A 72,089-nucleotide genomic window follows, 5' to 3' on the forward strand; every position below is an offset into this window, starting at 1 on the left:
TCAGTGCCTATATGCCAATACATTGTCAGTTTTATATTAAGCACATTTCAGGACCAGTGAGATGGCTCCATGGTTCAAGGGGATTGTAGCTAGCTAGGAATAATAAATTTGAAATTTTTGAATGTTATTAATTTCTCCTTTATAAAAATGACAGCTTCAGGTGTCACAAATATCATGAGATTTTTTTTTTACTATCAAACCGTCCAGAAATATTTGCATAATCATGGCAACCTTATCTAAATCACCAGAAAATACAAGAGAAAGAAACCACCCCCCCCATTCATCCCATTGGCTAAACATAAACAGAGACAAGTAAGAATATCTTCATGTATGAGAATAACGTCAAATAATCTACATTATACAAGCTCATGGTACTTAAGTACAAGTACAGAGGTCAAAGGCCAAATTAATCAGCAAGTTATAAAGTAGAGCCTGTCACAGCCATATGACTCCACAAGAACCGGGGCTTGAAGACTGACGGCTGGTCAAAAGAATCACTGATAAGTGTGGTGCTCCGGTGCAGTGTTACAGAGTGGTTGTTCCAGGGCTCAGTGAATGTGAGTGGACAGAGGAGATAAAGCAGCCTAAGTGAGAAGCTCAGCAGGTAGGGTGTAGACGACATTCACTCTGCATAAGAAGCATGACCAGTTACATAGAAAGTCAACAGAGTTGTCATATGACCAATTACCTAGGAAGTCGGTCAGTAGACTATATAAATAATAAGACTGCTGAAATTATTAAAACAATATGTCCATATATGAACAAAAGTTAATTCGCAAGGCACTTATAAATAAGATGGGCTTTACAAGATAACTAAATGTTTTAACTTTAACCTATTGTAACATATTAGAGGCTACAGAGCAGTATTAGAAAACATACCTTAAGTATGTGAAATTTCTTAGAGAAAACCTAAACATGGTCAAGAACTTAGAATAAATATGACCTGATGCCATAAATATAATGCTAACTCTTCCTATGGAGGCTAAATTTCAGTTTATTTTTATTTTTTGAAATATCTCAAGAGTCTTTAAAAAATGTCATATATTTATTTATATGTGTGTATACATATGCATGTGCACATGCATATGGGCACCTGTAGAGGGCAGCAGAGGGCAATTGGATACCCTGGAGCTGCAGATAAAGGCAGTCTTTAGCTACCATATGGATGCTCTTTAACTGCTGAGACCCCTCTCCAACCTCAAAATACATTCAAAATGCCATGGCTTTCCAAGTTGTTTTTGAAGAAATATGAGTATTCGCTAAATCAATATAAAAGCTGGGGCAAATTTTAAACATAAAGAAACAAAAGCCCAGCAGGGCCACCCATTATTTTGATGTCACAACCATCACACAAGCCAGAGCATTTGATGCTGATACAGTGTGAGGCAGACTACGGATATAGGAAATCTGATCTGCAGTGTCGAGGGAAACACAGCCACATAGGAACAAAGAGGAATTAAAACCACCAAGCTGCTGGGACAGAAACTCGAAGAAACCTACTTTACGATGTTGAATGGTGTGAGTTCTTGAATAAAACATAAAACCGTGCATAAATTATTGATTAATGTAGAGAGTGTTCTAAGAAATACTGAAAATTAATTATGAGAAATGTCAGATACAACCCTCCTGACACCTCACACCCTTCTCCAGTACAGGAAGAAATGATGGTAACTGAGTCAGAAAGCCTCAAATTTTGTAGCTATTGTTTGGTGATTGGGAAGTAAAGAATTCTAGATTTCTTGAGAAACCTGACTCTTGGTTTATTATAAACATGTAGGAACATTAGCCATGAATATGACCTGTATTCTCACAAATGTAAATCCTTTTAGGACAAGGTACTCTAGATACTCCGGACAACCTGTGGTACCCTCTGTTTCTCCAGTTCATATCGTGGTCAGCAGTTTTAATAGTGCTTCTGGTCAGTTCCTCCATCTCCTGAATAGTGCGGTCCCATACAGTTGGGTCCCTGTGCATGTCCACCTTCCCAACCAACTTCCATTATTTCTTCTTCCTGGGCAGCCTATGCCAAATATACAAAGAACCTACCCTCATGCAAGAATCTGAAATGCAGAACACGGAAGCCCAGCTCTTCTCTGAGGGAGAACAGTATGGAGTCTAGAGAGGAAGATAGACTGCGTCATTTAGCATCCTTAGGCCTTGCAGCTACAAGAGTTGGCATGATTTCACACAGAAACCCAGAAGATGTGATTTGGGTCCTTAATTTTGGAACATCGCACACATAGCCCTTAGCCTCTAACAGAGCTATCCCAATGCTATGGTATTGTTTGTCCTTGAATAATTTCTTCCCCCTTAAAGCACATTATAAAAACACTGATTTGAGAATTCTAGTTTAAGAAATTCTAATGGAAAGGGTTTCTTTATTTCCTGAGAGCTTGTCATTGTATGAGTAACTTTAGCTTAGTAACAGAACTCCAGGAGTCCCATTGTTTGTTTGTTTGTTTGTAAGTAACAGGGTCTCTAGCCCAGGCTGATCTAGAGCTTGTAGCCCAGGTAGGCTGGTAGGCTTTCAACTTCTAATCTTCCTAGCCTCAGACTCCCCTTCCCCAGTGTATGAAGTAAAGGTATGAAACCCTGGGCCAAGAGCAGATAGATAGCTTTTTAATGCACACAGGATTATTCTTTCTGACATCTTTTTCTGTATTGTGTGTTTTCTCAAAGAAACAGTTACATCTTCCAGTGTTTCCAGATATAAAGGGGGAAATTGATTCTGCCACATGGCTAACTGGAAATCAATAATGTTTGATCTCTGGCAACATGCCTGTGATTTGCTCAATTAGCACTCATGGAAGCTGTCCTTCACTCTTAGGATGCGCAGGTTTTTTTTTTTGATTTGGAGGAAGAACTGAGGTCCCCTTTACAGTGTACCTTTCTTTTCCTTATTATTATTGTTATTTACAATAATATTGCAGGGAAGGCTCCAAGTCATTTTCATTAATTAGTTGATACTAAATACTTCTAGCATGTAATTTCTTTGATAAAGGGACAGGTTATTAGAAACCAATTTCTCTTCTCTACATAAAATACAGCCCATGATGGCAGTATATTTAAAGATAACAAAGGCCATGTTGGATGTAATTACTTTGTAATTTGACTTGTTTACCGACACCATTTATCTTTATGTAGCATTTATTTCTTCTAAAATGATATTATTCTATATCAGAATAAAACATAAACTTACTTGTAAACAGAAATATTTTTAAGACAACAAAGCATTTCCTAGTTTTTAATGTGTTTTTATGAGTGTATATGTCTATATATGTATCTATGTGTCTATGTATATGCATGTTTGTTTATATGCCTGCATCTCTGTGTGTGTCTGTGTGTGCATGTATGTGTGTCTGTAACTGTGTGCATATGTGTCTATGTGTAATTATGTGTATGATTCTGCATGTATATGTATATTTTTGGCTTCTTTAAGCTCTTGGCAACACTTGCTTTCTCCTGTCTCTGTAGTGGAGAAAGAATAGCCTACAACATATATACTTACAGGGTAAATGTGTTAATTCAATTCACATGTACAATGCATAATGATAACATCAAAGTAGCCCTTAGCCTTCTTTGTGTTAACAACACTTCAATTCCCATTCTCAACACTTTGTCTGACGATTACCATTCCTCTGCATGCTTAACGGCATTTTTTGTTATTAGCATTCTAGCTGGGGTTGAGACGCTATGTCATGATAGCTTTAGTTTGTGTTCCCCAAGGGTTCACAATGTTGGCCATTTCTATGGATTTGGACATTTGTAACCTTACTTTAAGAAATGGCAGTTTAAGGGTTAGGGTTGGGTTAACCAAAACTAATGAGTTAAAAAAATTAAATGGGGCTGGTGAGGTGGCTCAATGGTTAAGAGCTTTGGTTACTCTTACAGAAGGCCTTGGCTCAATTTCCAGAAGCCACTTGGTGGCCAACAACCATCTAGATCTCTAACTCTAGGGTATATGATGCCCACTTTTGGCCTCCAAAAACACAAAATATACATACCTGGTACATAAATTCCCATATAAGCAAAAGACTCATGGAGAAAAAATACTTTTAAAATGAATGTTCCTCAAAGTTCTTCCCATTTTTCATCTGGTATGTTTGCCAATGACATTTTTTCTTTAGCCCTCTTGTTGATTTTATAATTGTTTCCTGTGTTGTACACATTTACTCTCAATCCTTTGTCCCCTCTCCTCTAACAGGGCTACTTTGACTGAAAACAACCTGTCTACATTTGTATTTCATGTATAAAATTTGAGTCTTATAAAATATTGACTATACTGGCAACTTGAAACGAATGCACTATTTTTTCTAACAATTTCACAACTTTGGCATGTGCTTCAAAACCAAAGGTAATCAAACAGCATCATATGTGGGGTTCTGCATTCCAGCTCTACAAAGGGGCGTGTGACTTCTGCTCTGAAAGAAGAAACGCTAAGCGCTAAGCTGCATTTTATCCTATGCCACCATTAGGTGCTGGGCTTGTGCGAAGCAGGGATGTGGAGCAACATCCGTGGAAGCACTGGAGTGGGAAAACGCAGTCTAAGATCCAGACTACAGCCCAGGGAAGAAACAACACAGGCTGAAGCCAAAGTTGGGGTTCTCTAACTCCTGGCTGTCCTGTCACCACTGAAAACCATGTGGAGCTGGAAACCAAGGGAGCCTGTAAAGATGAGCCTGGGGGCAGGGGAGGGAAAACTCCAGCTTTACTTAGGGGCTAGTGTCTGGGACTGCAGAGGGGCCTTCTGTGAGAGGACTTGGGCTGCATGGCTCTGTATGACAAAGGCGTCTCCCCACAGCAGTTTTTAATGAGACAGTCCCTGCTTGTCCAAATTGTTCATTCATTATTCATCATGGAAAATGGGTGCATACAACCTCCTCAGAGTGGACCAGAGATAAAATACCTTTTGCAGGAAGGAATGTTCAAAAACAGACGCTTATTGGCTAAACCCTCAAGGCCTATCTAGATGCTTCATTAGCACGGGAAACTCTGTGTGCCGTGCTATGTGACTAGTGGTCACGTTCTTTGTGTGGGGAGTCATGGCCACATTTTCTGGGCCAAAAATCTGGTCAGGAGTAGGTGAACCACCTACCATTCTGAGGTATGAGAGTACCAAAATATCTGAACCCACTCAATCTTATGACGTTTCCTGGCATAGTCCACTGCCCCGCAGATACGAGTCTAGAAACTGACACACAGGCCAATGAGTAAGGAGAACAAAGAGATACAAATCCATATACCTATGACTGTCTTAGTTAGGCTTTCTATTGATGTGAAAAGAAACCATGACCATAGCAACTCTTATGAAGAAAAACATTGAATTTGTGCTGGTTTATAGTTCAGAGTTTTATTCTGTTAGCATCATAGAGAAACATGGCAACATGAAGGCAGGCATGGTACTGAGGAAGGCACTAAGAGTTCTACTTCTGGATCTGCAGGCTGCAAGAAGAGAACTAGTTGGAGTTTCTGAAATCTCAAAGCCCAGCCCCTAGTTATGCACCTTCTCTAAGAAAGCCACACCTACTCCAAGGCCACCCTTACCAATAGTGCCACTCCCCCTGGCCCTATGGGGCTAGTTTCTTTTAAAACACCACAGTGACCATATAAATGATCAGCAGCAAAGGTACCATGAACATGCACTGACCAGGGACATTTTTCCAGTGACTGGTTCTGGTGGCAAGTTGGCTATGCATCTACAGAAGAATGGAACTAGACCAAGGCCTCTCATCATCTACAGAAACAACTCAGATTGCATGATGGCTCTCTCATCTCTTTGACAATAGCCATTTAGGTGGAATGTCATTCAATTTTTCTCTGGAGATGATTAATGTTGTTTTCCTTTCCTTGTACCTTTGACCATTTCTTTTCCTTCTTTGTAAAGTTCAAATATATATGACGGAATTTACACTTTGAAACATAATAGATGATCAGGAGTGGTAGCATAAATTATAAACCCATCATCTGGGAAGCTGAGGCCAGAAGACTGCCATTCAACATAGTCTGGGCTGTAGAATGAATGAGCCTAAGGCCAATCTATTTCTACAATGCAAACAAACAAAAAATATTATAAGGAGAGAAGGTGGCTATACAAATTGTCTTCAGTTCATTCTCTCTCCTTTCTGTCCCTCTTCCTTCCTATGCACAGCCATGTTGTTCCTTACGAACATGCTGCAGGATCCTGTTGTTGTTGTTGTTTTTTTTTGTTTTTTTTTTTTTTTTTTTTAGGGCCCTGGCTGGAGATGCCTCCTTTGCAGGTCTCTTTATCTACAGCATTGTTCAAATTGTCTGCTAGACACTATTCATAGGTGAGCCCTCTTTCTACAGAATCTACTGCACCAATACAATGGATTGCTTGTGCTCCCAAGCCCTAGTACCCTCTCAGTATCTTAAACTCACAATAACATAATGTTTCCAGCAATTCACAGTACTTCTCTTCCCATAATAGATACTAAATGAATATTTGTTCAACTAGTATAAAAATGTAAAATGGCCTTTGACATTTATAGAATCTGGAAATTGTTATTGATGTTGTTTGTTTCTTTGGAAATTTTTGTTTGATTTTTTTCTGAAAGGGGAAGAGAGAGAGACAGACAGACAGAGAGAGAGAGAGAGAGAGAGAGAGAGAGAGAGAGAGAGAGAGAGAGAGAGAGAGAGAGAGTGTGTGCTGGAATAGTATAAGTAGACCAGTATGATCCCAATTTAGGGTATTTCTACATTCCCTAACCTTTAAATGCAGAGTATACAGGCACACACCATTGTGCTCCAGCTTTGAAATTGTCTTTAAAACTTACTTTTTTCTATCCCTCCCCACACCTGATCCTGAACCACACCCCATTATTCTCCCCATCCCCTTTCCAATCCAGTTCTCTCCCTCTATCTGCCTCCTGTGACTATTTTATTCTCTCTTCTAAGTGAGATAAAGCATCCTCAAGAGGGCCTTCCTTCTTGTTTAGCTTCTTTGGATCTGTGGAGTATAGCATGGGTGTCCTGTATTTTATGGCTAATAGCCACTTATAAGTGAATACATACCATGTGTGGGAAAACTGCTAATTAAAGTCAAAGTCTACCGTTGACTGAATAGATAGCCTTCTGGAGCTCAGTGTGTAATAGGGAACTCCTTCTTTAACAGAGTTTCTCCTTGGCTGACCTTGTTCTGAGGATTCTAAGTCCCCACACTTGCCTCTACCTGAGGAATGTCACATAGTCTCAATTAATTTATAGGATCAGTTTCCTTTCTCCTGACAAAACCCGTTCAGCCAGCACCTGAGATTCCTGAAATGCTTCTCCACACTGATGAGGTATGCTAGAAACCCTAAGCCCCTAGCCAATAACCTTTACCCATCCTGGATTTCCTTGCCCCTAGTACACCAAAACATCATAAGCTTTCCATCACCCTTGATCTGTCTACTGACAAGTTTCCCTGTGTGATCATTCACCCCATTACTCGCAGGGCTTCTGAACTGTCCCCTCTCCTTTGGCCATCACTGTTTCCTTTGCTCTTGTAGACCAAATCAGCCAGTAATCTATGAGAGTGGGGAGACATACACCATGCATGTCATCTTGGGTCTGGGATATTTGTCTGCAAAACTTATGACGCCTTTGTTTTGAATAGCTGTGAATGGAAATCTGCAACTGACAGGAGTAGGGAGTAGAGGTCATCTCAAGGACATGCCAGAGATCTGGGAGAGGGGAAGTGCCTAAGAATCAATGGGGATGCACTTAGTTGTGTCTTGAAGCATTAAGGATATGGAACCTGAAGAGGCAGCATTCTATATCCAGGCAGGAACCACAGTGAAGAAATAGGGAGACCAACCCACCCACAAATTCAAAATTTATCCTGTTTATAAGAAATGTGGGGATGGGATAAAGCAGAAACTGTGGGAAGAGCCAAGCAATAGCCAGTCCAACTAAGATCCATCTGAGGGACAAAAACCAATCTGTGACACTGTTAATAATACTCTGTTATGCTTGCAGACAGAAGTCTAGCAGGACCGTCCTCTGAGAGGTTCCGCCCAACAGCTGACTCAGACAGATGCAGAAACCCACAGCCAAAGAGTGGACGGAGCTTGGGGTCTCTAACAGAAGAATAGGAGGAATGATTGAGGCCCCAAAGGGGCTAGGACCTCCACAGCAAGACCGACAGAGTCAACTAACCTGGACACTTGGGGGCTCTCAGAGATTAAACCACTAGCTAAAGGGCATACATGGGCTGGACCTCAGCTGCCTACACATATGTAGGCATATCAAACAACTGGAATGGTGGCTATTCTAAAAGCTGCTGCCTGTCTGAGGGATGTGTTCTTCTAGCTGGGCTATCTTGTCTGGCTTCAGTGGGAGAGGATGTGAGTACCCTCACAGAGACTTGATATGCCAGGGTGGGGGGATACTCAGGGGAACCCCACACTCTTGGAAAAGAAAAAGGCGGGGTAGGATTGTAAAAGGGAATGACTGGGAGGGGGACAGTGATTGGGATATAAAGTGAATCAACTAAAATACCATATATACATACATACATACATACATGCATATATACATACATGCAGGAATGAAAAAAATTATACTGCATATATGTGGGCATGCACATATGTGGCCATCAAGTAAGAGCTCTCATGGGTTGATTCTTCTTCTGCCATCTGAGTGTATTTCCAGGATGCAGATACCACACATTGGACCCAGACCGTTAGATTCGGCAGTGGACTCCTTTGACCTGATGAGCCAGCTATCTGGGTCCAGGTTTGAAATTTTTTGTGCAGCCAGAATACTGTGATTTGTGTTCAGTTACCTAAGTATTAGAAATAGGACAAGAAACTTCCACCTAGATATGGAAATGAAGAGAACATTCACCCATGGAGAAGAGGGTCATTTAGCTCAGAGGCCATAATGAATTACATCTATCTTCTGTTTAGTTTATAGCTTTTGGCACAAGCTAAAAGATGTGGGTATTCACCATCACCCACAAAGAAAAGTTCCTATAGACCCCTTATACCTTCTTATCTTAGGAGGACCTTCCCAAGACCTAGCTGAAGGGTCAGGTCAGCCCCTTAAAGCCACCAAACTTTACACGGCACATGTATGTGCCCACATATCTTCAATGTAGCTCACATGTGTTTATGCTTTGTTCATAGACTTGGGTAAGAACAGGCTTCCTGAGACAGCCCTGTGAGAGTTTACTGAATGCCTTGAAAAGAGGCTGCTTGTGTCACAGGTAGGAATCTCTCGCTGAAAATTCCAGGGGTTCCCCTGAGACTCAAGCTCTGAACACCCCAAAATGTGGCAAGTGAGCACAGGAAACCTTCAAACCCTCACTGAGCAAATGAGCCCCCAGCCTCTAGGGATCAACTCACCAGGGAGAAACAGCTATAGATACAGGGTTCTCATCACCAAAGGGCCCTGTGACTGCCAGCAAAAATGTCCTCCCTCTGTAAGCAAGGACCTGCATTATTTTTAACTAAACTGTATTATGATCACTATTGTTTATAGACTGGGATACAATGTCAGTTCAAGATCAAGTGTACTTGTATGAAGAATGGTTTAAAATAATTATTCTGTGAAAGCTAAAAAAGAAAGACACCTAATCCTTATCAAAATTAACTGTTTGAAGTGTCATTAAAATTGATGTGGTATCAGAAGGACTACTTCTTCTTTTGGCTTTGTAGGAATAAGTTCATATTGAGTATGTGTCAGTTTGGCCTGTGTGAACTCATCTTGGAGAACTCTGAGAGCACACTTTTGCATTTTAGACACAGGGTTAATCAAGAAAATTCTAGACTGTGTGGTGTAAGATGCTTCATTTTAGTCCCAAACAAATAGTAAAATATAACATAAATAAGTTAATAAAATAAAGTATTAAAAAGTAGAAAAATATAATCCCACTCAAATTTATTTTCAATAGAAACAAATGTGAAATTATTTTGTAACCAAAGTTATAGCTGCATTCATCACAAGTCGAATTTCTTAATCTGTAAATTTATGTTAATTAAGTTTTGTAATTAAAGACTTTATATATTAGTAAAAATATCTATGACTGGGAAACAGACATGATTTCACTTAAGTTATCTATTCTGTTTTAAATCTATGTAATATTATATTTATTTCATGTGTATGAATGTTTAAGCACATCTATGTATGTGCACCACATTCATGCAGTACCCAAAGCAGCCATAAGAGGGCATGAGATCCCACAGGTCTGTAGTTACAGATGGTTGTGCACCACCATGTATGTTCTGGAAATTATATCCAAGTCCTATAGAAAAGTAGGCAGCTCTCTGGTACATTTTTTCTCCCTCCCTCCATATTTTCATTTATTCCTTTCTTCCTCTCTAACCTTCCCTCTCTTTACCCTCTCTTCCTCCTTCCTTCCTTCCTTCCTTCCTTTTTTCCTTCCTTCCTTCCTTTCTTTTTGTAAAAATCTGTCTCTTTAAATCCAGGGTTGGCCTGACACTCATTTTTCTGGACTGGTCTCAAATATCAAAGGCCTTACCTCAGACTCCCAAATGCTGGGTTTAGAGTCATAGGCTGTAGCTGATAGCTTGGAGCTGCCATGTTTGCCTTTGCTGTGGTTTAAAGCATTCTTTTATGTTTCCTTATCTATGGAGAGGCACACACACCACACCCATGGAATTCAGAGGAGAACTTACAGGAGTCAATTCTCGCCTTTCACTGTGTGAGTTTGAAGAATCAAGCTCACACCGTCAGGCTACATGGCAACTGTCTTTAGTGACTGAACCACCTCACTGACCTTATAGTTACTTTTAAAACAGAAAACTTCAGGCCAGCTAAGCAGTGGTTTCATTTGTCTCCAATCAGCTTTAGCATTTATATATGAGATGTGCATTTGCACGTATGAAACTCATTCTTCTTGAAACACTCTTTGCTTCAAAATGACTGGGTTATTTTTTTTAATGTAGTCTTCAATGTGTCATTCATGATACTCTCTTTCCATCTACTTAAAAATAATTCTATATCTTCTCAGTGTTTTACACAAGCAATTATGTTATTCTTTTTAAAAGAAATCCCTCAGGAGCTTCTATTCCCAGGACTTGGGAGGCCACGGAAAGAAGGCAGAGAGATGAAAGTCACTTTGGGCTGCACAGTAAAACTGTCTCATGGATGGTAGGGATAGATAGATAGATATAGACAGACAGACAAATATATGCACAGTTAGTATGAATTCAAACATACTCATGGTCTTACAATATGCATAATTTATTCTTGTTTATGTATATAGGTTTGGCTGTGCATTCTTCTGCACAGAGCATAGACCAAAACCAGACACAGATGGCATTGGGTGTCCTCCTTGTACTTTGTACCAATTTCTCTGAGGCAGAGTCTCTCCCCGAGTTTGTGGCTCAGGTGCTGACGCTCTTGTTTCTGCTCCCCATAGAGCTGGGTTAGGACTTTCATAGGATTATGGGATGCTACTTGAGTGCTAAGATTTGAACTGCAGTCCTGTTATTACCCAGCAAGTATTCTTTGCCGTTAAGAAATCTCTCTAGCTTGACACTTGAGGTTTACAAATAAACTGATTGCTTAGTAATATTGCTTAGATTATGTGAGACAAAATGGAAAAATGTATCTGGACTTCATAAAATAATACTGAATAATAAGTTAGTGGAAGAATGAAGAAAAGTAGCATGGGGGGATGGGTGAATGGATGGATGATGGATGGATAGATGGAGGGATGGAGGGATAGATGGATGTATGATGGATGGATGGATGGATGGATGGATGGATGGGTGGAGGGATAGATGGATGGATGGATGGATGGATGGAGAGATGGAGGGATGGATGATAGATGGGTGGATGGATGATGGATAGATGAATATACCTAAGTCTAGCTTTCATGAAAATAACAGATTGTTCTTCATGGGCCAAACTTATGGTATGTTTAAAAGTAGAACCAGGAAACTACCATTAGCACTACTAAAAATTCTTAGTCTATATACTTAGAGGCTCAAAATCACGAACACTGTTAAGACTTGGAAGTGAATCTCAGGACACAACCACACCATTGGACCATCACAGAGAAGTAGAGGATATTTCAACAGAATAAATTTGACCTTCCTTGTTTTTTTGACTTGATACATTAAGTATCTTATTTCTAGTTCTATAAAGCACAAAGCCAAACGTGCCTAAAATAAATAAGAATGCTTTGAACAACTGTAAAGTGCTTAATGCATGATGGTGTTTCCAGGAATAAGAGACCATGTGAAGGTCAGGCAATGACAATGAACACATGGTCCTTTGCCTGAATCATCTGTATGTATTCAGTGCTCAGGGGTGCACACACATACACACACACACACACACACACACACACACACAGAGAGAGAGAGAGAGAGAGAGAGAGAGAGAGAGAGACATACACACAAAAACACACAGACACACACACAAACACACACACACAAACACAGACACATAAACACACACACAGACACATAGAGACACACAGACACACACACACAGACAACTACACAGACACATATATACACACAGACAAATACATACACACACACACACACAAAACTTCAGAGTTTCTGTACAGTAGAATCTCAAAATCATACAAACTGCGGCAGCTTGATTGAAGCCAGATTACTCCCAGGCAAATAAGAGGAAGCAATCTTGAGGTACCTCTCTGCCTGGAAACTGATGTGGGCAAGAGTCGTCTGCCCCAGTGCTCAGAGCACTGTATCATTAAAAATTTCAACTACTTTCTTGTAGCTTTTCTTAAAAAAATAATAATGTGTGTGTGAGTGTTTTTTCTTGGATATATGTCTGCGTGAACTTGCATACTTTATACAACAGAGGCCAGAATAGGACATCAGGTCCCCTAGAAAGAATGTTACAGAAAGTTGTAAGGCATTGTGGATGCTGGGTATGGAACCTGGGTCCCATGCAAGAGCAGCTGGTGTTCTTAACCACTGGGCCATCCAGTCAGCCCCATTTATGCTTTAGACTTCATTACATCCCCCCAAAGCTTTGCTCTTTCTCCAGAAGCTGCAGCTGAAATTCCAGCACTAGCTTGTGAGTGCTGTGCTTAGAGAAGTCAGGAGAATGGAAAATTTTGACAGATTAATTTTGACAAGAATCTGGAAAGGTTCTCTGATTTGTTTTCTATTTCAGTTTTACTGGATGTCCATAAAATGGCCTCTGTGTGTAGGAAAAGGCTGTTCTCTCTTCTTCTCTCTACCTTTCCCCAGTGCCTGCCAGACATGCTACATGGGATTCAGGGGCCAGATGAAAACCTCCACATAGGAGGCTAATATGTTTCATAGAATAGGTAGGAGGGAACAATTATAGCACAGTGTAAACATGACAGTTTTTTTCCTTTCAAGACATATTTTTGTTCCAAGATAATAGGAATGAATTTAAATGTAGGTGCATATGTAAAATAAATGTGAATCTATATTTAGAATGCGAATTTCCCATGCATTAAGAAAAGCATAATAGCATTTAAGCTTTATCTTGCCCGAGGCTGCTTATGTTTCCAGATACTTTCTGTGGAACTGCTGGATGATGCATGTTTTTCCTCTAGTGACCCAGGTACATGATGCCAGGAGCACAGTGCCCATGGTAGAAAAGAGGCTTATTTCATCACTGGTAATGAGATCTTGCTTTAAAAATAAGGAAGAGATGATAGAAGAATTCATCTGTATACTTGCATGTTCCTACACACACACACACACACACACACACACAATTTAAAAAGAAGATGGAAGGAGGAAGGGAGAGAAGAAAGAACAAGAATATTCCTTCTTTATATGACCATAAATGGCTCACGTTAATGCCCATCTCCCTGTATTTTCATAGGACTTTAGTCATCTTCTAAAGACCCAAAAGCTCCTGTCATATCTGATGTTAAGTCTTCATTATAGGCATTTTGGGACCCCGTAATTAAGTCCAGAGTGCATAGTAGTGGCTTCTTACCCAAGTGCCAAGACTCATATTAAACAGGTCTGGGAATGGGGACCTATCACTGAATTGCAGCCAGTCCTTTGCTTGGGTGTGTACAGCGTGCAGAGTGACATCACAGGCATGTGGGACTAGCATAGCAATGGAACTGTATTGGGGAGAATTGAGTTCTGCTCCCAAAGTTAAAAGACTTAGATTTCTATGTGACAATATCAGATGATGGTGAAGAAAAGAATCAGGACCAAGGCCAGAGCTCCATAGCCAGCCAGACCTCCATAGCCAGAGCAAGCCTCCATAGTAGCTTAATTTCTATTCACAAACCACTGCCTAATCCAAGGTTGTCACGGAGATGTATGACCTGAAGAAGGGGCTAGCCAAAAGGGCTAGCAGGTATACAAGACCACAGAAGAATTTGGTCCTTGAACCCATGTTAGAAGGAGCACCAACTTTTACAAGCTGTCCTCTGAACTACACACACACACACACACACACACACACACACACACACACACACACACAAACTTTAAATTATGATGACAAACAGCTTATAACATATTATCTCTTCTATATGAGTTACAATAAACACACTACTTAAGCATACACACATGCAATAGAAATACTGGAGCAGGTAGATACCACATGTGGATGCCCTCTATAAGGTTAATAATGGTTAGATCAGGAAGTAAAGAAAGAATGAAGACAAAGCTTTGATTCTTAATGCAGATATCCATGTCCTGTTGGGATGGTTTAACACGCACATGAACTGAAATGCGTTTAGTGTTAAACAGGCCAGTAGGCAGGTATCATGCTTTAGAATTCTCCCAACTTAGAGAAACTAAGAAAGGAGATTGGATCCATGGAAACCTTACAATGAACCAGTAGCTTTTCCTAGTCCCAGCCTTGCAGGACTGGATGCAGACAATGGTGGTTAGAACACAGTGTTCTACCGACACCAGTCTAATCTCCTCCCACCATTGAAAACATCGTATATTTAACACTATAAATCAGGGAAGATTAATGGCCTCATTTGTCAAAGAGACATGGCATCTACCTCAGAACACTTAAATGCAGAAGAATTTCACTGTAAAATGTATGTGAAAACTGTTTTCAAACTATAAAACAGTGCATGAATGATCTTTAAAGAGAGTGCAATTCACTGAAGGGGCCTTTGTGATACCTCATCGATTAGATTTGTCTTTTTGGTTTACTTGAGATGAAATGCCTTCAAATTGAGATTTTCCTCTGTGAAAGATATTCTTTTCTATTTCTGGTTTGAAAAGTGACCCAAAAAGGTGGGGGTGGAAGTCATGAGGGAGAGAGAAAAGAGGGGAGAGATGGGAAGAGAGGAAGAAAGGGGGCAGGCATTGGAAGGAGGGAGTAAAGGAGGGAAGGAGAGAGGGGAGGGGGAAGGAAAGATAAGGGAGAGGCAAAGGAAATGAATAAGGGGAAGGAAGGAATGGAGGAAGGAAGGAAGGAAGGAAGGAAGGAAGAGGGAAGGCAAAGGAAGGAGCAGGTTGAAGAAGAAAGGTTAAAAGACCAAGAGAGAGCATAAAAAGTTGGGCAGTTGATCATGGAGATAGGAAGAAAATAAAGAGAAGGAGGGGGAACAGGGCATGAGAAAAGACAAAGATAATAAGGGGAAAAAAGGAAGGCACTCTCTGCATTCTAGTCAAAGACAACTTGAGCCTGTTCACTGCCCCGAAGACTGTAACATAGGGAGCTGTGTAAGCATTCAATGCAGGTCTTTTGTTCAGTGGGTAGATACAGAGAGATTCTGAAGATAATGATGTGCCCCGTGAGTGGTGCAGACACATACATTATTCTAACTTACCAAAATTCTGTAGGACAGAAAATTCTGAGTTGGAACCCAGACAAGTGAAGTGGCCCATGATTGACTTCTTCTCACCCCTTAGATGCTAAGCTGAGGAAAGACTGGGCACTAGAGGAAACACTGGTCTGTTGCCTCTGAATGAGTATTAGTCACTGAAGCTGCCTGAAGGCAGTGTGGGAGCACTTCACAATCACACGAGTGGTGTTCTTCTTCCCAAGTAGAGACAAGGGGGAATACAATGGCAACATTATTAAAATGTAATTTTTCATTATGGAGAGAAAACTAATTTAAACTCTTCTGCCGGATCTTTACTCGCCAGGTTCTTTCCAGTTTTATACAGAAACATCCAGAAAAACACTTTTCCCAGTGAGAACAGAATAGTTGATGTTTCTGTTTTGTTTCCTAAATTTTATTATGGTAAAATTAATAAAAACAAATGTGTGTTTATCGATTTCAAGCATGTATACAATATACTGATATGATATTTCTTTCTCACTACCTAATCTCCTTTCTACTGTTACCAACCCCCTTTTTGACTAGGCTCCCTCCTATATGTAAATACAGGCAGTTTGACACTACATATATGTGCATGTTGGTGTGTATATATGTGTAAAGATCTTGTGTATGTAGACATAGCTACTGTATGTTTTTGATGACATCATAGCAAAAAAGACAATGTTTTATAGTACTCTCTCAACCTCTGGCTTTTATGATCTTTTTCTCCTTTCCTGAACTTTCCCTGGGACTTACATGGGGTGGTATAGTTGTTCCACTTAAGGCTGAAGATGTAATAGTCACCAGTCATAGTTTTAGGCTAATTGTGAGTCTGCATTGAACATTGCCCATTACAAAAGGAAGCCTCTTTTCCTAAGACAGTGCAGTAGCAATCTATGGGAACAAACACAGCTATTTGAACAAACACAGCTAGTTTGACTACATGCCCACTGAGTAAAACCTCAGTCCCAAGCACACCCATAGGGCCTGTGACCCCATAGGCTTTTGGAGGGATTTACTCATGTATAGTAGGGTTGGCTTTAAATTTAAACATAATGTTTTTGGTTAGCCTCAGTCACATGACTATTGTATATTAATCAACCTTAATTATACATCTTAAAGGGCTTCATTTGTGAGGTTTTCATACATGCAAATAACATGCTCTGATTGTATACACTCCCAATCAGTGCTCTCCTTTTTTATAACTTGAAAAAAATAAGAGAATATGAGAAAATAAACAGATACACAAATACTAAAGTACACATCAAGCATGGAAGATTCTATGCTTTGGGATTGCCCTTATGTTTCTGACTCAACATCTGGAAAAAGAAGCTAATAAGCTGTGTAGTCCTGACTTTCAGAGGAAGACTGTAGGTCCAGCATCACTGTAGATCTAAGGAATGCCATGTTTGGACCACAGACATTCTCTTAGGTGTTCCTTATTGGCACATAATGTGATCAACATTGGGTAATTAACAACACAATTCAGATCAGACTGTACATGTCTCGGAATCATAAGAAATGAAGGTGGTCACTCTCCTGGGACCCCTACCAAGAGAAATCCAGAAAAGAATATTGAATGGGTGGTGAAGAAGCTAGTTATTCACACAGCTACAAACATGTGACCAGTTGCAGAAGTAAGAGCTGCTGCAGTTGTGTTTTTTCTTCATTTGTTTGTGAATACACTGTGCATATTTATATGTTAAGAATTTTGGGGCTGGATAGGTGGGTCATGATTAGGATAGGAACATGGACAGCTCTTCCAGAGGACTTGGGATCTGTTCCCAGGACCCACACGGTAGCTCACAATTCCTGTAACTCCAGCTCCAATGGATCCAATGACCTCTTCTAGCTTCCAGCGTCCCTAACAGGCATGTGCAAAAACACACTTGCAGAAAGACACAAATACTCAATATTAAAAATAAAAATAACTCCTAAAATTCTCCCACAAAAATATTCTCCTCTTTCTATGAATAAATTTTACTCAAAAGTTGAGAAATAAGTAATGACGAATTTACATGTAAGTATTGAGATGACAGATAAATCAGCAATAGCTTATAAAATTTTATGGTGCCATAATAACCCTGATAGCAAAGCAACAAAAACACATTATGAAATGAAATCCATGCACCAATAATCCTCATGAATATGAATCAAAGGATCTAAACAAACAATAAAAAAGACAATCTACACAAAGCATACACTGTGTATCTTAGGTAATCAAGTTTGACTTAACATTTGAAAAATTGACAAAATTTACTTGGCTCCTTTTCAAAATGATCCATGGTCACAAGTCTTCTATTCTCAGGTTCATGACTATTCTGCTTTGGTGGATTAGGCATCTACTGACAAAGTCTGCCAGAGTGAGCTAGATAACACCCCACCTCCAGGAGAGATGTAGGTTTCATGCTCTCTATTGGGAAGGACAGAATATATTTCAAAGTTGTGAGGTCATAGAAGCTTTGCCTGGTCATCTGCCAAACCTTAGGACAGTAACCAGTGAACCATCTCTCTGATCTAGTTGATAAAAAGAAAGTAATATCCTTATAATCAGATTTGCAAAGAACTTGAAGTAACACGTTAGCCAACTAGTTCAACATTTAACATTCAAAAGTATTCTGTGCTACAAATGGTTAAAACATGTCATTTCAGGAGTCATCTTGGCATTGGTGGAGAACCAACTAACTTATTTGGGCAATCGAGAGGCATGATTTCCATGGAGAGCTCAGTTATAAAAGTGCTACAGTTGTCTTTGAAGGTTGTTTCACTTCTTCAACACCTGCTATCAGGTCTTCTTCAACACCTGCTATCAGATCTTCAGAATGAGAATTACAATTATCTTACTCCTCATAAAATCTCTGGGAAGACAGACCTGAAAACTGGCATGCAAGTTTTCCTCGATAGGGTAACAAACATTATTCTAAAATGTTGCTGTTATAGCTTCTACAACTTTTCACATTAGTATTAGAAATACTACGTTAGATCTAATATTCTCTGTTTGAATGAGAAGTGCCCCACCCACCTTAGGATCAGGTACTTGAACTGTTGATCCTCAGGTGGTGAGATCCTCTGTTGGGGAAATGATACAGTCTTACTGGAGGAAGAATGGGGGTGTGCTCTAAGAGATGTGCTTACAGTTGAAGAGTTGATCTCTTAGTTTGTGCCCTGGTCATCTGCTGTCATGCCTTCCTGACATTATGAACTCTCCTCCTGGAAATACAAGGTACTTCTCCATAAATAATAAGGATTCTATGTAAAAGTTATTCATACTGCTGACTCTGCAGTCTAGAACAGGATTCATTCATTACGCAAATCCAGTGAGAATGTGGACAATCATCATTCTGTATTTAACTTCAACTTGATTACAGGAAAAGAGGAAGAAGCAGGGATGGAAGAAGGGGGAAAGGAAGAAGATAGGGAGGAAGAAGAAGAAAAAGAGAGAGAGAAAGAGAAGGAGGGTATCTTGCAAAAGCTCTGGAGAGAATGAGCTAATGATAATACAGCTGTTTGGACATAAGGGACTTTGTATTCAGCAAGATGTGAGATTGATTCTGACTCCAAAATTTCATTTATTAGAATTATAATGCTGGTCTTTCTACAGCACCTAGCTGACATGAACTTATAAACTAAAAGCAAAAAAAAAAAAAAAAAGAATTTCATACATTCATGTCATTAAAAATTAAAATGTATATTCATTTTAGAATAAGTAATAGAATTATTAAATATTCAATAAATGATACGAGAGCTCAATTTATGATAAGTATAAAGATTCTCGGGAGGACCCATGGGAAGATCTGTTGGAAATATGCTTCTTCAATAAAAAAAAAAAAAAAAAAAAAAAACAAAATCTATTGTGTACACAATAACAAGATAAATTGCAGTGAATCACAAACATTTAATGTCCAACTTTGGTTTGGGTGGCTTTCAGGTTTGTTTATGAGAACAAATCTGCAGGCTTGTAGGACGTACCAGTCTCTTCTGAGAATGTGTATGACTATATTTAAATGTTCACACATATATAGAAACGTTAAGTTAGCAAGGTCTTGGAAGATCATAAACTCAGTTAATTACCATCTCCCCTATTCGAGGATGAAAATAACAAGGAGGAAGTCTGATGACTTGTCAAACGCACGCCCACAGATTAGCCTGTTTCTAATGTGTTATATAGTACTTAATGAAAATATGATCATAAGACAGGTCTGGCATTCTACCTAACATCTACCATTGACCCCTCACAATAACCCACTGTCACAGGTCTTGTGAATCTCCTATTGAAGTGGAAAGGGTGAAGTTTAAGTAAATAGCCGAAGACTTTACATAGCTAGAAGATGATGTTTTGATTCAAACTCAGGCCTTTATTTGCCCTACATCTCCTAATGCAAAGCTCAGATAACCCTCTGAGAATTCTTTCTCTGGCCTCAAGTTCTCTGTTTTCTTACAATGTCCAGAGAACTTCAGGACTTCTCATAGGCTGCACACTTCCCTAGGTGAGTGATGGTGTTAAACATGGAGTCCAAGAGTGAGTTAATCAGCTTCACAAAATACAGAGGAGTCTCTGGGAAATAAGCCAGGGTTTGGTTTAAGTATACATCCTGAAATTTTATGGGGAGTTTGGACAGTTTGGGGTTAGTTTAATGACTAATACTGGTGTATGGGTAGGACTTTTAACATGGTGCTTGTGTTAGACTGCATGAGTCACCCTGCATTTGGTACCATTTTGAGACTGATGGTTTTAAAACACCAAATGATGACAATACCAGAAGCCACGTCACCCAGTATCCTAGTAACATATCATCAAGGCAGACAAGCGAAGAACAGCTCCCAACAGTGAAAGAGTAAAATCAGAAGACCACTGCTGGCAAACATCAAGGCACTCCTTTTACTGCCAAGAAGAGAAACGCAGAGAACTGGGTGGGGGAGGATCAGGGGTGGCAATGTTCACTGGACACCATAAATACAACTTCAGCCAGCTGGATGCGAGCAGGAAGATGGCTGCCATGCCAGCCTCCCAGGGTGGAAATTTGCATGTAGGAGTTTCACTTGGCAGGAGTTTCAGGAAGAAACCCCTGCAGAGAGTAGGGGATGCAGGATTACACAGAGATGAATTCATTTCTAATGGAACTTTCAGCACTAGATATGGAGAGCTCCTCAGAGAGGTCTATAGTTGGGTTTAGGGCCTCTGAACATTGATCAGCACTGAACCCTGGGTGCCTCCAGGAAGTGCATTTAATCCTTCCGGAATCGGCTCCCTGCAGTTACATTTAGTTCACAGTAAGGGACTTGGAGTTGTCAGTGTTTACAACAGCTAGGATAATTTGTGCCTCTGTCCTGAGGGAGACTTGAAATGTGACCCTCAGAATTCACCTCTAAAATCATCTGTTTCCTTCTAAGGGCTCTGTCACTCTCCACCCCAGGTGGAGAACCTGAGCAGGGATATCATTTTTTAAGGCTATGGATGTTGCTTCCCCTTCATCTCATTTCTGTGCATGTATTCAGAGATAGGAACATTTTTAAGACTAACAAGCCATAGGAAAATTTCAGGAAAAAGCAAGAAAGCTCATAAATGTGAGCTCTTCATATATGTCCTCCTCAAGAACAAATTGTCATGAAATCACTTAGAGATCAAAGGGGTGATAAATACACGGATTAGGAAAACAGACATAGTCACAAATCACCCTTGCTTTCATAGATTCATGATCAAGAATGGCAAGATGGAAACTGGGGAAATGGTCCTGCTGATAGTATCTCCGGCACAATCATGGGAGACATGAGGACAAGAGTTTGACTCCCTAGCAACCCCTTAAAAAATTCAGGCACAGTATTGCATGTCTGTAATTCCAGAGCTGGGAAAGGGAAGAAGGGTGGATCTATGAGCCCAACAATGACCCAGCCTTGCTGAATCCGTGAGATCCTGGATCAGGGAGAGATATTGCCTCAGAAAGCAAGACAGAACTGGACTGAGGAAGACACTCAAGTCAATCCCTAATCTACACACACGTACATGCACACATGTGTACACAAACATGCACAGGCACACATGAAATATTATATACCAATGAAAAAAGAATCCAAGAGAAGCATGTGAGATGGAAGGAAGTAGAAGCCCATTTCCTGCCAAGCCATACTGAATTTTGCAATAAAAGAAAAAGTATCTATCTTCCCTTATTTTAAAATTTGAGAGTATGCTGATTTTAATTTTTAAAGTGTATTAAGATATTGTTTGTCTTGAATATTCAGTTTGGAGAATTCCATTACATTTTCAACATCTGATTGTAAGTGTCATCGAGTAAATTGTGTTTCTATCCAAAATTTGTACGTTGAAGTTAACTTCCAACATAATATTATTTGGAGACATACCATTAAGAAATTACCTAGGATTATGTTGTGAGGTCTAGATCCTAATTCAACTGACTACTGTCTCATAAGTAGAATAGGAATGGGAGATGGGAGGAGATGGTCACCATATAGAATGAAAAGGAACAGGCAGACTTAGCAAGGCAAGAGCCATGAGCTAAGAACAGAGACCTCAGAAGAAAATAAATGATGTTCCAGGCTTCATAAGGGTCATTTGCAACATAGCTGGAGAAGCTGCTACCAATGTCAGCTGCTACTCTTATGTGACAAAGCTCAGTTCAGTTGATAATGGTGATCAAAACCAGGCAGCCTGCAAGGCTTTGCCTTCAGACCCTTCACATCCTGTTAGTGTGTTTTCTAATTAACTCCTCTCTACATAAACATTGAGAGACCAAAATCAAAGATATAAGAGAGAGAGAGAGAGAGAGAGAGAGAGAGAGAGAGAGAGAGAGAGAGAGAGAGAGGTGGGAGAGAAGATGGAGGAGGTAGGAAAGAGTAGTAATGAAGGAAGAACAGGGGAGAGATGAAGAAAAGAAAAGAGAGAACATGAATACATTTCTGTATTAAGCAGGACAGCAGGAAACAGGCTCTCCCATTAGCACTGGCAAAGTGACCTTCCTTCCTGGTTGTTCTGGAATCTCAGCACAACACCACTTTGAAAGCTCTACGGCAGTGGCCAGCCACCAACTTTTCTACAGCACTTCCCTAAATCAAACAGGGAGGTCCTTGTTCAGTTCACTTGGAGGCAGGGCTCATTATGCTAGGCAAACTCTGCAAACTGCCTTGGCCAAGTGGTTCATTTGTGAGCCGTAATGGAGAACTTGGCTCACCAGAAATCATTAAGCTTCTGCATCTCAGTTGACACCCTACAGCTGAATCACACATAAACAAATTTATGGGCAAATCATTAAGACTGAATGAGTTATCACTTCAGAGGAATGCTTCCAGACAAATGAAAGTGCAGTTACATCCAAATCTGAAGTCACACACATCTTGTACCTGAACTGGTCCATTCTGAGTGGTGAATAGCACAACTCGAACATTAGCAATGTGATTCTCTAGGGATGGCGAACGCATCCTAGACCTCCAAGCCTATGGATTCTGCCTCTGCCAGTCCTTCACAAACTGCACTGCAGAGGCTCTGCTACCCTTCTGTTCTCTACTGACAACCATGGCACAACCACCCCCAGTTGATTCTAGTTTACCACCACAAGGGACTTCACCGTATGCTTTTAACATATGATGCTTAAAATGATTTCTAATTCTTCTCAAACAAACAAAGAAAAGATGCCATTTTTGGAGGCAATTGGAAACCACAATCAGTCTTGCCATTCTGGTAGAAGAGTTGCTTACCCCTCTGAATTCACTGTCTGGAATCCTAATTCTCTCAATGTGATAGTCTACAGATAGAACTTTTGGGAGGGTCATGAGTCTAGAGATATTGATGTTGGAGAGGTAACTCGGGAGAGCTTACAAAGGAACCTGAGTTCAAATCTCCAGTCCCCTTGTGAAATGTCAGATGTGATCACATGGAGCCCCAGCATTGTAGAGGGTAGAGGCAGGAAGTCACTGGGACTTGATGAGTGCCTGCCCAGATCCAGATTCAGTGGGAGAATAAGTCACAGAAAGCTATAGAAGACTATTAGACACACACCTCTGCTGTCTGTGTACCAGTGCATGCACCCATATACATATATCATACATCTATATGTATCAGACACATACATATTATATATACACGCAGGCATATTCAGACACTTAGACCTGCCTACAGATACACATGCACAAAAAATATAAAAGTAGAAAGAAATGAATATGGAGTATTACTCAGTGTAATTGGTGTCCTTTCTGAGTAATCACAGGAAGGGCTCCCGTCCCCTTCTACCATCTGGGAGGAAGAAGCCTACTCCAGACAGTCGATGTGCTGGCCCCTTGACCTTGAACTTCATAACTTCCAGATCCTGGAGAAATTACTAGTTGTTGCTGAAGCTGCTGTCCTTATGGTGTTTTTAGAACAGCAAACCAGATGGATTAATAAGCACGCTGCGTGTATAGCAGCTTGGTTTCCAGACTGATCACCTAATATCTAAAGCCTGCTTTCCCCAGAAATAAGGGAACACTGACTTCTCAAAACTGCTGTGAAGGTCACATGGAGTCATCAGAGCCCATCTCTTGGCAGAGTGCCTGGCACACCATTGCCCTGCATGTGTGAGCTTCTTTCCTCACGGTCTAGGTTACTTTGGCACTAGAATACGACAAGTCCCCTGACCTTTAAAAATGATCATCCTGTGACGATTGTTAGAGTACAGACATTTGAAATATTGTAAAATCAAAGAGGCACCAAATAATTTGCTGGGTTTTAAGTACATGCCTATTGGCATTGCAGTCCAGGAAGGAGATGGGGATTCTTTACAGTGTTTATATGTTTGTTTGCTTCAGACTAATTATCTGGTGGAGACAGCTTTTAAGACATTTTTTCTTGTCTGGGAGAATGAATGGCAAAGCTGTTGCCAAACTCTTCCTTCTTTGACCTCAGTTGGGGCCAGATTTTTGTTTGTTTGTTTGTTTTAACATGAGAAAGGGGAAATTGCAGCAAAATGTGGCAATTCTGGAGATTATGCCCCTAGAGAAGGGTTTTCTTTATATTTTGTGATTTTTCCTAGCAGCCTACCACGAAGCTCTCTGGTCCCTTCCCCCGATCACTGAGTGCTGCAGGAGATGACAGAGCCACACATGCAGACGCTGCTTGGTAGCACCATTGCTATGGATGTAAGCTGTTTGGAGAGAATCCGAAGGGTAACATAGTCTTCACGGTCTGAGAGCTACACACACAGACACAGGCTGGGGCAGCTGCCATTTTGTGCCTCTATGACAGAATACCACAGCCTGGGTGTCTTAGTTGTTGTTCTGTTGTTGGGAAGAGACACCGTGAGCAAGGTGACTCTTACAAAAGAAGATACTTAATTAGGGTCCTGCTTATAGTTTCAGAGGGTTAGCCCAGGATCATCATGGTGGGAAGAAGACAGGCCTGAGGATGGAGCAGTAGCTGAGAGATTCACATCCTCATCCAGAGAGAGAGAAAGAGACAGACAGACAGACAGACACACACACACTCAGAGAGAGAGAGAGAGAGAAAGAGAAACAGAGAGACAAAGAGAGACATAGAGATAGAGACAGAAAGAGACGCAGAGACAGAAAGAGAGACTGAGAAAGAGACAGATAGAAAGACAGTCAAAGACTGGGCTGGGTATGGGCCTTTGAACCTTAAAGGTGGGACTCAAAACCCACCCCCGAGTGACACTCCTCCCCAAATGAGGCCACACCTTCTATTCCTTCTGAACACTATCAGCTGGGATCAAGCATTCACACATATGAGACCACAGGGGTTATTGTCCTTCAAACCACCAAACTGGCTAACTGACATAGACTAGTAAGCCATTTTTCATAGTTCTGGACACTAAAAGGCCCAAGGTAAAGCTGTCACATATGGAAAAGAAACAGGGACTAAGTTCCCTAGGCCCCTTCCATCAGACACTAAGCCATTCAGAAGTCAGGACTCCTGAGTCCTAATGTCCTGATTGTGAATCCAAAGGCCCTGGTCCCCCTGCCATTGTTGCAATGGTGGTTATATTCAATATGTGATTTGAGGAAATTTAAGGACAGCAGTTGTAACAGAACTCAAAGAGATCATTGCAGTAAGGGGAAAGAAGAAAAAGGAGAGAGGAAAAGGGAATACGGTAAACAAAATATATCCTGAGTTAAACAACACTTCTCAGGGTCTCTTAACAGTAGTGGGGTGGAGAAAGGAAAAACAGCTGTAAGATTCACTGTGTGCTCAGCAACTATTTTTGCTTGGTTAATATAGTAATTTACTTCAGGTAAAATCCATCTTTTCCACAGACCCAGCATTTGCCAAGTGTATCCAGGGCTTTGTGCTATTTTTGTAGTGTGCCAAATTTCTTCTAGAAGAAAAATACAGGGGGGTGGTAGTATATCCTGACCATTGGCTGGTTTGATAAGCACTTTATGCTGAAAATATAAAATTAAAAATATCACTCTGTAGCCTGGATGAGACATGATGGCCATGAGCATCTATAAATCTATAAATTTATGTTAAAATTTAGAAGGATCATTGTTGCAGGCACATGCGTTTCAAATACCTTTTGAAACAAAACTAACACAATTAAAACATAGATACATTTTTTTCTGATATAAAGTCATATATAAACATTAAAACTTGGGATGTGGGAGCCTGGAGTTGATTCAGTAGTTAAGGCTGCTGTTCTTGAACAGGACCCAGGGTCAACTTTCAACTCCCACATGGAAGCTACCACCTGCAACCCTAGCTCCAGGGGATCAGATGCCCTCTTCTGGCTCCCACGTGCACTACACTCACGTTCACATAGAACGCTCCCCCCCCCCCACACACACATACATGTACCTGCAAATAATGTCTCAAGACAAAAACAATGGGATTTGGAAACAATATAGAAAAGCAAGGAGTCGAAATTTGTGTACGGAGATGGCTATCAAGATAAAATGGAGCATTATGAAATTCAAAAGGAAAATGGCTACCAGAGTATGTATGATACCAAGGACCCAAGTGAGTACCACTTCTCACTTCCCTCACATTTCCCTTGTTGGAAGACTTTGTTTTTCTTACAACTTTCCTAATAAAACAGAGATGTTTAAAAAAAATCCATGTTGGGCAGAGAGAGTAATTTGTTTTCTTCAGACAATAAGTCAAATAACAACTCCCAAGCAGTTTCTCTTTTGCCAGACCCAGACTAAGAACGCCTAAAAGCTCTGTGAACTGAATTTTCAAGAGAAAAATTCTTAGCCCACTTTTATGGATGAGGACAGAGACTCAAGAGTATGCAGCCAAAATACCAAAATAAAAGGGCATCAGCACACAGGCCAGCCTCATTTCTCTGCGTGTTTAAAGTTTGGTTTGATTTTTTAATGTTTCCCACAGCTTGTGTACTTGAAGACTTGACTCACAGCTGCGGTAATGTTTGGGGAGGCTGTGGAGAGGGGGCCTAGTTGGTAGAAGTAGAAATTTGGAAGACAGCTTTGAGAATAGTGTCCCCACCCAGCTCTCTGTCTTCTCTCTGGTGAGTGATCCACTAAGACATGAAAAAGGGCCACCACACACTCCTGTCGGTATAAAGATGACCCCACACCTTCTCTACTATGCTGGAGAGTATCCCTTCAAGCCAGGAGCCAAAATAAACTTCTCTTCACCTAAATTACTTCTTCACTAATAGTTTATCACAGTGTCAAGAAAAAATAACCAGGACAGACACACAGCCATGCAAGGAACACCCATGGGATTTCTTCATAATGCTCACATTCCCTGCAGAAACTCATGGGTCCTGAACAAGATGGAGAGGGTTGGCGGGGATTCACGAGTGCTTTAGGCTAAGTGCTACTTTCTCTAGGATTGTTGAAGGGCTATTAGAGACTCTCATTTAAGGCACCAGCCAGCAATGACAACATATTGTCTTTGTAATACATTCATTTCTCAGACTTCATGAGCTTTCTGGTGCTCACAATATACAGGACAGAGAAGGTGAAATACCTCAACAGCAATGGGTCGCTCACGAGCCCCAGGCTGTTAGCTGTCTTTCTGGAAGGGCAAACTGGTTTCATATCAATATCTAGCAGGTTCTTCAACATTTTAAAAATTTCCTCCTAAAGAAAGGTCTGTGCAAGGCCAAGGTTATGGTTATATATTATGTTATAGGATATAAAACACATCCCTTTGTTCAGACATCAGTGCACAGCAACTTAACAGTGAAGAGTACTGCTGTTACACATTCTGGCTTCCCACTGTACCAAGATTAGAGTATGTCTGTGAGGCGCAACAAGCGCCAGAATGGCCTTCCTTAGGAGAGGAAATTTCTATCACCTGCTCACCTGCGTGTGTGTGTGTGTGGGGGGGGTTGCATGTCTGTGTGTGCATGTGTTTGCTTGTGTGTGTGTATGTGTTTGCTTGTGTGTGCATGTATGTGTGTATGTGTGTGTATGTATTTGTGTGTGTGCATGTGTGCACATGTGTGTATGTGTTCGTGTGTGTGTGTGTGTGTGTGCATGTGTGTACCTGTACATGCATTTAAGAACAGATCCCATCCTACAGGGCCCTGTTCTTCATGCCTCCTCTTTGTCAGAAGCAACGCTGATAAAAGTTGGGACTATCTGACACTCAGCAGCAATGCTGCCCGTATCAGACCTATGGTTCTGAGGACATGGAAAGAAACAAGGAGCACATAATCAAAACTACACAGAGTAGTCTGTGTTCATGCAAGGTGTGTTTGCTAACATGTGTGTGAAAGTGTGTAGCTAAATATGTGTATGTATGGAGGCCAAAAGTGGGTTTATGTTACATGCCTTTCTTAGTTTTTGACACAGGGCCATTCATGGAGCTGGGAGCTCACCCACTCAGGTACAGGATCTGGAAAGAGAGCACCATGTAGCCTCCTTTCTCCACATTCCACCCAATCCTGCTTTTCCATATCGGTGACTGGAATCCAAGTGTAGGTTCACATGCTTGTAGAGCAGGCATGTTAGTGACCAAGCCATGTCGCCTATCTCCCAGAGAATACTTTTTGCCAAAATGGCTACTTCCATCAACCGTGCATTTTTTGAGAACCACAGGATAGATAATACAAACTCCCACCATGTCTCGCCACTGTATGATCGTGACGCCAAAGCCCTGTAGCTGCTCAGCTGAAGACATTGCTTCCACTCGTGTTTAAGAAATGAGCTCTCTTTTTAATATAGTTTCCCGGCTTTGATAAATTGCACATGTGAGGTTTTGTTACTGATGTATATTTCATGCAGAGGTTCCCCACTCTCTGATGCGGGGACCAATAGGCAGCATCCAACACCAGCATCATTTACCACCAGGGTCATTTACCAACCAGCATCATTTACCGTTCCAGCTGTCGTCATGATCAATCATCTTATCACACATTTCAGAGAGATTCTGTCAGGGAAACTATCATTCCATTCCCACACCAGGCCCCTTGTCTCCCTCACAACTGCAAAGCAGTGGCCTGTGATGTGTGAGGGGACAAGCTCAGGCCTAGGAGTGCACATCATGACAAAAAGGCAGAGAGCACTTCCTCAGAGTCTTAAAGATCTTTTATATAGCTTCCCCCTCCTCAGTTCAGGTTCTTGTCCTGGCTTTATTAAGAGTTATCTACGGGTTAATGGGAAAGAGCAAGGGTGACATTTTCCACATTTACTTCTAGTCTCTTTGATGACAAAGTAAGATGAATGTGATATTAGTTTCCCTTGATGGCCCTATCAGTGGAAAAAAATAAAACCAACCTTGTGGGTGTTTACTAAGAAGCTGACTTTGCAGACCCTCTATACTCTGAATCCATAGGTCTAGCATGTTATGGTAAAAAGTTGAGACACCACAGTGATTTAGTTTTTAATGTACAAATTTGTCTCATGATGGTCAACTCGTTGGCTCATGGATCAAAGGTTCTTAAAGTTTAACATTTGCTAGACAGTCATGACTGGTATCCAGTTCATCTGGGTGTATACTACTACCAAAGATCATTTATAAAACATGTGCACATCAAAATACCTTTTCAAAAATATAGAGACAGAAGATAAATTGGCTCATTTCTAAATGTTACATTTCTCTTAGAGACAAATAAGAACACTGTGTGTGTGTGTGTGTGTGTGTGTGTGTGTGTGTGTGTGTGTGATATGAAATGATAGTCACTGTTCCCAGAAGAGTCAATATTAACTAAAGTAAATGTCAAAGTCTTTTTTAAAAATATTTTCAGGGTGTTGAGGTCATAGTCTCAGGAATCTTAGGTCAACACCAACTGACTAGCTGGCACCTTTACCCAGCTACCTTTGAGTAAGACCGAGATTCAGGGACAAAAGTGATCCCTCAAAGTTAACAAAGTGCTCAGACAAAGCAATTAGCTCCAGAGTGTTCTGTCATTTTCTCAGATCTCCTAAGACCTCTTACATGTAGTTGTGAACTGTGCTTAAAAGGAGTTGCTTATCTTCTCCCAACCGTGTATCCTGAGTTATTGGATCAACCTTATTCTTCTGTCAACAATGCTAAACTTCTGGTTGGAAGGGTAACATTTTAGTGAGGATGGGACAATGGCTTCATTTTACAGATAAGGTAACTCAGATTCCAAAGAGGCAAAGAGCTTCCAAGGTCACAATGGGGGACCTTCTCCAAGAGATATTTGGAACTCACTCCTGTGAGCCCAGCAATTTGGAGCTTACTTAATAAGAAATGAAACAGTCACATTCATAGCAAAGTGATCCTTTCCAATTTCCTTTCTAGACAGATGTACCTCAAAGTCCTGTTATTTTAAGAATTAAATAAAGGACAAGAAATTTCAAAACATAACCTGTAGTCAATTTAACCCACAAGCTTGAACCTACAGCATCCAGGATAATGAAGGAAGAATTTAGCTTTTTATCTATTTTATTATATTTTTTCTTATAACTTTATTTTTAAAAACAGAGATATTTTAAAGGCATTTTGGCATAAAACTATATGAATATATTTTTGTTAGTACTTGATTTTTTTAAAGGTTTGATAGTATGCATTGAAATCATACTAGTTACAATAAGCATAAAGTACATGTAAAACAAAGCATAACATGGAAATAGTCAGTTTTCTTGGTGTGTATAGATTAAACATAATGATTTTTAAATACCAAAAATTGCTACAAGGCTATATTCTTAGCTCTTGAGTAATTAATGATTGGAGGTCTAGGTGTACCCCGCTCTAAGAGGGTGCCATACACTTATTGTTTTTGTTTTTTTCTAAGAAGGGCTTAGGATTCCACTTTTTGGCCTTTCTTTTTTTGAGCTTCATGTGGTCTGTGAGTTGTTTCTTGGGTATTAAGATCTTTCTGGGGCTAGTATCCAATTATCAGTGACTGCATATTATGTCTGTTCTTTGGTAACTAGGTTATCTTACTCAGGTTGATATTCTCTAGATATATCCATGGGGGAAACTTTCTGAACAGAACACCAATGGCTTGAGCTCTATGATCAAGAATCAATAAATGGGACTTAATGATATTGCAAAATTTCTGTAAGGCTAAGGACACTGTCAAGAAAACAAAATGGCAGCCAACAGATTGGGAAAAGATCTTTACCAATCCTACATCTGATAGAGGCCGAATATCCAATATATATGAAGAACTCAAGAAGTTAGACTCCAGAGCATCAAATAATCCTATTAAAAATGGGGTACAGAGATAAACAAAGAATTTTCAGTTGAGGAATATCGAATACCTGAGAAGCATCTAAGGAAATGCTTGACATCCCTAGTCATCAGGGAAATGCAAATCAAAACAACCCTAAGATTCAGTCTCACACCAGTCAGAATGGCTAAGATCAAAACCTCAGATGACAGCGGATGCTGGCAAGGATTCAGAAAAAGAGGAACAATCCTCCACTGTTGGCGGGGTTGTAAGCTGGTACAACCACTCTGGAAATCAGTCTGGCATTTCCTCAGAAAACTGGACATAGTACTACCTAAAGATCCAGTAATTCTACTTCTGGGCATATACCCCAGAGAAGCTCCAACATACAATAAGGACACATGCTTCACCATGTTCATAGCAGCCTTATTCATAATATCCAGAAGCTGAAAAGAACCCATATGTCCTTCAGTAGATGAATGGATACAAAAAATTGGTATATTTACACAATTAAGTACTACTCAGCTATCAGTCTTTGAGAGCAGCCAGGGCCATAGCAAGCTAGTGCCCCACTCCCATCCCCCAAATGCCCCTAAATAAGGAAAGTCTAAATATATAAGTAAATGTAGGAATTCCCTGATCAGATGGCAAATAATAAAGTTGCAGTGGCCAATGCTATGTTCTGTGCTACATGCTTATGAAAGCTCCTTTAAATCTATTCCTAGAATGCCAATGGAAAAAAAATACTTCTAAATTCAAAAACTTAAAAATGTGAAGGCTATTTTCTATCTGTGATTTGAGCAAGAAAAATGGAAAAAAAGGTAAAAAAAATGAGAGTTAAAGAATCATAGAAAAATTTAAAAGGGAGAGAGTTTGTTTTCTTAATAGTAGTTAAGAAATATTCATGCATTTACCAAGGCAATGCAGTTATAAACGAGCCACTGTCAGGAATATGTATGGGGAAGAGTAAACCTAAGAACTGCATTCAAAATGAGGCTGGGGACATGGAACGGGAGGCTTGTACTGCAGACTACTGCCTCGCCAGGAAAGAAGACAAATGGGGCCGGTGGCCTAAAATTTGATGGAGAAGGCTGAAGAATACAAATGAGAAAAGAAGAAGGCGCAGCAGAATACGGGCAGAACCAGAAGAATGAGTTAAGACATGTCCCATCCATTTTCAATGGAAAGCCACTGATAATGAGGGCAAAGAGAGTTTCTCCCCTCTGACCCCTTGCCAGTGAGGACACCTATTCAGTACAGACTGACACACAGGTCTAGCGACATGGGAAAATCCCTAAAAGCATTACTGTTGAGTTCAAGAACACGATTAAAATGGTTGATGACAACACCCTATTTAAGAATGTTTGGAATATTAAAGGAAAAAATATACACCTCAAAAATGAAAATAGCAAATGGATGACTTGAGGTTTTTTTCTGAATATTTAAATGATTTAGATTGTAGTCCCATGAGAAAGCACTGAGTATATTAGATCCAACTGGTTGAAGATTATGCAATCCATTCCTCAGTTTACCTGCATCTGAAGTAAAGGGAAACAGCTAGATGGGCTAAAATTCCCTTTTAGTTTTGTGGTCAATTAATTTTGTGTGGAGGGGGAGATATATGCATAAATAATGACCCTAAATACAACAACAACAAAAAAAGCCATTTCCCTTCTTTCTATAAACACCATCCAGGGTCTCCAAACTTCAGGTGAGTCTGGTGTGACTCTGCCATTTGTCCTCACTGTGGTCCTATACAATGACTCCTCCCACTTTCAGATAAGGCAACCAAGGTTCCCCACATGTTCAAACTTTGATGGCGCTTGCAATTCCAGGAGCCATCACAGGCACGTGTAAGTTTTGCAGTACCAGCCAGGTTCCTGCACTGAGCCATTAGGTGACTACACTGTAAAGACATCACAATACACATTGACACTTTTGGTTTCCATGGTTCCTCAGGCCCCACTGCATGGGACTTGATGTCCTTCTCTTTGGTGGTTTTCTCTGCCTCTCTTCAGTATTGTTAAGGTTGTATAAGCCTGAAAGTGTCTCCTCTTGAGATGCTGCAGAATCATGCATTTCCAGTGTCTCCCTGAAGACTTTCCCTCAGAGGGGCTAGAATTGTTTTCAATAAAGCATGGAGGAGGAATGGATCCAATCAAAATAAATAACCCTCGACTATGAAAGTCTCAGAGAATAAATGAAGAACTATGTGCAAAAATAAAATTAAGGAACTCAAACTTTTCCAAACATAACCTTCAGGCTGCTGATAGCCAAATAATATGAACACAAACTTGACATTTTATCAGATAACAGAGTTCTATATTCATACATATTTTTTATACATAGTATTTATCAAGTTTCCCTTATATGAATTTCAAAAACTTTTATTATGCTGATACATACTGTGCAGACCTCTCTCAATGATAGAAACATTTTTATTCATGGAACAGAAAATACAAACATGTACTCAGTAGGTAAATGCTTGCCACACAAGCACTAACCTGAGTTAGGATTCCCAGGCTAGCATGTAAGATACAAAATGGCTGGATGTTTTTGTGTCCCAGTGTTAACATGAAAGAGAGAAAAGAATCCACAGGATCTGTTGTCCAGCTAGTCTTGACCAATCAATCTGTGAGCTCCAAGTTCAGTGACAGAAACTCTGTCACAAAATGTAAGGTAGAAAGGGCTAGGGAAATGACAGTCAACATGAATATCTGGCCTGCACACCCATGGTCCGCACATACATGGACACACACCAGTATGAACACATCACACGCACACACACACACACACACACACACACACACACACACACACACACATCCACACAAAGATATATCAGAAGAGTATGTAAAGTACTGAGTGAACTAATGTTTATTCATGTGAATAATACTGTCACTGATACCCTCGTGATGGCTTGGGTGTGGTATTTCAGGAATAAATTGTGGAAACGGAGTTCTTGCCCTCCTGTTTGTAAGAGGAGATGAGACATGTACAGCAATGACTTACACCCCTAATGTTTGGACTGCTGAGGTCAGTACCAGTTTTTGTTTCTCCCTTTCTGATATAAACTGGAGCAGAGCGAGTCCAGCTGAGTGTAAACAGGCGAGAAAAGCATCAGAAACTCTACCATGTTTGAATCACTGAAGCTCGCGTGAGATTAAGTCAGTTTCTGGATTCTGTTTCAAATGGCTTCCTCAGAGTTAGACAGCAAGCTGTTTCCCTCCAGAACCAGGTTAAGGCTCATCTCATGCTTGGCCTCTGCTTTACAGATCAGAGTTATTTATCATAATATGGGCTGCTTTGCATCACAGCACATGTCATTCCGGGCTCATTCATGACTCTGGAGTTATGGTGACAATCAAGTGGCCCTCTGTAGACCACACTAAAACCTCCAAATTGCAGGGGCATCTGTAAACAAACCAAGCCAACAGACGCTGATTGTAATGCAACTGGACATGTTCCCAAAGCAAATCACATTGGATGGAATGTTGACCCAGGGGCTAAGGAGTGGCTCAGTGGATAAACTTTCCACTTTGCAAATGTGAGAGTCTGAGTTCTAATCACCACCACCCATTTCAAAAGCCAGGCATAGCTGCCTGAGCCTGTGACCCCAGGACCAGGATATAGAAACAAGCAGATTTCCCATAGCTCACTGACTCAAGCAAGCTACCCAAAAGGAGCTTCCAGTTCAGTGAGAGATTCTGTCTCAAAGTGATAATGTGACACGGGCACTAGTATTTTCATGTGTAGGTAAGGACACACGCTTGTTCTTACTCCTATTCATGCATCACACACACACACACACACACACACACACACACACCACAGAGTAACAAATGGCTATATCTATACACATATACATGCATGAAGTGTGCATATGTATATGTGTGCAAAAATATGCATATTTGAGTGAAATCGGGCTAATACTTTTTAATGCCTAAGCTCCTCCAATAAGTTCCTGGACAGTCTATCAAATTAAATAAGTCACCGGCATTTCACCTGGCCTTGTCTTCCTATTAGAATTTTCTGAACACTCTTCCCTATCACCTGTCCTACCACCTTGGGGTTTTTTTTCTCAATGAGCAGGTATAAAGTACAAGAGCATAAGTAGCCCACAGTTCTCGCACAAATGATTTGGATGGAAATGAAAGCAGAGGAATGACAAATGAGTCTGTATCTGTATTTGCTGGCGCTTTTGGCAACCCTGAAACCATTTTCCCAACATTTCCTGCTTTGTGCTGTTTCTTTCTTTAATCCTGCCACGGTTACAGGTACTGGCTTCTTATGTGCAGCACAGTTACTAGGTACTCTAGCTTATGTGCAACCTGTGTACACCAAGCCCCCATTTCACCTCATTTCTCTCACTTGGTTCTCCTTGAAGACAGCCTCCCAGGCTTCTCCTGGATCCACACTGGCTCTCTTTACAGCCACACCCCAAACACAATGCAAAACCTAAGTGCATAATCCTGGCTGTTGTGTCTTGATGTGGATTGCACAACAAGGTTTGACCTCAATTCTCTCCTTCCCTCAGGAGTTGAATTCCATTGGGATTCAGGCCTGGGCTTCAGGAGACATGTCACCTTCCACCACTCCAGCAGAGCCATTTACACATTTCTGCCCTTACCCAGCCCTGGCAACTGTCTAGAGGCACAAATGCTCAAAGCCATGAAGCCTCTTCCAGAATAAATGATCTCTCTCTCAGAGTCAGGACAAACTTGCAAATCCAAAATTTAGGAGTTCATCATTGCTGCTGAGTTTTGGGGTGCCTTGTTACAGCACTGTGAATACTTGTAGGGTATCTTGTCTATTGTTCTCCTTTGTCCTCTACCACAGCCTGTTTCCTGACACATTAACAGATCCTATGCAAACATGAACAGTTTCACTATTTGTCTTCTCCTTTGTGAGTGACAGACACAGCTAAGGGGCTTTCTAAAGAACCATTGAATACATGCATATATGGTTGAACAAATGTGCACCAAACATACAATTGCTTTTGTTCTTACTTCATAACTGTAATCATAACATAAATATCCATGTTTTCTAATGATATCAGGTGATCCCTGTGAAAGGCTCATTTGGCCCCCAAAGGATCTTGAATCATAGGTTGAGAAATGTTGTCCTAAAGGCTCAATAGAAATAACTAATTTCAGGCTGAACAGATGATTCAGTGGTTAAGAGCACTCACTCTATTGCAGAGGCTTGAATTGGTTCCCAGCACCTTCATCTAGCCCCTTACAACTCCCTGTGACTCCAGGTCCAGAAGACCCTGACCTTATGCCCTCTTCTAGCCTCCTTTGGCCCTTAACTGCTACACATATCCCAACACACGTACACACACATGCATATATAAACATGCATACATGTACACATAGTCATACATACAGAGACATACACACATAGACACACACATATACATGTGTACACACCTATGTACACACAGTAACACAATCACACATATTCTCTTACATACATTCTCTCACACATACATACAGATACACATTCACACATATTTACACACACATAACACTCATATATACACACAGAGAGAGACACATATACTCACACACATACACAAATACACATGCACAGACATACCCATACACACATAACTACACGCATGTACACACAGATAAATAAACATGTACATACCCAGACACACAAGTATACATAGTTTTTAAAAATACACATTTTAAGAGAAATAACTAGATATAATTTCTGGTCATTTTCAGGATAATTCTATACTGTATTCTGACTCTGTGACTTCAATGTAGATTACCAAAATATATTTCCCACCTATGTTTTACGTCATTTTTTTGCTAGTGCTCCCCAGGTTTTTGGCTGTTTTGGGTAGCATTCTACTACTGAAACAGTTCTAAGAAAGTCTACTTAACCAAAACTAAAACCAAAACCAAAACATCAAGCAGACAACAAAAACAAAATCCAGCAACAATCCAGCACTCACTTTTCTGTGTTCATTTTAGTCACTGTATTTCAACTAAATTTATAAACACCACAACATGATATTAAAATATATCTATCTTCTTTCTGTTTATCTATCATTTATCTAGCTAAATACCTATTTATCTATCATCTCTATCGTCTACCTAACATCTATGATCTGTCTATTCATATACCTACCTATTATCTATCCTAACCATTGTACATATATGTAATAGAGAGTTTCAGTGCTGTCTCAGAGTTTATAAGTTGCTGGTGCTGAGTTGGTCTGTACATCCATCTCTGACCTTCTTGAAGGTTGTCATGGTACATTGAATATAATCTTCTCCTTACCTAGAATCTGGTTTAGATTTAGAGCATTAGCTTTTAGAAGGTGATATGAGTCTCTGGTCACCAAGAGGTCTTGTACTAGATGGCGAGACATCACTTTTATTAATTCATTAAGTGGCTGATGCACGGGGTCCAATACAGACACTGTGTTCCCATAAACTTAAAAGTCCTCAATGTAGGCACTCTTGAGTAACCCCGTGATCTGAATCCTACTTTCTTTCCTTGGGATGTAAGGTGAGTATTTTGGTTTCTTCTCTTTTGCTGTGATAAAATACCTTGACAAAAGCAATTTAAGAGACACAGTGCTTATTCTGGTTTACAGTTCCAGTGCACAACACCTCATAGTATGGGCCTTAAAGCAGCTACTCATATCACATCCACAATCAGGAGGCAAAGAATAATGCATGCTACTGCCCAGCTCCTTTATCACTTATACAGTCCAGGATCCCAGCCAGGGGATGGTAGCACCCACAGTGGGCAGCTCTTCTCACCACAATGCAACATAGGTTATCCCCCATAGACTTGCCCAGAAGCCTACCTCCCGAGTGACTCTGGATTCTGCCACACCAGACCTTCTCCCACTCTGTGCCAAGCAGGTTCTGCTACTTAACACATTTTTCTGTCTTCATATGAACACGTTTTACTAGGCTTCCCAACACCCTCTTCTGTTCTCTGTGTTTGTCTTTTCATGACATTTCACTAAAATTTTCTAGGGTCCAGAAGTTGGAGAGGTGAGGAAAATATTTTCTTAGCAAATTCTTACTAGATTCTGTCTTCACACAGGTGACATGAAGAGAAATATTCATGTTTCTTACAGATTCCAACATATTGTTTCATAGCTTGTGTAAAATGTGTGAAAAGAATACCCCCTTTCTCCCCTCCCTCCTTTGATCTTCTCCCTCTCCTTTCTCCTCCTCCCTTCCCTTCCCTCTCTCCTGACAGGATCTCACATAGCCCAAGCTGGCTTACTAACTGCATCATATCACAACATAGTCACTGCATAATCAACAATGACCTTGAACTCCTCATCTTCCTAGAGCTTCCTCCGAACTGCTGGAGTTACAAATGTGACCTACAGTCCTGCAGCTCTTACATGGGGCAGATGTTTAGCAACACTGTGGGGGAAAAATCTCCTTACCTTGGTTCTTTATAGCATTTTCTTTCTTTGCTTGAAATATTATTTCTCCTGGTTCTTTGGTCTGTTCTTAGTCATAAACCAGAATTTAGCTTATACCTGTCATTAGCTCCTGAGATTCATTTCACCACATTTAAATTTAGTTAATTAACCCTTCATTTTACTCCTCTAATATTTTGCATTAGCAACCTCAAGAGAGTTTACACACACACACACACACACACACACACACACACACACACACACTCACACGCATACATGTCTGTTTATTCCTTATTTGCACTGAACTGTTGATAAAAGAAGCAGAGCTTTCCTTTCTTCCTATATTCAGTAACAATCCTGATGCAGCAATCCTGACATAAACACTCATTTTAATGGAATTAGCACATTTAATTTTATACCTCTAGGCTCTGCTCCAAACAAAATTGTATTAGGTTCGAAGCTTTTCTGTGCTGATCTTGATTGTATATATACTTGATTGTTCATAAAAGTGTGTGATCATTTTATACCTCTACCCTACAGAATCTGAATAGTAATAATTACTTCATAGGAGTATGATTTTAAAAAAAAAAAAAAACGAGTTGAGTAGTAACAAGTTCTCAACACAGTTTCCAACGTGTAACAAATGTGAGCGTGTGTTAACAGCCCCAGTGCCTCTGTCACATCATTACTAGTTTTAGCTGTGCACACATTAGGTAGCATAGCCACCAGTGTACATACTAGGTAGCATGGATCAAGCTCTGACAGCAATGTGCTGTCTCCTGATATGTATGTCTCCATCGCTGAACATGGTATAGCCTCAGGGTCAATCATTCTGCCAGCTCACGTGTCTTTCCTTGGCCATCAGATTGGTGGCTGAATATCTATCACTCCATTAATATGTCACCAAATGTCACCAAATGAGCGGTGAGATGAAAGGAAACTACATAATAAAGCACCGAAAGACTTAAAGAGGGAGGAATGTTGAGTCTCTTTAGTGATTTCTGAAGGAGTATAAAGGGATGTCAGCTAGAACTGGGTTCTGCCATTTCTACTCTTTAAATAGAAGAACCAGGATCATTATGCCTAAAAAAAAATTGGAATTATCACCAATTTCCCTCACTGATTCTTTTTTAGACTCCCAATAATCAAAAAGCATATTCTGTCAACTCCTTTAACTTTCCCAAGTTAGAGGCCACTGTTATGGCTAACTTCACACCCATATCCCCAGCTCTCAGAGAGAGATATAACAGGGCACATGGTTGCCAGAAGCTTTAAGCCCACGCATCTCTCAGAGCATCCCAATGATTATAGATGAGACGGTCATGCCGACTAAGTCCTGGCAGTGACTCTCGGTGACTCTCCTTTCTGCTCTTATGTGACAAGTGACTCCCAAACAGATAGGCAGGCAGACCCAGACCGCCCTTCATGCTGTCAAGAAGCAGCAGCCTCCTGCTGCTTGACAGCTGAAGCCTCGCCATCTCATTGAGAGTGTCATTCCTTCAACCCCGGAACCGGGAATCTTTGAGAGCCTCACTCCTGTTGTGAAGAAGGCTGTTGCAGGCTGACAGAGCTCTGCTGAGGTCCAGGTATCTGGTCGAAATGGAGTTCCATCTGTGAGGAGCATCTGTTTCCATCCTACCAGACACCAGACTCCACCCCCCTTAGGGAATGCGAAAGAAGCCCAAAGTCAGCTGTAGGCCTAGTTGACAACTATTAATTCCTCCATCCAGTGTTTCTGAGATTTTTCCATTAGGCCCATCCATGGTAAAATGCAGGTCCCAGCTGATAAGTTCAGGGTTCAAACCTGAGACATGTATCTGTAACAGTTCTGAGATGCTGCTGCTGCCTCTGGCCTAAAGAAGACACTGAGAAGCAAGGGTGTTTCTAACCATCACATCTTAGATACCCACTGACTCCCAAATTTCAGGTCTTGTGAGTCTTCTCTGTCATGTCCGAAGTGAAGCAGAGAGTCTTTTTCTTAACTTGCCATGACCTTACTGTCTGAAAATGGGATAATGCCTTTTCCTAAGCACAAAACTTGTGATACTCAGTGGTTTTCAAACACAAATACCCTGAGTTAAATTGAAAGAAAAGATAGAAGGTAGGAACCAAACATTCAATTTATTCAATAATTATCAAGGCAATAGATGATTCAACTTTGCTGTAGTTCTGAGGTGTAAAGTGCCCCTCCAAGGCTCATGCATGTAACCTCATGATCCCCAGACTGTGCAGTTGTGGGGGATGATGTGAACATTGGGGAATATTGGACTTACTGGAAGTCAGCAACAGGAATGGGACTTAAGGTTTTAGTGCTCACACTGACTACCTGATTATTCTGTCTCTTAACTGGAGACACCATTATAAAAGCCTCCTCATGGGCCTGTCATCCCTCCTTCTCTGCAACAATGGCTTTTAATTCACCATGTAGCCCAAGCTAGCCTCGCCTTCACTGACATCTACCAGTCTCTGTTTCTCCAATATTGGAATTAAAACATGTGCTGTCACGTTTGGGTTATACTGATATCTCATGTTGGGCCAAAGATTCTAGAAATAAGAGTATATAGGACAAAAGATAATAAATCCCTCAAAATCAAATTGATTTTAATTGAACTAGCCAATTAATTATTGAATATTCCAAGACCAAGACAAACAGGCACCAATTTTTTTCCTTCAGAGATTTCACAGTATCACAAGATGAATGAGAACTTGAGAGAATAGTAGAAAAAGACACATCTCAGAATGTTCTGAAAGATAGTGAAGAGAATATGCTGAGAGGTACAAGACAGAAAAGAAGGGGATCTCTTTTGTCTCTCCCAGTGGGAGACAAACGACAGCACCAATGTCACCTGGTTCACTTTCGTGAACTTCAGAGCTTGGCACAGTAGGCACCACCACCCAGCGTAACACAGTTTGGGGCTTTATTCACTAAGTGTGGCATCCAAATCACCAGGATCAGAGTTACCTAGGACCTGAACCTGAATCTACATTCTTACAATGTCTCCACACAGTGCACAGGACTCTCCACTAAGATACAACCTGTCACCATGGGGAAACCTCATTCCTCAAATGTTGAGTCAAGGGCTGTTCTAAAGAGAAGTGAAATTTTCCATCCTGCAGAGAAACCCCAAATGCTTAGGCTGGATTAGTGTCAACTTGACACAGGCTGGAGTTATCACAGAGAAAGGAGCCTCAGTTGAGGAAATGCCTCCATGAGATCCAGCTGTAAGGCATTTTCTCAACTAGTGATCAAAGGGGGGGGGGCATGCCATTGTAGGTGGTGCCATCCCTGGGCTGGTAGACCTGGTTTCTATATTAAAGCAAGCTGAGCAAGCCAGGGGAAGCAAGCCAGTAAGTGACATCCCTCCATGGCCTCTGCATCAGCTCCTGCTTCCTGCTTGAGTTCCAGTCCTGACTTCCTTTGGTGACAAACAGCCATGTGGAAGTGTAAGCTTCCTTTTATAATAAACTCTTTCCTCCCCAACTTGCTTCGTGGTCATGATGTTTGTGCAGGAATAGAAACCCTGAAGGCTGTTAACTCATAGGCTCCAGAACGTCTTGAATGTGACCAGGTTCACTAAGCGTTTCCTTCCCTGAATAAATACCAGCAGTGAGAACTCTTGAGAGACACTGTAGGACCATCCAACCTCCCTGAAAAAGACAGAGACTGGTACCCAGACAAGCCAAGCATCCAGCCAAAAGCAGAGACCAGATGAATTGCCTGGAAAAGGCAGAGACCAGCCAAGGTTCCTGGAGAAGGTTAGGACCAACTGAGCTACCTTGAAAAGACACTTTCTGAACTGCTGAGCTGCCTACAGATTTCAGTACACTTTGTGTGTTCAACTTCCATGAGCTGTCACCACCCATGCAGAGTGGCCTTAGTGATGCAGCTGTCTCTGAGTCATTTCTGAGTCATTAGTAGCCCCAATAAAGCTCGCTGGTACACTAAGTTGGACTTTGGTGGCATCCATACTTCGTTCCATTGTCACTTACCTGGGGCGCATAGAAATTTGCTCCTTTCCCTCCAGGAATTGTGGGGGCACAAGACCAGGCAATACATGTATAACTTATAATCTGGGCAATGCTTCTTTGGAATGTATCAAAATCCATACAGTAGGATGGTGCTTCTCACTTTTCTGCATAGCTCGAATCTCCGATAGGATTTTTTTTTTTTTTTTTTTTTTTTTTTTTGTCCCATTTCGACTGCTGTTCTCCAAGATGCCTGTCCTGTCAAGTCCTCCCGTCCCTGAACCCTGTATCAATATTACACCCTAGAGTTGGGTTTTGTGATGGTTAATCTTAACTGTTAAATTGATACAACCTAGAATTTTGTGACAAGAGAGTCTTGATGAGAAATGTTCTACATCAAGTTGGCTGGCTTGCAGTCATATGTTGACTGTTGACTGATGTGGGAAGACCTAACCTACAGTGGTTAGTACTATTTCACAACCTAAGCCCTGAACTGTATGAAAACAGAAGTGAGTTCCACAAGGCTGCCTGGGTAGGTTTGTCTCTCTTGGCTGTGGACACGAGAACTGGTTGTTTGAGTTCTTGTCTTGACATCTCCCCAAGTGATAAAATAAAACCTGGAATTATAAGCCAAGTAAATTGTTTCTGTCGTTGGTTGCTGCATTAAGGATATTTGTCATAGCAACAGAACTTAAACTAGAACCAAAATATTGCATGAGAAAGTACAACGTGCCTGCTGATGCAACCACAGGTCACCTGAAGAATCCAAAAGTCCCTCAAGTTCCTGCACTGAGAGATTCAGCCTCCTCACCTTCTTGAATAATTTGGTGCGAAGTTGGCCATGTAAAAGCAGCACCTGCCTTCAACATTAGCTCTTTGGAATGGTAAGATTACATAATGTTCAAGTTTCCCAGGATGAGTATTATAGCTGGACTTGGTCAAGAAGAAAGAGCTAAAAGATCGCTGCCAAAAAAGGCAAAGATGTAAAAACAGCTGGGCATTCTGGAGCCAGTGACATAGGCACCTAAGGAAAGATAAACCTCAGCTGGGATGAATTTAGTCAGGAGAAATGTACACATCTGTCTTAGCATAGGGATGTCAGGGCAGGAGAAATAAACCAGTATTACCAGCCTCCAAGCTAAGTTAACCAAGAGACTGATGACTCAGAGAAGATAAGAATCAGTTGTAAGTTCCTTCATTTTACATCTGGGGCAAGGCAGGTTGGGGGTCCTGGTTCTCATAACTGCAGAACTTTTGCTAACAGGTTATGCTTTTGCCTCCTAGGGTGTGATTCCAAGAGAGTGAGTTAGCATACTTGCACAACGTTTTGATAGGGTATGAGCCAGTGGCAAGGGGAAGGGTTATTCCTAGGAGACAGGTCACATTAGTATACTGTTTTAGGATGCATTTATTAAATGCACATTTTGGTTCATTTTTGCTTCCAGACAAAGTCCCTTGGGAATTGTTAGCAGGGCGTGCCAGCGGCATGCTTGTCAGACTTCAAGTGCCCATAAATTCAGCCATAAAGGGTCCCCTCCACTCCAAACACATGTCTGTGAATAGCCAAGTTTAAAAGCAAACACGTTGGAGGAAATTAATAAAAGCAAATTTTTGGTTTTTACTGCTCACTCAAACTCTAGAGAGCAATGCCTTTTTAAATCTCCCACAGTAGCTTTCTTGAATCACCCCCAGGCTTCCATTAACAGTTCTGATGTTGCTTTGGACAGGATCTTGTTAGGAATCGAGTCAGCTTAGGTATTGCTGCTGAACACTGTTCCAAGCTCACATTTCTAGAGAAAAAGGCTTATAGCATAATTACCTATTCTTTCCGGTAATGAACCCGATGATATATACCACCTAAAACTACCCTGACTGCCACCCAGGCTGATGAGAAGAAATGATAAAAATTGAGAACCACCCAAACAACCTCATTTACATTCACTGAGATCTATGTTGGCCCCAGACAAGCAAGCATGCTTACTCACAACAATTAGGTCATGTGTTTGGCATATATGCCATGATTTCTCACACGTGTGATCTTACCATGGTAATCTGTATTCAAAAGCAGTAAACAAGATGCTGGGCAACGTTCTTAGAAAATGTCAATGGGACTTGGAAGCTCTGGTTGACTTAGAACATGAAATTCTTAGAACACTAAGCTGGTGATGAGCCAAGAAGCTCATCTTCATAAGGATAGCCCACAGTGTGTCTGGTCAGTGGTCCAGGCTGCCAGACATCCCTTCGATTCTCCAAGTCCTCACATACATGCTGAGCCTGTGGACACAGGTTTCACACACCAGCTGTTATTCCAGACTCTAACTTGAAATGTGTTGCAGATATGAACACCCACAGAGAAAGAATTCTCATATTCTCTAGTAATTGGGGGACCAGGGATTGCCTGGCAGCTCTCTGCCTCTGGGGCAAGCTTGGATTTGGCATTCTGTTTAACTCTCTCCTATGCACAAAAATATATGTTGCTGTTGTTTTCTCTTTGAACAAGTGTGTGTGTGTGTGTGTGTGTGTGTGTGTTCATGTAAGCCCTGTCTATGTGTACACATGTGTCCTCAGTTTCCCATGAAGACTATAGATCAATATTAAGTACCTTATTCTATCACCTTTCACTTTAGCTTTTGAGGCAGGGACACTCACTGACCTCAGTACAGTCATGTAACTAGACTGGCTGGCCAGTGAGCCTTAGGGGCCAACCTATTTCTATATCTCAATACAGTAGTAACAGACACATGCCACCACCCAGCTCTTAAGCAGATACCAGGGATGTAAACTTAGGACCTCATGTTCTCATACCAAGCACTTTACCCACTATGCCATCTTTCCAGTCTCTGGCTCTGTGTTGTGTAGTTGGTTGGTTGGTTGGTTGGATTTTGTTTGTTTATGATAATTCCAGAACAGGCTAGAACTTGTGGACCTTACATTATTTTTTATTATTAAGGAAGCATGTTTATGTTGTTAAAAAAAAAAAGAGGCACACATTCTTAGTTGACAAGAAATTTCCTTCCCAAAGAGATGAGAAAATAACAATAATATCTATACTTAAGATGTTAAAAGTAATAAAAGAGTCCCAAGCCCAGTTTGGTGGGATACAAAACTCCTTACATCTTCCCCAAAACCCACAGGAAAAAAATCATCCCCATCTCTGATCAGAAGAATCAATATAAAGCTACAGTGTGCTCAGAGGCACATTTCTCTAAGGACTTGGCCTTTGAGTAATTGGGCAAACATGTTCCCCTAAAAGGCCAAAAGCATTGACTAGAGGGATGGCTTCCCCCACTGTCATATATAACAACTTCCAGGGGACTCTGCAAGCTGTGACACCCACCCCTTTCTACAATGTATTTCTAGAGTGGCTTTCTGCAGAACTTCCTCCTCAAAGCAAGTTTAAAAACACAATTCTTTTCTCCAGTATTCTGCTCCAGGGAGACAAACTTACTCCCTTTCAATACTTTGTGAGTTTCTTTGGGTCTGACCTTGTGGGGTCTGTATGAGGAAGTGAATGCCCAAAAGACAATCTATTACTGTAATTCTTCACTTATATGGGGGCCAGAAAATACATGATATAGAACACCATCCTCAGAGTGAAGTGATCATTTGTCAGATCAACTGTACCTGCTTGCAACATGCCATCATGACCAGGCAGGTTTGTGGACGGTAGTTGGCAAGGTCACCGAACCCTAACCTATTCTAACCACTCCTCCTAGCCATTTGTATGCACCATTCCTCAACTGCATGCGGTTTCAGGATGTCCTGCAGTAGATAGGCTGGGAGAGGTTAGTAGAGAAGAGTCTTTACCTCTGAGTTATGGGGAAGCCATCATTTATTCTGGGTACTGTCTAGTACAGCTGTTTTAGTGTTATTCATGTTCCTACCAGTAACCCCTGACACATATTCTGTGGGTAAAGCCCAACAAACTCACTGGTTCTCTCTGGTGATCTTAGATGGGACTGTATTTTGGTTTGTCACTAGGACTTTGTGAAGGATCGGGAGACATAAACAACAATTTTCATAACCTGAGACATAGCTAGGTGATCTTGAGCAAATCCCATACAGACCAGAACCTCAGTGTTCCAATCTGTAAAGTGTGCATTTGCAGCCCAGTGTCAGGAAAAGGTGTGAATCACAGTTCTTAGCTCTTATTAAGAGTATGTTAAAAAAAAAAAAAAAAGATAAACTGCAAACCAGGAAGGCTGCTGTGGATGGAGGAATGCACTTCTGGAAACTTGTGAAGGACAGCAGCAAGTCCTCTTCTCTGGAGATGAGGCACTGAGACTTAGGTACCTGGGTATCCCACAATAAAGCTATAATACTCTTGAGGATTCTGTCTGGCTTAGGAATGGATAAACCCCAAGTTTATAGGGATCTAACGTAGCCCTGTGGATATCCCCAACCAAACTAGCCATGTCTATAAAACAAGACAAAGAAAGCACTCGGAGTAAAGTTAATGAGTTGGTAGCTCAACTCCCTGGATTTGGGTTGTAGACTGAATACACTCTATCATAGCCTGAAAGGACAAAACCAAGAGTAACTGGGAAAGAATCACCCAAAGCGGAATGGGATGGATACTGGAATGTCTGGGATTACTGGTGATGGTCTGGCACCCTCCCCTTTCATGAAAAAAATGTACAAAGGGCCCAGGGTCCCTTGACAATTGTCACACCATCTCTGAGTAAGCTGACAATGGCAATGACAGTACTCTGCAAATGTTTGGTTCTTAACCCCACCTTTGAAGAGAGAGTGTGACTGTCTTACTCTAAGATGGAAACCTGAGATTTGAGCAACTGTAAAGCAAAAAGGGGACCCACAGGACTCACAGTTCTGTGTCTGGATTTTGTCTGGCTCTGGGCATAACATTGGTCATTTCAGGACCATCATCCTCCTTACCACATAAAACCGAGTGAAGTCAGCACCAAACCACACAGGAGAATAAGGACAGGAGAGGCCAAAGCTTTATGAATTGAGTGTTGCCACTGGTTTCTTTGGGAATTTTATAGATGCATTCCATGGACATATTTTCTCTCACACGTTCCTGACCCTTCCCAACCACCTCTGCATCACACCCCCTCAACCTCATCTTCTTTATGACTTTCTTATAACCTGCCTCCAGCCATGGTAGAATACTGACACAGGCTTAATTTTAGGCTAGTCATGTGCAGGAAACCAGAGTTAGCATGAGGCCACAGCTGCAATGTCCATTAATGTCCATGTCATATCCAGAAGACACCACTGCACAATCTTCCATGATGCCTTCTCACGGGAGAAAGTTTTCTTCTTTTTCTTTTCTTTTTTTTTTTTTTTTTTTTTTTTTGTCTTTTTTAAAATGAGATAGTTTATGTATTTACATTTCAAATGTTATTCCCTTTCCGGGTTCCCACCTCTCCCATCGTCCTCCCTCCCCATGCTTCTATAAGGATGTTCCCCACCTCCCACCCATGTACTCCCACCTCAACAACTTGCCATTCCCCTACACTAGGGAGGTTTCTAAAGCACAAATAACACTACAGCTTCTAAGAGGGCTATGTGCTGAATAGCTAAGCATCCATTCAGTGAGGTATGGGACTTTGTTTTAGGACTTAAGAGATCCCTTGGCTTCCTCAGAGCCCTGAGATTGGAATGACTGTCCTCAGGCTGCTAAAGGGGGTGTGGTCAGGATTACAGTTCCTGCTGAGTTGGCTTCTCTACCCCAGCAAGCCTTGGCTGCAGAATGAGGAGCAGTAGCAGTCCTGCCAACAGTGGGGCCCAGGGGTTAAGGCTGGAGAATCTGAAGTGGGGGTTCACATGGGGAAGGCATTTCAGTCCTGCTGTGCTTGTCTTGGGCCCCAGGCTCCTGGACATCACTCCAGCCCCCACAGAAGGCTCAGTGGCAAAGCAGCTACCAGAAGCCAACTTCTCTCACCACCTGTCACTCATCCCTCTTCGTCACTGCATGAGAGCTTGTCAGTGCCCAGGCTCAGAAAATGGTCTTCCCATAAAATGGTTCCAGTCGTTTGAAGGGGCTTTATGCCACATTGCCAGGCTGTTATGTAAAGAAAGCCATGCTGTTGTAAATATTCAGAAGTTCCATTACATTGTATCCAGAGGTGGATAAATCCCTGCCGTGGGGCTATTGTTTTGGTCTAGGTAGCACCATGTGCCCACATCAAGCAGAAAAGCACATGAATATGTTAACACTGTCTCCTAGGAACTTCTCCCTGACCATCTGGTATGTGTCCACGCCTCCAAATGGTTCTAGAGACACTGAAGCCAAAGAGATTACTCCAGCTTCTCAATGGACTCCCACTTGTTCACTGTATGGTGAAAAACATATTAAATCATCCTAAAATCCTAAGGTTGAAATTGTATACTTTCACGTGTCTGAAATTCATCTTTCCCCTTCCTTCTTCTTTCCTCTATTTATTTCATAAAATTATCACAAATGAGACTCGCCAGTTGGAGAAGCAGAGAAGCAAAACTCAACAGAAGAGAAGCTAGAGAAACTTGACTGGGCAGTCTTGGGCATACTAATTAATCTCCCAGGAGAAAGATGTTTCCATCCATCATGTGTGATTAATTCAGTTCAGCACTGGACCATAGACTCCCATAAGAACCACTGCATTCATGGACACATTCATCTTAAACTGCAATGGGTCAGAGAACTATAAGGCAATGAACATAAGAGTAAACGCATACACTGCAAAGGTATAGTGTAGTCAGAAGAGAGTTGATTTCAAAGTAAAGTGAGAGACATTAAAGATTATGGTAGGGCATGAAGTATGAACCACACATGTTCACCTTCTTTTAAATGTTTAAAAATATTTATCACGTTTATTTGCCATGTGTCTGTGTTCATCTTTGGGTATCTGTGTGTAAACACACTCCATGGCACACAAGTGGATGTTATAGAACAACTTGAAAGAGCCTGTTCTCTCCTTCCACCACATGGGTGGTGGGACTTCAACTCCCAAGGTTGGAAGGCTTGGGGCAAATGCTTTTCTCTACCCATTGAGCTATCTGACCAGCACAGTCCTCTTCGTTCTACAGTAAACATTAACTAAACCACAATAGACTGACTTAACAGCATATTCTACCGAGACCAGCAGGGAAAGGAGGCGAACAGTAGAGAGATTTTTACAAGATTCTGGGAAGCAGAAAATTTCACAGAAGCTTAGAATTGCAGGTAACAGAGCAAAGGAAGTGTTTGGGGAAGTAAAAGCAGAGAGAGGCCTCATGGGTGGAGGGAGTTCATCTTTGGCCCAAAAGCATGAAATGTGGAAGATACAGTTCACAAGAAAGTCATGAATCTGAACACAAGAAGATTCAGAGCTAATCTGCAAAGGAAGTCTCAAGGCCATCACCACTCTTCACCCAGCTGAGGGGAAAGGTTTCTATCTACAAGCATAAGATGTTCCCAGGGAAATGTCTTAGATAGTGACATTTAATATGAAGTCACTTTCTATGGTTTTCTGTTCTCCCAGCCATTCGTCAGTTTAGCCCTAGTACAGGCAAGGCCTGGTACTGAACGTAGATCCCTGAGCAAACATTTTTATTTCACATTCATAAAAGATAAAGTTGTCATATGGAGAACACAAGCAATGGGCTTTCTAAGATGTAAAAACTAGACAACCAACCAAATGGAGGAATAGAAATCTCAAAGAACTCGGGGGAAATGCAGAGAGCAGGAATTAGATAAATGAAAATATAACAAATTGATAATTAAAATTGTTTGTTCCCATGAGATAAAAAGAGGCAGCAGGCAAGCACAGCTGCTTTACAGGGGAGGCAAGGGGAGGCCTCCAGATGTTGGAGTCTTACAAGGTGAAAGTTCTTTAAATGGTAGAAAGGATTTCAGGTTTGTTATTGTTGTTTGTTTGCTTGTTGGTTTTTGATCACAGAATCTTCCAAAATTCCAAACAGAGAGAGGGAGAGGGAGGGGGAGAAGGAGGGGAAGGGAGAGGAGGAGGGAGAGGGAGGAAGGAGGAAGGGCATAATAAAAAATAGCACAGTATTTATGATACACCCATCAAAGATGATAGGGGGAGGGCACAAAGAAAAGAAGTTAAGGTGGGGGAGAGAAATAAGAAAAGCTAATTTCTAATTGTGTTTGAAACTGTTATAATGAAATCTAATTCTTTGTATACTAATAATATTTTTAGACTTCATAAAAGAATAAGGAGTTTTAGGAAAATATCAATAATTTCAGGTGAAGATTCCAGGATAACCAAAATGGAGAATTTTAAAGAAATATAGCAACATGCACAGGCACACAGGCACACAGGCACACACACACACACACACACACACACACACACACACAAATGACCTAGGTAAAGGTGCTTAGCATTCAAGCCTAACAATCTAAATCTCATCCCTGGAACCCATGGTCAAAGGAGAGGACCAACACCAGAGAGCTGTTCTATGACCCTCCATATCATACACACACACACACACACACACACACACACACACACACATACATACACATACCCCTTAGCAATATGCCAGAAGGATGGAGAGGACAGTCTTTAATGACTTCAAAGGTGAAAGAAAAGCTTCACCTCTTAGAAGGAAGCAAATAACAAGGGACTTTCTTTCCCACAGCACCACAGGGAACTGCGGAGAGTGACGTAGCACTTATGAAATTCTGACCTCAACTTAAAAGTCTTACTTAGTCAACTCCTTAGTAATGGGAGACTCACATATAAAGACTTCAGGCCAACAGCATAATCTTTTGCCTTTCTGTCATCCATTGGATGTTAATCATGTTAATGCTTGATGTAAGATCTCCTTAACAAAGCTCAAAAGTACAAAATCTTCTTGTGTAAGCTACAGTGTAACGCTGTGCAAATTTGTACTTCTATTGCTCAACAGAAACCCTCCACCTACTGCTTGGGCACTACTTACCTTGTGGATCCCCAGTCTGTATGAGTATGGAAGGGGGGTGTTTGGCATATATGTGTGCATGGACATTTTCACCTTACATTCTTTGAGGCAGGGTCTCTCATTAAACCTAAAGCACATGGGTTTGCTGATATGGCCAGGAACTGAGATCTTCTGTCTCTACCTGCTTAGCACAGTAACTTCAGGCATGTGGTAATAGGCTTTTCTAAGAATGCCTAGGCATGAATTTGGATCTCAGACTTACACAGCAAACACTTTCTGTTACACAATGTGCCATCTGTCCCCACTTTACTCTTTGGGTCTATGAATCTATTTTAGATATGCCCTAGAAGTAAGGTTATATTTGTCATTCAGTAGCTGGCATAGTACACTTATCATTATGCCCTTAAGGAGCATGCACAGTAACTAATTAGTAGTCTCTCTTATGTAACTGTATGTATAGATATGCATTCATACACGTGTGTGTGTGTGTGTTGTAGTGTATGATAACAAACATACACACAATTATGTCTTCCAGCTCATTTTCCAGTGGGTATCCAGGCTATTGCTGCATTTAAGATACTGTATTAGATACAGTGTTGTGATGAACAACCATAATTTAAATTCTTTTGAATAAATAAACAGAACTGGGACATCTGGGTCATCTAGTAATGCTATTTTTACTTCTGCACTATCAGTACACAGTTCACAAATGTTGTACTACATAGTATTGACCAAAAACATGTACAAAAAAAGGTAATCTAATTTCGCCAAGGTCTAACCAGTGCCTGCAATTTCTTTCTTTCTTTTTTTAGTAACTACTCTGGCAGATGTGAATAAAATTTGATTGTGTCATTGTCATCATCATCATCCAGTATAGGATCTCCTGTATACCAGGTAAGAGATTTGTTACTGAACTATATGCTCAGCCTTCTGTCTTACTATGGTTATGAGAAATTATCTGTTTCAGTTGCTAAGGCATACTTTGAACTTCTGTAGCCTAGGCAAGCCTTTGACTACTGCCCCATCTCAAGGGTAGTTAACATTAGAGGTCTACAGCACAAGGCCTCTTAAATACCTGGCATTCTCTTAATTACTAATGACACTGGAGATCCTCATAGGACTCTATGAACCATCTGACTTTTTTTTAGATACATCTATTCAAATTCTTGGCTTCACTATTTTGCTTTCAATACTGGGGATCAAGCCAAGGCCTCTGACTGGGCAGGTGCTTCAGAATGAGCTGAATCATCTCCCAACCCGCATGTCCATTTTAATAAATTACTATTGAACTCTGTAAAAGAAAAATAATACTAAGATGATTCGTCTTCTGCTAACTTGATACAAGCTAGGGTCATCTAGGAAGACTAAACCTCAATGAGAAAATGTCTTTACCAGCTTGTCTGTAGGCAAGCTACTGGGGTATTTTCTTGATTAATGGTTGATGCCAAAGAGCCCAGCTCACTGTGGGTGACATCTCCTCTGGAAAGCTGATGCTGAGTGTATAGAAATCCATGCTGCATGAGCCATGGGGAACAAGCCAGTAAAAAGCACTCTTCCATGAGTATTTCAGAGTAAATGCCTCTGGCTTCCTACCTTCAGTTCCCACTCTGATTTTCCATTTTCTTCCAAAGTGACTATAAGTAGAAGCTGAAGGGAACTGTCTTAGTCAGGGTATCTATTTCTGCACAAACATCATGACCAAGAAGCAAGGAGGAAAGGGCTTATTCAGATTACACTTTCACATTTCTGTTCATCACCAAAAGAAGTCAGGACTGGAACTCAAGCAGGTCAGAAAGCAGGAGCTGATGCAGAGGCCATGGAGGGATGTTACTTACTGGCTTGCTTCTGGATTGCTCAGCCTACTTTCTTAAAGAACCCATATCTACCAACACACAATGGGCTGGGCCCTCCCCCCTTGATCACTAGTTGAAAAAAATGCCTTACAGCTGGATCTCATGAAGGCATTTCCTCAACTGAGGCTCCTTTCTCTGATAACCCCAGCTGTGTCAAGTTGACACTAATCCAGCCAGTACAGGAACCCTTTCCTCCCCAAGTTGTTTTTGGTCATGGTGCTTATCATGACAACAAAGAGAAAACAACATTTTGGAATCATCTTAAGTAGCGAATAAAAAGACTTTTCCCTGACAGATAACTAAGGAATATCTCAAAAGATGAAAGAAATCTCAAAACACTCACACACACACACAAAGTCGAAAAAAAGCCTATGCTCATGAGTTGAAAAACTTATTATTGTCAAAATTCGTGGCTATGAAATCGATAAAAAGTGTTCCAGAAAGATATTTTACAGGAGCAGATGAATCAGTGCCACCAGGCATCAGGAACCAATAATGCCTGAGAAGCCAACACAGTCTCAAAATGGAGTGAATGTAAAGACTTGTACAACCCAAGTCAAATTCTGTTGCAGAATGGCAGAAATAGAGGCCTGGGGCAGAGGCACACATGCACAGTAATGAAATGAATGTAGACCAGAAAGAACTCAAGTCATATCTTCTCAATTACTCTTCAGCAAGAGAGTCAGGTCACATAACAGAGAAAGGATAATCTCTTCAACCATCAAGGCTTAGAAAACCCAACGTCTGCTGTCAAACAAGAGAGCCTCAATCCTTAATTCATCCAATATACTGAAGTTAGCTCAGTGGATCCCGAGCATAAGCCAGTGAGCCTACAAGGCAGAAATCCTAACAGCTAAGTCCATGGGAAAATCTTGCATGTTTTCCTGACAGCAAAATACTGTGGACTGAACATGAAGCAAGCATCCAACAAGCTTCAAACCAGAGCAAATGGGACCTCACTGATTTAAAGCACTCTCTACAGCTGAGATGCAACCAACAGAGAGAAAATAGAAGAAGCAGTTACTACACATATCTAAGATGGCATTCAGCTGAGTACACTGGTGTGTATCGGTGACTCCAGACTTTGGGAAAGCAGAGACAGGAGAGTCAAGAGTTCAAGGCTAGCCTTGACTACATAGTGAGAGTTCCAGAGTGGTTGGGACTACATGTGGCCTATTCCAAAAAGAATAAAACAAAAACTAAGGGGCTGATCTCTAAAATACAAAAGAAGATTCTAATAGTAAAATGTCCCATCTTCTCACAAATTTATAAAGAAATTACTGGAAGGTATAAGCTACCACATACAAAGCTGAAACTAGAAATGTTAGATGCAGGAAGGAGAAGCCACTAAGGACTTCAGTGTTAAACCAGTTCTCTTGGGAACAAAACAAAACAAAAAAAAAAAAAGTGACTTCTAAGGAAAGTGATGTCACCTTCAATGTCGTCAGGACTTTCAGAGTTTAACAGATCCATTAGGACACTTGAGGAAAAACTTTCAAAGGTTGCATAGAAAAATGGGTGCCTATGTAATTTAGTAAATGTCAGCTGAAAAAATGCTCTATCATCTGAAGAAGAGGAATCATTTCATTTGTCAGAATGTATTATTTATAGGGAAATGTTAGCCTGCCAATTATGACTGGCAAATGAAGAGGTACTGAGATGGAGATATGTTTAGGAAAAATAAATATATATTTGCCATATGGGGAAACTTTCAACCACTAAACTTTATGAAGAAAAAATTTCAATCTGTCATGAATTTTCTTATAAATAAGTTTATTGTAAAAAATACCTGAAGTCTATTCCCCTGCAGATTTTGATTGGCAATAAATGGGAATAGATCTTTCTCACTCCTAGGAACCATTGATGAAAGTAGTTACTTGGATCATTTAATTAAGAAGAAGAAAAAAAAACAACAACAACAGTTTCAAGTGCAAATAAGTTTGACTCCTGCCTAGGTAAGTTAGTAGTCATGAGCTTGGTAATTTATTTAACTTCAAATGCCTTGCAGTCTTCGTGAATAACACAGAGGTTACAACAGTTCTCATCTCCCATATCCAATGTGAAGAATAGGAAAACAATCAAGGAAAATAAGAAGCCCCCGATGTGGTTCCTGTACCTCCTGCCTGTCCTGTGCTGCTTCCCAGCCATCACTGAGAAAGACAGGCTAATCAGAGCCACAGCAGGTACCCAGGGTCAGTGTGGTCCTCCAGCTCTACCCACTCCAAACCTGGGAAGCAATTGGAACAAATACAGCCATCTGACTTCAGAGGCTTAGCTGTGTGCTGAGTCTACTTAATTCAATAAACAGAGCCAATGACAGAGTAAAGGGATAAGTGAGAGCATTTTACACCTAATACATTTTACAACTTATAAATTACCTCATGAGGAAAGTAATTTTCCAAAGGTCACCACTACTGAGGATTGTGTATTCTGTTGACAATCTCCTCAACACAAGGGTCACTTGAAATGTTATTGTGCATGTTGTCTTTAAAAAAAAAAAACACAAGGTTTTCATTTAAAAATAAAGAGATCACTTAGTGTTTAATAATGTTCGAATATCTAGGATGCCAGCATATACGGACTTACTGTAATTATTCCAAAGCGCAATGGTGCATTTAGTCCAGGAGAGAATGCAATGGAAGATTCCAAAGTAATGTTTCCATAACATTAAGGAGAGACTTTTTAAAGCAAGTTCCAGCCGCCCACACTGTAAGCTCTAATGCACTTAGCCCCAGTTTAGGCAATGCAGCCTTCCTAACATCATCTGGCAAACATTCACTTCCAGCACCTGAAGATGGCCCCATGGGACAGCTGCTTGCTGTCCTGGGATGCTTGATCAGCATCCTATATCACACTGTGTGACAGCAGGGAAATATGGAGAAGGCCCTGGAGAGCTCAGTGTTCACCTTCCCTAAAAATTCGGTAGCTCTTCTCTGTGGCCTATAGAGCACATATTTTGAGACAGCTTTCTTCCTATCTGAATCTACTGACGTCTCCCAGGTATGGGAGACAGAGGTCTGATGCCAATAACTCTCTCTCACTCCATTTCCTGCACACTGACAGATGACTGCTAAGGCTTAATGGCATTAATATGTCATATTAGACTTTTCTTAATGTGCCCTAAGGTGACAATTTCATTCCAACTTGACAGCACAGCAGAACCTCCTGCTGTCACTGGACTAACCCAAACTAGATTTATTCTGAAACTAGAAGGTAACCAGATCTAACAACTTTTAGAATGTTCTGGAAACTTCTTTCAAACACATACATGCAATCTTCTGGATCTCTTGGCTTCTGTAAAGTTAATAGCAAAGAAAGAGAAAAAGGTCCTTGGGATGTTTTTAACCTGATTCAAAGCAAAAGGTTGGAGGAACCTCCAGGGAGAGTTGGTCTTCCGGAGGGAGCTAGGCTGTTCTGCAGGATTGTTCAAAATAATATACAAAGTGCCCCAAAGGGGAAGTCATTTTCAAAAGAGCAAGGAAACTCTCTATTCTCCCAAGTTGAAGTTTGCCTTGCCCTTAATCTGTCCCATCATGTGTGCATAACTACATAGTGTGTGCAGGTCGTAATTGTCAAAATTGTCGTGCCTGGATTTGAGGGAACATAGAGCTGTCCTTTGCTGAACATTTTCATGGATGCTAGGCTCTTTGCTCACAGCCATGTAGCCATTCAGGAAGGCTGTTATAATATGGAAGAGCTTCACAGTCAGGCACGGCTGCATATGCTTTAAATCCCAGCAGAAGGAGGCTGCTAGGACTATAGGACTATGGGTTCCAGGCCAGCCTGAACTACATGCTAATTAAGACCCCCATCATAATTATAAATGAATGAATTTAAATTAAAATAACTATGACCATTGAGTCTGTACATGGCAATACAAATGCAAACTTTGGGAAAGCCTTTTACTGTGCACATTTTTCTATTTTGATGCTTTGGCACAACAGGGACTTGTTAGCCCTTCAGGATTTTTGCAGGGCTATTCAGTTGCTAGAGAAAGAAATAGACTATAATATTGCCTTTTATATACACACCAACCATTCTTGAGCCCAGTTTATAACCGACCTTATTAGGTTCTACCATTAGCTGGCCAAGTCATCTCAGTCTAGGGTCCTCATCAACTAAAATCAGATCTCACCCCTAACCACAAGCCTGTTGACTTTACTCAAACTGGCTTTTCTTAACATCCACCCCCCTCACCTATTCTTTTCTATAAATCACACTTTATTGCAGGCATCTTCCCCCTGGTTCCTCTTCCTGCTTCCTCTCCCCACTCGCAGGTTTCTGTTATAGCAGCCACATGGTATGTTCATTCCAAGAACCATTCTTTCTATAGCAACTGTCTTCTGGTCAGTCAGTGAATAATAATTTAATTAAACCATTTAAGATGTATATTTTAAAACAAAGCCTGACCCCCGCTATAGTATTCTTTATGTCATGGGCTTTACTGTTAGTAGGTCCTAACATTCAGCCCATGTTAGAGAGTTGGAACAAAGTGATGCAGCGTGGCCAGTGTAAGGAGAGGTACTCTATTTGTCTGTGAATACACCAAACTGCATCTATCTACTGGATCCACATGCTTCTCCATGGTCTCAGCCCTATAGTCTGCACTGGAGCAAGAAAGACAGGAGAGCCAGATTTGGTCCTGAATGTTGTCAAAGAAAAAGCTAAGATACTAAACCACTGCTAGACAATACAGGAACAGCTAGAACAAGGATTTCTATTTGTCTATGTTATAGCAATCCAGAAGAGGGTCTCTCAGCTAGGAATGAGAAACAGACTAAGGGGGAGTTTTCACAAATGAATCACTTGAATGTCAGTTCTAGATGTTACTTGCACTGAGATGCAGATAGGTTGATGTGCACGTAAAGAAAAAAATAAGTATTCTGTTAACAGGGAAATGACTTCCCTCTCCTAACATCCACAGCAGCCTTAGCAGCATGGCGTTCCATCTTTCTTTGTGGCCTTTCAACATTTCAAAGGTCAATTGTCCTAAGCAGCTATTTTTCACTGTGACTTTGGTGGATATCAAAAGTGAGTTGGGTCAAATGATAAATTACATCTACAGCCAAGTTCAAGAAAGCCATAGGGGAAAAAATAGCAGAAAATAGAATAGTGTATAGACTAGTAAACTTCTAGAAGTCCTTAGATGTTGATTTGGGGTTGATTTTATTTTTATGCTTTACAATTTACTGTAATTTTGTGCATTTTTATAAATATGTGCGTGTATGAGTACAGGTACATATGGAGTCCAGAAGAAGACCCTTGATTCCCTGAACTTGGAATGATGGTTTTAAGTCTCCCTGTATAGGCACTAACAACCAAGTAGAGGTCTTCATCAAGGGCAGTAGATTCTCTTACCTGTCGATATATCTTTCCAGACCCATTGGGTGTTGTTTAATCAAACTTGTTAGTTTGTAAATGTGAATAAGTCTATTTTGCACACAGTTGCCAAGGGAGGAATATGGTGCTTTACAAAGATGTCTGACTCAAGTTATATGTGGCCTGAAAATTGCCTCAAATGGTGTTTTAAGCCACATGCTCTTCTTCAGGTCTAGCCACAGCAGTGTTTCTCAACCTTCCTACTGCTGTCACTCTAATACAGTCCTCATGTGTGGTGACCTCCAACCACAAGATTATTTCTGTTCCTTCTTCATTACTGCAATTTTGCCACTGTTACTTGTGATGTAAATATCAGAGTTGTCTAAAGGTCTTAGATGACCCCTGAGAAAGGGTTGTTTGAGACCTAAAAGAGTTGAGACCCACAGATTGAAAACCACCAATCTCTAGCATCCCACAGCCTTACTGACTTTCAAAGCAGATCTAGTATAAAAGGAGGCTAGGGAAAGGTCTCTAGACTACTAAGTTAGGAAGTTTGTGTACAGAACACTTTCTCTATCCCATTAGGCCTCCCTCCTCTCCTCATTCTTCTATGTCCTGACTATGTCACCATTTAAAGAACATGGTCAAAAACCTGGGTCACCCATTTTCCTGATAAGCCTGATACTTGAGCCACTTGGGGGCCACTTTCCCTTAATTTGAAAGAGGAACACCATAGTTCATCAACCCATTAACAATGACAGAAACAATTCAATGTTGAGTTTCTTCCAATTTCAACATAGAAGATGCCCAAGGCAGCACAAATGAAACCAGACTGTCAGACTGCTTTGTTCCTGGGTCAAGCCAACCTTTAAACACTCAAATCACAGAAATCAGAATGCCACAGCTAAGCAAACAATGGAAACAGGGGGTTATATTAAATGGAGAGGTAACACAGTGTGAAACAGAAGTTGGTTGTCCCAAAATTATTTCACTGTGAAGAGCGTTAACAGCAGTGGTCCCTACCTGTCAAACACAGTTGAGTTTCAGTCTTTTGGTTAACCAAGAAAATCTCTACAGTATCTAAAAGATGTCACTGTAGTTGAAAAAAGAGGGAAAGGGAAAAAAGAAAAGAATAGAAAAGAAAAATAAAATCCACATGCTGGGTTTGAAGTAGGATGTATTCTGTATAAAACACAAGTGAAATTGTAGACCCAGTGTCTGCTTCCTCTCCTGTGGATACCTTGTGTAACCCAAGGTCAATCACTCAACCAAGAAGAGGCAACAGAAAACCAGTAAGGGAGTATATGTTAGCTGGATCACATGGCTGGATAATAAATCAGTGGGAAATATCATTCTTCATAGAGAGTCGGGTCTATAAAGAAAAGAACCTACTGGAACTGATTCTTAATAAGTATTCTGAAGAGAATACTTGGGACTCCTTTCCAGCTCCTTCTCCTAGGCTTAAATTTTAATGTGATCATATTTTCGGATGGGCATGCAATAGGGTTATTTCAGGTCATAATGAGGTAGCAAAGAAAGACAAATTCAGAGGCATTGGCAGGGAATGAAACCTTCACCCTGTGATCAACTTTTCTTTTCCTGCCAATAGAGTCAAGAACCCTCAGCACTGTGGACACTGCCATTTGCCTTCAGAGATAATTCATATCTTCCTGATGCATCTTCAACAAGGTTATCAAACACTTTGCTTACTTAGGACCAGAGTGTTTGTAACCTTGAGGTTTTACTATTTTGCTACTCCTCTGTCATCCCACACAACATACTTCATAAATCCATGCTATAAGTACACTTACAGAATGAAATTCTTTAAGATTAAGAGAAACTTGTAAACTCCATATAACATTTCTACTAACTTTATAAAGCTTTAACTTAAATTTTAAGTTTGGCTTAATTTTTAAACTTTATTATAAATTTACTGTTTGAAGCATATAACTAAGAAGGCTACATGATCTCACATATACAAACACATTGTGTATATGTGTATAATCATATGTTAATGTGTATATATATATGTACACACACATTGTAAAGATTCAAAGGGTCCTTTGTTTAGCCAAGGAAATTCTACAGTGGCTAACGATGTAGCTGAAGTAAAAAACAAACGAGCAAACAGACACATGCAGGTCTGAAGTAGGAGATATTTCATTAAAAAACACAAGTGCAGTTCTAGACCCCAGTGCCTGCTTCCTCTCCTGTGACTGGTGTTGCTGGGTTCTCTAGGTCAAACTGGATAGCTGAAGTAGCTGCATCTGTGACCACTGGGTTCAGTTGAAGGACACTGACTGAACATATAAGGTGGTGAGGGACTGAGAAAGACTTGGCATTAATATTGGGCCTCCATTCATGCACCAACTGGCACAATTTCTAACACATGTAAGAATGAATACAACACACATACACACACACACACACACACACACACACAGAGAGAGAGAGAGAGAGAGAGAGAGAGAGAGAGATTAAGTCCCACCTAAAGGCTCATTCTTCTAGAAACTGTCTTATCAGAAAAGCTAGAATTCTTTCTTTTTTCCTACACATAGACTCAAATGGGAAAGCACATGTGAGACAAAGCAGGACAGTGGCAATCCATACATCTCCCCTGGATTGTCTGCCTTCTAAACAGTAAAGATAGATAGATAAATAGATAGATGATAGATAGATAGATAGATAGATAGATAGATAGATAGATAGATAGATGATAGATAGATAGATGATAGATAGATAGATAGATAGATAGATAGATAGATAGATAGATAGATAGAGGTAGATAAATAATTCTTTTGCTAAATTCCCCACATCCTTGGTATTTTGTTATGACATCCTATTAAGTCTAAATTTGATACAAAGAAATGGGGGCCTATCTGTACTATCTCTACTTTCCCTAAAGGAGCTTTGAAATTATGTACGGATGGAAGAAATCTGAAGTGCACACTGGAAATGTGGATATTAAAGGCAATGGCAGGAAGGCTTCAGGGTAAAATGAGAGACTGGGTTTAGATCTAGAAGGACATCTGTTGTTTTAATTAAGTGGCAAAGAATTCATCAGGCCTGTGTCATAGCCCTTTCTGGGAGGGCAGGTCATGCGTGTGATATGATAACTGTATTTATCAAAGATTTCTAAGCCTAGTGCTAGAGATATACTTTCTGTTCCCATCGTTTCTGTTCCTCTTATGGAAATGTGAGAAGGGGAAGATAGAGACAGGGCTATGAAATACAAAGAAACAGAACAGAACACGTAGGCTTGTAAATTTCTCAGGCTCTCTGCATTGTGAAACACCAGAAGAGCTTCTAGAGAGAGGGTTAAGGATGTTGTCATTCCTGAAGTTAAGCTGCATTCCTGCAGACACAAACATAAACACAGGATTGTGCTGCTAAAAATCATCCATGAGGCAGGGGGATGGACTGAACAAAAGCTGTCCGAATTCCTGCTACTTATGAGACCACATCATTAGGCTGTTTGCCTGCAATCAGGCATGACTTAAAAGAAACTGAAGAGTGTCCATGGAGGTCAGTGGATGCCACCACAGTCACTTGGCTTTCTGCTTCAGTGGTGCCTGCTGCAGGGTGCCTGACCTCTCATTGGCAACTCAGTGGAGGCAGAATGAAGTATGGTGACTCTAGAGTCTTCAGAGGCAGAGTCTAGACCCTGAAAGGATTGTCCTCTAGTTCTACAAGCTCGTGAGACTAGAGACACAAGGATTCAAAATTTGTTTTTACCTATCATCCTTTGCCCCTTTCTTAATTCTGTCTTTGAAATGGGATTATCTGTCCTGCACCTGTCCTACCACTGTGTCCAAAGGAAGCTTCTTCCTCAGGTTCACAGTTGAATGACTATTTGTCTTTGTCTAGCCTGGGTGCTTCCAGTTTCTAGTATCTGGCTCAAATAATGAAAAATGTGCACACAGCAAAGTAGCAAAAAGAGTTATTTAATCTCAGTGTGAAAGTACAGAGTATATGCATCTTATTGGGCTTTGAACAGGCATGGATCTTATCAATAACAGGCTACTGCTTGAGATGGGACATGAACATGATGTTTGGTGTTAGGAGGCATGAGCTTTGGGTCATAATTGGGATGTAATTAGGTCATAAGCTGAAGCCAACTTCATGGTGGGAAGCCGGCCATGTACAAACCAGGAAGAGATTCTCTGTTAGAGGTGAAAACCCCTAGCAGCCTGACCTCCCACTTGGATTTCTGCGGTTTGTGTAGTTGTAGTGACAGCCTGAGACAGTAGGCGGGGTTCTTATATAATCAGCTTGAAGTAATGAGGGCAATTTCAGTACCCAGAGCAATGGGCCTGGAACATGTCCAAGAGAGATTCTGGAAGGAAAAGTGAAATTTGATAGAGAGGCTGTACAGAACCCAGAGTACCAGGAGCTTCATTCTCTCTTCTACACCAATGTAAAGTGACTTACAGTTTCCCTTGGAATTTTCAGATAAAGATTTTGATGTTAGGGATGCAGAAAAGTGTCCAGTGGTGGAATGTGTTGTACCTAGTCTGGTGAGCTTGGAGAAAATCTCCTGGTCCATCAACACGGGCCAACCTGCTTACAAGGATAATTCTGGTAATGATGGGGTATGGTTCTTTTGACCTCTGAGGGTCTAGATATGGTGGACTTTTCAACCATCTCAAATGACTGAAGTACAATGATAGTCAAGTGGGTTTAACCTCTCAATTCTACTCAAGAACATGAAATAACTCCTGATGTAGCTTTAAGGAAAGAGACTTTAAAATAGATGTGCTTAAAGTTCAGTGCATGGGAGGGTTAGTTCAGCAATGGAGCTGGAGTCTTAACTGCCCTATATTAGAAGGTCAGGTGGTCATTGTGGAGAGGTTTGTGTTACACTGTCCCTACCCCATTCATCCTTGCTCATATAGAAGAGCTGATTCCTATCAGCTCCTAGAAAGTACGAACAACCTGTGCAGTGTTGGGAAGCAAGGCAAGCCATTCTGTGGGTGCATCAGGTAACTGGGTTCAGTCTGGTCTGATTCTGCCACCCATAAACTATGTTAGATTGCATGAACTGCTGCAAAACCTTCTGACCTTTTAGTAGCTGAACTACAGTTTTGAAGTAGAGCAAATACCTACTTTAATCATTGTCTAGTGTCTTCAATACCAGGTTTAAGGTGGTCTTTAACTATCTAGATCTCTCACTGTTTGCCCAACTCTGATAAACCAGCCCTTACTTGGCTCCACCCATCTGTCTTAGTATGTATAACAAGGAGCCAAAATGGATGAGTCCAGTTATTCTTCCGCAGGTATTTGTTACAGTGAGTACCAGACCCACAGGAATGTTTCTCGTTTCTTTCCAATGTTTTTTTTAGCATCTATAAATTTTATATAATGCTTCATTATGACATCTTTGCACATGTATCTATTCCATTCTTTATTGGATTACCATCACATTTCCCCCCCTCCACTATCTATTCCCTCCTCTTCCCAACTATCTGCATCTACCTTCATGATCTTCTATGCTTGCTGCCCTATACCTAGAGTACGCTCCAGACTGTCTGGATCCATGTAATGCCCAGTTACTTCTTTCTATGTCAATTTCATAATCTAATTATTAGCTGATATAAGACTATGTTGAGAGACTGGGCTTGCTGAGCAGAACTGATCGCCTGTATAGAGCACACAATACAAATAATTCCATGGGTAAATATTTTCGTACGCCTAGCAAAATACACAGGAAAAAACACTAATGAACTAGATTGTTCCTTAAGTGTTATTTTCCAAATATCCTTCCATTAGTAGTTTTTCTTATTCCAGATAAGTTTATTTTCTGCCTTAATGTCAAACTGAGAAAGCTCAATAAAAAGAACTAACATGACCAAAGAGAGAAAATGCTGAGAAGTATTAACTCGCTCTCTGCCAATCCACTTCTCCGCATGCAATGCAGCATTCCATGGAGATAATAGCTTTGACCTCTTCATCTCAGAAGCCATTTTGTAGCTGCTGTTCCCACAAGGCTCTTTAATATGCCCATTTTGGGGACATTATTTCTTAACATTTGTGCAAGAAAAATTGAGTTGCATTTCATTCTAACCCTAGCTTGCTTTTGCTTCCCTCCTAATTGTCTGTGGTTGCATTTCTACTTCAGTTTTCATTGCCTATGCTCCCTTAAATAAGGATATATACCCACATTTCTTTTTAGTTTCATTAACTTAGTATATCTTGTATATGTGTTTGTTTGGGATATTCATGCTAATTTTTTGTTTTGTTTTTTTCTAGAGTACATAGCCCAAATTGCCTCAATATGTAGAAAGGGTAACTTTGAATTTCTCCTTGACTGCATTTGCAGAGTTCTGAGAATATAGGCACATACTACTATTTGATGCTATACTGAGAGTTGCATCCAGTGATTCATGTGTGCTAGGCAAGTACTCTACCACTTTATCTATGATCCCAGCCTTGAAGTTTCATGTTCCAGGATGCTGTTGTCAAGGGACTCATCTTCCTCCACCACCAGGTTCCAGCAGTACCCGTCTCCCCATGCCATTGCCAAGGCAACAGGCTCTTCTGTAACTTTCACTAGTTTTCTGTGCCTGGTTTGTAGATTTGCTTCAATATTTGTTAGCCAATAATAATTCACAACTGAGTCAGAGATCCTTAGCAGACAGAGAAGTTCTCCCTCTTAAAAGCTGAGTAACATTGCATCACAAGAACTTTCTAGACCTTTGTACTCTGCAACATATCTTCTGTTCAGATTTAAGCAACTCTTTAAATTTAACTAAAGTTCAAAATTTAATGTTTAGTTCTTTAGTCCTCACCAGTGTTTAAGCTAACAGAGACTGCATAAGACTGAGGTCTGCCATGTTGTAGTTTACAGATAAAGGCCAACTCTACCACCACACAAATGTCTTAATTTTGCTTTCCTAATCTATAGGTATAATGCAATACAGAAGAATGCTGGTTTATAGAAAGTAAGCTGAGATAAATACCCTGAGAAATTAGGAAAGATGACATCACAGTCATAGGTAGTCCAAATGAGGCTCTAAAGGGACACAAGCCCTTCAGTTCAGGAAGATCAGGCTACCTACAGCTTTGTACCATGGGCAACATAATTAGATTCTGAAAAAAAAATGACAGAGCCTTTAGTTATACAGTGCAAAGGTAGCTTCTTATTCTTATATATTATTGGGGTGGTGGGATGAGTTGGGGAATGTTTCATACCACATGAGCTACTATGTGCCAGGAGTCGCAGGGACTGGTAAAGCCTAGGTGTAAGTCACAGCAGACTTGGGCTGGGAAGGAACTAGCTTGCTGCAGGAGAGGTCTCAGGCCTTTGTGAGGGTCCCATTGTCAACAGAAGTTCTCCATAGCTTACCTTCAGAAAAGGACAGTATAGGAAATGTGTCTTGGTTTGAGGGACAGAGGATGACAGCTAAAGAATCAATGTATCAATGGCAGGCTCAATTGTGAGATGAGGAAGATGAAGCATGTGGTTTCTGTCTCCTTACTTCCAGGGCCTAGATTCCTATAATGGAGTGTACATAATATATCTTCCTATCGGTTTCCAGGGTTACCTTCAACAAAGCGACCTTTGGCTCAAAGTGCTATAAAAATATGATAGGAGTCAATGTCTCCTTGAGACAATGGTCTCATCTAAGGGAAGAGACTTGTCTTGTCTGAGACTTTCTTGGAGTTCAGAAAGTATAGAGTATATATAAGGAGCCTTCTAGCCTTGTTACTATATCTACAGGACTAGTCCAGAGTCAGTCTAGAACACATCAGGTGACAGGTCATTTTGATTCTGCCAGGACTTTGCTCTCTTTTCCTCATATGCATTTCATAGAAGGACTGCAGGTCCTAGAGCAGACTGAGGCACAGTTCATAATTTATCTGCTCCTTCAGTCCTATGCTAATCATTCTGGCAGCAATAATATGAACAAGGATCAGATAGACATAGATAAGTTCCACACAGAAGAACAAATCAAAAAAGGCTTATATATAATTTATCTATCTTCATGCAGGTGCCTGAAAATACTTACTCATCACCTATGTAGCCTTTGAACTAGAAAACCAACCCTTCTTGAAGAAGACCCTGGAAAAAAGGAGAGGCAGGCAGTGGAGGAGAAAACCAACAGAGAAAGATGACTGAAAACAAACTGTGGGAAGATCTAAAACAGAAAATTTTCTTTATTATAAAAGGCAAGGTTTGCAGCCTCATAGGAAGAACAACATTGTCAACCAAGCAGAACTCCCAGAGCGCCCAGGGACTAAACTAATAATTAAAGTGTACACTTGGGGTATCCCATGGTTCCACCCACATATATAGCAGAGGGTGGCATTGTCTGGCATTAGTAGGAGAAGCCCTTGGTCCTGTGAAGGCTCATTTTGCCAGTGTAGGGGAATGCCAGGGTGTTAAGATAGGAGTGGGAGGGTGGGAGGGGGAGCACTCTCATAGAGGCAGAGTGATGGATATAGGAGGGGGGACTGGGAAAGGGGATAACACTTGAAATGTAAAGACATAAACTATTAAATAATAAAAAAGCAAAACTTAGACTGGCAAGGTGACTTGGCAGATAAAGACATTTGCTGCTAATCCTAACATGGAAGAAGAGAACCCAAGCTATTCTTTAATCCATATCTAGAGGCAATGGTATATGAGTACTTCTTCCCAAAATAAACATTAAGTGTAATTTTTAAAAAATCTAAAAATTTAGATTTTTTTTTACTCAGGACCCCACTAGAGTTATTTGCCCTAATTGTGTGATGTCTTGTGCCTCTCCGTTGCTCTGAAACAACCTAGAACCCTGCCTAGGATATGTTAGGAGTGTCAGAAAATGTGACCTGCTGGGCTCCATACAGCTTCTGTATACCATCCCAGTGTGTTAGCAGGAAGGGGATTGTGCAGCCTTGGAAAGCCTTTGACTACATCCTAGGGTCTCATCCAATACAGGTCTCAAAATGAGGAAGCTTTCAGAATTCCTTCTTAAGTAAAATGTAAATCATATTGGCTGTAGGTACATATATGTTTTCAAAATTTTAATTGTGTGTGTATGTGTGTTTCTGTGAGTGTTTCTGTATGAATGTCTGAGTCTCTATGTGTGTCCCTGTATGTCCCTCTGTGTATGTTTCTCCATGTTTCTGTGTTTCTCTGTGTGCATATTTCTCTGTGTGTCAGTGTGTTTGTGTCTGTGTATGTGTCTGTGTGTTCATGTGTTTGGTGGTGGTGGTGGTAGTGGTGTGTTTGTGTGTGCCTTTGAATGTTTGAATGTCTGTGTGTTTGTGTCTATGTGTTTTGAATATCTGTCTGCATGTTTCTGTCTTTCTCTGGGTATCTGTCTCTGTGTGTGTCTGTGTGTCTATGTATGGGTGTGTTTGTGTCTATGTCTATCTCTCTGTGTCTATCATTCTGTGTCTGTGCATATAAGTGTACCTATCTTTCTGTATATGTCTTTTTTTGTGTCTGTATACATCTGTATCTGTCTTTGTGTGTATATATCTGCATGTTCATATGTCATGTCTGTGTGTGTCTGTCTATGTTTCTGTTTGTTATCTATGTACATGTGTTTATCTGTGTGTGTGTCTTTGTGTGTGTGTGTATGTGTCTCTCTGTATGTCTGTGTAGGTATCTTTATGTGTTTCTTTGTATGTTTCTATGCAGGGGGGTCTGTGTTTATCTGTCTGTGTGTATGTATGTGTGTATTTGTCTGTGTGTGTCTGTTGTCTTACTTTTAGCAAAACAAACAACAAATCTCTAAGATCCCAGTAACAAGTCATTAGAGTGACTTAGCAGAAATTCTGCATCTCCAAGGTCTCAGCTTTGACATTTAGGAGATTGTTATAGGCATTGAGATGACTTGTTTAAGGAAGAAATATCAGAATTGATGGGCTGGATGGTGTCAATGACCTCCAACATTTCACTGATGTTCAGAGTCATCATTCACTTCCCTTCTATGGTAGACACCCTCCACCTTCTCTGAAGGCTTTATGACCCAAAGACTGAACCCTTACAGTCCCAGAGTTCCTAGAAAACCTTGGTATTGACTAGGTCATTCCAGCAGTCTAAGCACATGCCCCCTCTCCCCTTGGGCTCAGGCAGGAACCATCAGCTCTGGAGCATGTGTCTCCAGATCACAGCTCTGCATGTTCATGCTCTTCTTTATATCTCCATGGCCATTTCCATGTAACTGGAAACGAGTTTCCGTTTTATTAATCCTGAGGCTCCATTTGTGGATATGATTATAAAGAGTTCCTAAATTAGAGGGCTGAGGAGATGGCTCATGGAGTTAAGAAACTTCCTTTGCAAGCACCAGAACAAGAGATTAAATTCCCACTACCCACATAAAAGCTGTGTGTAGCCATAAGTGCCTGTAAAACTAGAATTTGGGGGCAAGGGCAGGCAGATCCCTAGAGCTGACTAGCCAGCCAGCCTAGCAGGAATGCTAAGCTTCTGGGTCTGTTGCAAGGCAATAAGATAGAGTTGAAGAAGGACACCCAGCATCCAACTTCGGTCTTCATGTGAGTTCATCAAGCACATACGTACACCACATTTACACATTACACACACATAAACCACCTAACACACACACACACAAACACACACACACACACACACACACACACACACACACACACACACACACATCTCAAGCATCCTGATTCATTCTTCCAGAATTTATTCTTGTCAAAATATGAAACTCTCAAGTTAGAACCAGAACCATGTATCACACCTTTCAATGATGTTGCTAAATATTCTTTTTAGAAGCTAAATGGAAGACACAAAGTTATGTGTTTGCAGAGGAAGATGGTACTTTTTGAGGACTGCAACTACGTCCGTGCCAAAAATGTGAGACAAGCAGTGTCACTGTGCTGACATTAGTCATCTTGCTTTAAACTTTGGAGAGGGAAGGGGTGGTCTTGATTAGGGTCACTATTGCATGGAACACCATGACCAAAGAAACTTGGAAAGGAAAAGGTTTATTCAACTTGTGTACCAACATGACTGTTTAGCATAAAAGAGTGCTAGGAAAAGAACTCAAACAGGTCAGGAACCCGAGAGCAGTAGCTGATATAGAAGCCATAAAGGGATGCTGCTTGCTGTCATGTTCCCTGTGGCTTGCTCAGCCAGCTTTCTTATAAAAGCCAGGACCATCAGCCTAGGGATGACACCACCCACAATGGGCTCCCCTATCAAACTCTAACTTAGAAAATGCCCCACATTCTTGCCTAACAGCTCAGTCTAATTAAAAAATTAAGATTTTCCTCCCATCGGATGACTTTAGCTAATGTTAAATTAACATAAAACCACACAGTGTAATTGTCAACTTGACACACAAACAGCAATTCTAAGCCACAACCTTTCCTTTCTTACTTTTCCCCAAGCTCTAACACTAAAAACACACATAACTTTAAAAGTCCCAGTCTTTACAAACACATTGCAGTTCAGTCCATTTAAAATACCCAGTCACTTCAGGAATCCCAAAATCTCCCTCAACTATCAGCTCCCGTACACACGAGAAATTTTAAATCAATTTTACTTCAAGAGGGAAGAACCAGGGCTCAGTCACAACCAGATCAAAACAAATTAAAACTCCTATAATGAAAATATCTCAACTTCCAGTATCTGGGACTCACTGTTTATTCTGTCCTCCTCCAAATGGTTTGGGTCACTTCTCTGTTCCTGCTCTCTGCAGCACACAGCTTGTCTTCTAGCATCGATCTGCCTCCACTCTACTGCTGCTGTTATTCTTGATAGTTATCCCATGATACTGGCATCTCCAAAAAGCTGGGTGTCTTCTGATGCAACTGGGCTCCACTTTCACCAATAGCCTCTACTGGGCTCTCTGCAGGGACTCAAAGCCTGCTCTAGAGTCAAGCCTCAGCTGTTCTCCATGGCCAGTTCTAACCTTCAAAACCAGTAGCACCTGGGTGACTCTCACACTATTAAATTCAGGTGTCAGTACAAGGGACAACCTTGGCTATGTCTGAAGCAGTTTCTGACTGAGGAAACACTGAGAAGACTTCCCTCCAATGTTACTGTTCCCCTTTCAATCATCACTTATTTCTCATCCCCAGCTAAACAGTACTGAGTACCCAAGCAAAGCAAGCATGGTTTTGTTGTTCTGGCATCTTGTTAATTACAGTTGATTCTTCAGCCCTGGCTAACCAGGCCACATAATCTTAATACAAAACAGTCTTAAATGTCCCTCTGAAACATCACATGCCAAGCTTCTACTGTCTGCGTTACCCTCAACATTCTTATCTTCCAAGCGCCTACAGAAGAGCCCACTGAGTTTTCAACACTCACCGGCTTTTCTAGTTCAAAGAGCTTCTCAAATTCTTCCTAAAACACATGGTTAGTCAGGTCTTTCACAGCAATATCCCATTATCCTTGGGATATTGTCTTAGTTAGGCTTACTTTGGCTGTAATGAAGCACCATGATCAAAGAAACTCGGGGAGGAAAGAATTAACCCAGCTCAAGTTTCCACAGTGCATCATCAGAGGAAGTCAAGACAGAACCATTAGTAGAGCAGGAACCTGGAAGCAGGAGTTGATGTGGAAACTATGAAGAGATACTGCTTTCTGCCTTGCACCCTTTAGCTTGCTCAGCTTGCTGTCTTATAGAACCCAGTACCACCATGCCAGTGATTGTACCATTCAATGAGCTACCCTCCCCCCTCACCAACCATTAATTAAGAAAATGACCTATAGGCTTGCCTACAGCCCAATCTTATGTAGGCATATTCTTAACTGAGACTCCCTCTCTCAGATGACTTTCAATTTGTGTCAAATTGTGGAGCACAAGCGTTAAAGATGTGCCAGGCAAGTGTTCCACCACGGAGCCATGTATTCATCTTTCTTTTGAATTTGTGCTAAGCTTTCCCAAAATTGCTCGGGATTGCCTCGAACTCACTCAGAAGTTCAGGAAAGGCCTTGAACCTCTGACCTACCTGCTTCTGGCTTGCATGTAACTGGCACTGCAGTTCTGTACCACACGCTATTGCTTGAATTCTTGATCTAGTAAATGTGTTTGTTTGTGTCTTTGTTGGTTTAAACCAGATCTGAGGTGTTTTCTAGTAAAAACCCAGCCCATTACCATCTGTGAATGCTCTGTTCTTAGTTCACTGTACAGTGTTCTACATAAACCAGTAACTAGGGGTATGGCAACCTCACAACTCACTTTTCTAAGGTCTTGCACTTAAGGGACTCTATGTTTCTGTTACTAGAGTCTCTTCCCCATCTTCCCTGAAGCCAGAATCAACCTCAGATTGGAAACACCAGTTGATGTCTCCATTCAAACAACTTCAGAAGAGACTCCCAGTCATAGCCACATTGCAAGATACCATGCCTGATTTCCGTAGACCAATCTTTCTATTCCCTCTTAAATACATTGTGATAAAAGCTGATG

The sequence above is a fragment of the Micromys minutus genome, assembly GCF_963924665.1.
Source record: "Micromys minutus genome assembly, chromosome: 21".
Lineage (NCBI taxonomy): Eukaryota > Metazoa > Chordata > Mammalia > Rodentia > Muridae > Micromys > Micromys minutus.